Below are 72089 nucleotides of genomic sequence, written 5' to 3' on the forward strand. Positions count from 1 at the left end.
TATATATATATATATATATATATATATGAAGAGAGATAAATATATATACAAGCAAATCATCCAGATGAAAAATTTTAAGGGAGCGATGGTTTAGTTATTGTTTCGATTCCAAGTCGGCCGAATAACATCATTAGGGTCAATCACCCACCTCTCATCTGAGATATTGTCTCAAGTCGGTTGAGTAATACTATTAGGGTCAATCGTCCCTCATATGAAGTATTCTCTGAGCGTCAGTTCCATTACGGTTTTGTCCTTAAAACGCATCTTAAAGGATGAAAGGAGAAAAAAAAATTTAAACCGCTTTACACCTCGACTTTCTAAATGATGTGAGACTATTGGATATTATAAAAACTTTATATATATATATATATATATATATATATATATATATATAATGTATAATTAATTCTATTGTGAACCTCATTATTTGTATAAAAAATAAATGTCGATTTTTAACCTCATTTTCTTCATTCTTAAACACACATGGACAAATCATTAAATGCATGAAAAAGAGGCTTAGAGTAATATACTGGATGTTCATACTTGTGTTAGTGAATTCATTTCACAATATTGTATAAAATAAATTTGGTTTCAGACACTTGCATTTTCCAATTAATTAAGTTATTAAAATCGGTGTTATTAGAAAATTAATCTTTCTCATAAATAATGGACAGTGTAATCTCTAATTTTCTCAATCATTAATTCAGTTGATGACAATTTGATTTGTCCTGAACACATGAAGTAATTGATGCATGTTAAAGTTTGGGACTAATTAAAAGTTAGATCAAATGACTAATTGTTGTTAAAGAAGGAGATTAATTAGTAAAAGATTTGTTCATTTAAAGGAGGGAAATGATGGTGAATTAATGGTAGAACAACAATTATAACATTAATTAAGTGAGAGAGTAATGAGAAGATTTGTCCTAATAAAGTGTGAATATTTTATTATGCAGAAAGTAAGAGCATGCAATGCAACTATATAATAACCTGGTTTTGCTTTTCATAAAAGCTGGTCGGTGCTCGAGAAAAGGGTTGAAGCTGTTTCATCACACCAAAGCCAGACATCATAATGCTACATATGCCACACACACAAAATAATTTGACCCATCTTGTTCATGGAATCTTCAATAAAAAAATTAATGCACAACCCAGATAATTTATCAATACACATTTATAAATCCAGATGCTTTAGATCACGGATCATACAAACTCAAATCATGGTCTAAATCACTGATTGATATATATATATATATATATATATATATATATATATATATATATATATATATATATATATATATATATATATATATATATATATATATATATAGATATGTTAGACAAAAGTCGATGAAGTTGAGAAGTAATAAGTAGGAAAATATTAAGACGTAATAGTTAAGACTCATAATGTTTATGTAACCAATCCAGTGATAACAAACATTTAAAATTAATTACGATTTTTTTCTGTAAATATTAAGACAAAGGTACCAAAAATAATATAAATAAACAATAATCATGATAGTTACTACATTGTTGTATTTATTATTATATTAATTATAACATTTGAATATTGACTTGATGTAAGATCCACTTTTCATTATGCCCCTTTTTCTTAGGGTTGCCTTAACTATTGGGCCTTAGGGTTGGCCCAGAAAGGGAAAACAGACCTAGGCCGTCCCAAACTCTAACCTAAGCTCACTTTTTGTAAACAGAAACCACACCTCCTAGAGCTGTTGCTGTGGTTGATGCGATGATATGTTAATGCTTTGTTCTAGTTTGGTGTGGGTGACTGTTGCAGGAAAACAGTGGCGAGACCTGCTAATCTCGCCCAAGCGAGCCAGTCTCGCCTAGGCGAGATGGACAGGGACTCGCCCAAACCCTTTTACGCGAAAGGTCGCCCAGGCAACCAGCTCAGCTTTTGAGCGAGCGAGTATCTCGCCCAAGCGAGAGGGGTCTCGCCTAAGCAAGATCCCGCGTTAACTCCAGTTTCCCCTTTTCGAGCCCTCGCCTAGGCGAAGGGGACTCGCTTGAGCGAGAACGTCTCGCCTGAGCGAGACCCTTCAACCTGAGCGAGGGGCTGGGTGAGACAATGCGCTATTGGGTTGCTTTATTGCTCTTGGATGATTGGTATTTGTTTAAGTATGATTGCTATGATGAGAAATATATAATGGAGTGTTATGTATGCGTGACATGATTCATGGATTGTGAATGATGGGTTTGGTATGAACTTGGCATGTGAACTAAATGAGACGGTTGGTATTAAAGTGGCATGATAACAAGATGAGTTGAAATCCTATGTGCATGGATGGGTTATGATGACTTGGAATGAGTTGGACCTGGAAACATGAAAGGTATTGGCTTTAAAGATTGGCATAATGAATATACACTTGCATGGTGGATATTATTTGGCTGTATAATTATGTTTGGTCCGTGTCAGTGCGTAATTCCTTGGAGTCTCTAGGTGAGACTTTCGGGGTCGTGCTCCAGTGGTCGGGACGTAATTTCATGGCCCCTATTAGTGGGTGTCCATGGTGGTGCCCCATCTGTATAACTAGGTAAGGATTCAAGGTAAGGTTGCATCCTGACACTCTAAGGAGTTAGTTAGTCTCACCTAGAGCGGACTGACTCCTGTGGTGAGAGTAGTAGGAGGCCTGAAATTCATTAAGGGCTAACATTGTGGTGAGGGAAATTGATTCATTGTAACACTTGTAACACAGCTCGGGGGTGAGCAGCTCGGGGGTGAGCAGAGGTATCCACCACAAGTGCAAGCATCCGTTGAATCCGACCAGGTTATACGTATCCGGATGAGTCGAGTCGTGTCGTAGTGTATTGCCTGAAAAGTCATAATATGCTGGGTTGATTTGAGTGTATGATATTGTGAGATTATATATGATTTTATGGATGAAATCTTTTGTGCTCTAGCTTACCCTACTTTTATTGTTGTGTGTTCTGTTGTGTGGTACTCTCTTTTGCGATGATCATCAACTTGTTGATGTGAGCAGATGCGAGGAACACCTGTGGGCAACAGGGATGGTTCCACCGCATAGTCTCCATGGGTTGGACTTTGTTTCTTAATGGGTTTTCTTTAGGGCTATGGCCCATGTATTGCCTTATGCTTCATTACTCTACTCTCATCTGTTGGATATCTTTTATCTGGTTTTCCGTTGGCATCGTGGTGTGCCTAGTTTTGTAGGGATTGTGTTAAGGACCCCAAGACTGCGCTGTTGTATTATCTTTGTGTGACATTTCTTTTAATTTTGCTTAATAATTAAGTGGGACGTTACACTTAAGAACTTTAAAATACTTGAGACAAGTCACTCCACTCACTTAGATTAAGAACCAGAAGATTAAATACTTAAATGCAAAGTTAAAATGGAGATTATGATTTAAAACCGTTAAATATTTATGAAATCGTGAAATTATAAGATTAGATTTTACTTCTACAAAAGTATTGTTTGTGTTTTAATTGAGAAGGATGAAGAGAAAACACCTTTAATTTTTTATTGGGATTTGGATTTTGTTTTTTAATTAAAACGTCTTTCAACAAGAAAGTAAATAAGTATTGTAGTTGAAGAAGTGTGAATTTTAATTATATTATTTTTAATTGGATGATTTTGTGGCTGAGAATACATGTAATAAGATAAAATTTTAATTATATTAACTTTTAATTAAGTTTAAGTCTTATTTGAACCGAATTCATTTATCTAAAAAGGTGAACATGTAGTGTAGTAAACAATTTATAAAAAAAGACAATTTACATATTTGGTTTCTATTTTCATTTCTTTTATTTAACTTGCTCCTTATTTTGGTTCAATGGTCAATTAAATCCTATTTTTTTATTAATTTTTTGTTAATTTGATATTTTTTGTTAACGGTATTTAAATAATTTAAATAATTGGTTATTTTGGTACATTTAATAATCATATTGTAATAATATTTTAAATAATTGTATTATTTTAACAATTTAATCTAAAAATTATATTCAATTTATAATTATATTAAAAAATAATTAATAAAAATGTAAATTTTAGAAAAAAAAATATTAGTTATCTATAAAAAAATTAAATTTGGTCTCAATTTTTTAAAGGAAAAAAATTATTTCATTTCAACAAAAATTAGAATTAAATTGAACAAAAATAATGAATATAGAAATTGAAATAAACAAAAATAACAAATATAAATACTAAATTGGACAAAAGAAAACAACACAACAACAAACTGATTGACACGTGGACAATTTTTTAAAAATTTTAAACTTAGAAAAAAAACGGAGCTATATGTTGCATGCACTATTCACTAACGTTAAGTATTCAAACATCTCGTTAGCAAAAAATGACTAAATTGTCAAAAAAAAAATAGACGAAAATTAGGAACTAATTGAACACTGAACCCAAATGAAGACCAAATTAAACAAAAGAAACGAAAATAGGGACGAACTGTGTATTGAAGCCTTTAAACAATTTTAACAATTTTAACAATTTTCCTATTTTGTTTGATGATCCTAACGATTTTACTATGACATAATTATGTGTAAAATCTGACTCTGAAATAGTGTGTAAAATCATTAAATCTTACAATTTTACGAGCTAAATCTTTATTTTAACGCTTCCAAGTATAAGTATGACTTTGTAAAAATTCTATCGGACAACAAACTACTATCTTTCATGATTTTTTGGATTAATTATGAGTATCTTTAACATTAATTACAAAATGACCATTGATATGAATGTTGATAAATAATCTTTTGCAATAGTAAACATTTGAACCTGTTCTGATCCGACCCAAGTCCGTCTGACAGTCATCGTTAAGAAAAATCATCACGTTCCTGAGGTATTGTCCGCTTTGGAGCTACGTGGAGTCTTGTCTCATTTTTGTCCTTAAAAGATGCCTCAGAGTGGCTAGGAGTATATTCCTCCCAAGCAAGGAGAGTTGTCGAGCCCCACGGTGGACACCAATGTTCCGATCTGACCCAAGTCGGTCCTACGCAGCCATCGTTAGGGACAACCACACGTTCCTGAGGTATTATCCGCTTTGGAGTGTGGAGCTCCGTCATGATTTTGTCCATAAAAGGCGCCTTATAAGGTGGAGGGAGGAAGGAGTATTTAGACTCGGCAGCCATCATTAGGAATGCCTTTTTTTTTCTCCAACGTACCTTAATACATTTCACGAGGTTCGAGTGGTTGGAACATCTCGGCACGTAGTGCCTAGGCAACACAAGTACACTCTTTCTTTTCTTCCCAATCAGTTATGCGCATTGTAGCCTCTAGTTTCACTTCGTTCACTACAAGCCTGGGGGACTGGTGTATAGGTAGGCCGATATTAACCTAGCCTAGCTAGCTATGGAGCAAGCCAGATATATCTCGACCCCATGGAGGTGGGAGGAAACATTTCCAACCCAGTAGGTGCAGGAAGAGATAGGCTGGCATGGCACAAAGGCTGGGTATATCTCGGCCCATTTGGTTATGTATATCCCGACCCAATGATGGGCATTGGGCAAGTGGGCAGGAGAGCTGGTGTACATGTCTGTAGGCAAGGGGCACATAATCTCAAGGAGAAAGAAATGAAACAATCCTTGACAGTTATGGTATGGTGTTAATGGAGCATATTAGTCTTGATGAAGAGAATAAGAATGGTCTGCGAATAATAATGATAGAATTGGGCAATGAGTAATATAAATTAGGGTCCAACAGCTAAAGGGAGGTATGCTTTTATAACTTTCTTACATACATCTCATATTGAATCACTATTTGACTTGAGCGTCGGAATGCCTGCAGGTACCCCACCTCTAGAGTTCGCAACGAAAGTAGTCCCAAAGAGTGTCCCAAGAAGAACAAGAGGAAAGCATTCCCAAGAAGAGTCCAAAGGAAAACAAGAGGAAAATTGATTGAAGGTTCTTGAGATCGCTTAGTTTCATACAAGAACATAACCTAATTATTTTAAATTTTTATTTAAATGATTTACTCGATACTTACATTTATTAAGTTTAAGTATATGAATTTATAAAACTCATGAAATCACATAAACAGTTCGTACATTTTTAGTTTAGTAGATACTTAAAATTGTTGTTTGTGAGTGCGCTAGATAAGGCTTTTAAGTTATTTTTCGTAATTTATTTAATTAAGTTTAAATATCATTTGAGTAAAATAATTTCATCTATAACATTTTGGAAAATTATCATTTTCCAACTGTTTAATAACTTTTTTTCAGACTCACTTTTCTCATAATGGACTTTACATTTTCAAAAATTGAATCGCCTAACTTTCCCAAAACTCACTTGCTTCATGTTCCTCCTCCCCTTTACCAGAGCATGCAGATAATGTAATTCCTCTTCTGGACACTGCAATCATATCTTTCAGTAATTGAGTTCCTTGACTGTTATACACATTATTACAGAAGATTGAAAAGAATGAAACAGTTTGTAACTAGTGAAAACATTTACCAAAAGTATTGTATGTATCATTAGGAAGGGGTAAATTTATTTTATATACATCACAAAATAAAATCTATTGACTTTGATCTAATAGATACAAATTGCAGTGACTTGCTTTCTTAATTAAATTCTGATATAAATGTCATGTTAGGTATAGAAAAAATCACATTAAAAGGAAATTAGTTAGATTGTATATCAATTATTTTAATAAGATTCTTTAGGATTTTCGATATGAAGCTTGGATGCAAAACATTTGCTACCAGTCACAAATCCTATTTAATAGAATATAGGGATTCACCAATCACTTAAGATACAAAATGAAAACAAAAACAATATGAGAAAAATATTGATGTTATATTTTGGGTTTGTATATCAATCCAGTGTGATGTTTAGTTAAACTCTCTGCATACTAATGCATTGATTTTAAGGAGCAATACATAAAGAAAAAAGTAATATTATAATTGAAAAAGTATACATAAAAAAATCAGATATGAAAGAAAAAATAAAAAATATAACACGCCCAAGAGCAATACATAAAGAAAAAAGTAAGATTATAATTGAAAAAGTATACATAAAAAAAAAACAGAAATAAAAGAAAAAATAGAAAATATAACACACGCCCAGTGGGACTCGAACCCACAATCGCTTGATTAGAAGTCAAGCGCCTTATCCATTAGGCCATGGGCGCTGATTTGAAATATTCTTGTCACATTTAGTATTGTTATGTACAGTATTCAGAGATAAATTAGATTTTTGAAACATTTTTATTTCAGTTTTTTTTAATTAATTATTTTCAGTTTCAATAGTTTTTAATTACGAAAATTTATTTTTACATCCAATAATAATATATGATATGCTATTATATACATTTGTACCAGAAAATATAAAATAAAATAATTAAAATAATAAGAGCTTATTCTAGTGTATCAAGATTTTTAATAGATTGTGTTAAAAATTTAGAATTTGATTTCATATCTCCAAGTTCAATTTTAGATAACCGGGTATTTTAATTTACTGATTATTTATAATACTTGTTGGTATGAAATTAATAGTCTTTATGATTTTGTTGACATTAAGAGTGGGTTAAAATATATACTAATTCATTTTACATAACTTAAAGTAGAGCTGTCAAAATGGGTTGGAATTTACGACCAACCCGATTTACCATGGGTTCGGGCCGGATTGGGTTGAAAGTTTTTTACAAATTTTAATACGGGTTGATTTTTGATCCAACTTATTTAGAATTCGACTCATCCGGGTTAAACCCGGCCACACAAGTAAACTCACTAATATGTCTGATTTATGTAAACACAGAAAATAAGGAAAAAAAAAACACTAAATAACTAATATATTGACCTTACAATACCTGAGATTAAAACATTGTGAAACCTTATCACAAGATTAATTTTATAACTCTAATCAAGTTTGCAACTAGAAAAGAAAAGAAAATAAACAATACAAGAAAATATCATTCATCATAAATTCAATGCAATAGAGAATAAAGACAAATGTGATCATATAATAAACTTCTTGAACTAAATATTTGAGTCACAAGAACAAAGTAAGAAATTGCATATTACTTTGTAGATAATATGCGATATCTATTACATATTAAAAAAAAAAAGATACCACCAAAATTACTTCAATATCCATTTTCTTTTATTGACACATGCCAAAAAATTTAGTTTTTTCGTCATTTTAAAACTCTGGTACAAAATAACCCGGGTTCAAATCCTACAAAAATCAATTTGTTTTTATTTTCTCATTTATTTATGATTTCAGATATAATATTAATTATAAATAATATTATTATTTGTAATATTTTTATAAGTATTAGGATTTCTAATTATTAATAATATTATTATTATAAATATTATTTATAGTGATAGTAGTAAATTATAACAAATATTAATATTATAATAATAATAATAATAATTGTTATTATTATTATATGTTACTATTATATATTATTACTATTAGTATTATTAACATTATTAGTGGTAAAGTTATTACTCTTATTTGTAATATATAATAATAATAATATTATTATTATATATTTTTGTTAGTAATTACGTCTTTGTGAGCCAGTTAGACGTAGATGTGTCATTATCACTACAAAAATAATAATTTTTAACGTCAGTTAAATCGGTTATTTAGTGGCGGTTTTAACCGCCACTATTTTATTTTTCGTCAGTTACCTAACCGACGTAAAATTTGGCGCCACAAAGTATTACAGTGTTGGTTTAATATAACCGCCGGAATAACCGCCACTAAAATATTTAAAGTCGGTTTTAACCGCCTCTAAATTAGCTTTTAAAAAAAATTATATAGTATTTAACGGCGGTTACAACCGTCAAAAAAATAATATTATTTTTAAAAATTACTCAATATTTAGTGGCAGTGTTAACCGCCTTTAAATTAAATTTTAAAATTTTTCATGTAATATTTGGTCGCCGCCACGAAAATAATTACTTTTTTTAAAAAAAAAATATTTAATTTTATTCATCTTGATCAATTATTGTCCGATCATATTCTCCAAATTTTTATTTGAGTGGCTCAAATAAAATCAAAGGATAAAGACAATAGTTAAGTTAAGGAAAGCATCCTTAAAACTTCTATACAGGAATAATAAAATGTTTAAATATACTACCTTTATTAAAAAATTATAAACAACAGTTTGTTAAACAAGGTCTTTCTTAATAAAATGAATAATTTTAAAAAAAAGTAGTAATGGTCTTTTCAAAACGCTTCAACAACATTTACCCGAGCAAAAAACAAAAACACATTTGTGGTCAAGGAGACAAATTAATGGAACCAATATGTTGTCAGATAAAACTATTAATTTAAGTACTTCTCAAAGTCTCAAATTGTGACCTCTTAATCCTACTTAATTCATTTTCATTACCACGAAAGAGCGTATTTTCTTCATTTGGAAAATGATTTAGAGGCAGCCTTAATGTTAAGACACACAAAAAATCTCTTGTCATGTCATAAAAACTGAACTTTCTTCACGCAAATGTTGTCCTTTCAAAGATGGAGTTCCTTTGGACCTTTATTCCATGAAAACCTTGATCATCTTATTCATTGACCTGAAAATTTCACATAATGGTGAGTAGGCTTAAAGATGCATGTGAAGTGAATTGCATTCGCATTACTCAAGAAAAGTTAGCATGCATTCTGCATACTTTTAGAATACCGTGTCCTACCAAAGATAGATGCAGTGTCCTACCAAAGAATCTCCTCCTAATAATTACTTTTAATCAGCTAAAGCAATTTGTTTCAGATATGAAAGAAGCATTATGTTTTAAATGAAGTAAGAAATTAGACCTTACATTTTTTTTCAGTTGTACTAAAAGCTTCTTAGTGAGCCATATCAGGGTTCTTAGCCTTTAGCCTCTTAATCTATTATCTGAATTAAACTAATACTCTCATTATAATTCAAAGTTTGAAAATTCAGTTAACCCTCCTGCCCAAGAGTGCAGTTTATACAGATCAAAGTACCTCAAATATGTGTAATTAGAGTATGATCTTCTTCCCAAGTTCATAAAATTTGTCACAGGGGAATAGACTTAAGGCTTGTACTTCCTTACCCAAGCTAAATCAATCTTTGCAAGCACCGCAATTCCATAAAGGAAGTACCCCATATTATAATGATGATCATTATAAACACCAAATCCAAAATCTGCTCCTTAATCTTTGGTGAAAAGGGTGAGCTAGCCATTAACAACTCCCATCACCCTTTCTTTTCCCATTTATACTTTCCACAAAATGGATTTGTGAATGTTGCATCCCCAGACAGGATAACAAGAGCTGAACCTACAGAGGATTACCTCGTACTTAAGGTCAGAATCAGGCAATAGTGCTATCCTAATTATGCTAGTAAGCTTGTCAGATGTAATATCAGAAAGGGTACTAAAAGGGTACCACCATCAAGGCTACAATTTTCATCAGGGTGCTTTGGAAGATTTCCAGATGTTACAATATGTACAAATGTTTTAACAGAGAGCATAGTCAATACATTAAAACAAGATAAAAAAACACATTCTTATCCAAGTGTAAAATAAAATTTATACCTCTCGTTTCATTATCCATCTTAGTTGATTCACTTTCAAATCTGGCAAACTCTTCATACTTCACCAAATCAATTTCTTCTCTTTAAAACTTTTCAGTTGGGGCACGTCCTGCATAGTTTCCACACATGTACTATAAACATCCAAAATTGGCAATGTACAAGTGCACCAGACAAGAGTTTGCAAAACTTATAGTTGTTATGTGAAATTTCAGAAGAAAAACTAATCTATAAAGGATATTTTCTTCAAGTGAAGTGGTTTTGTAGATGTATTGTGCAATAAAAGTTGCATGTCTTTATATGTCTCTCAGTTCATGCAGAGTGAAAATTGTAGAAAGAATTGTAAATATAACATATAGTTAAATTAAAAGTCAATCAATTCACATTCAACAAACCAAACTCCAAGAAAATTAATTCTGTAAGATTCACATTAAAAGACAAATTTGGCAAAATTGAGCAGTGAAACTTATTTTAGACTCACTTAATCTCTCACTGCATTCGTTGTTTTTCTTAGAGGAGGCCATTAAACCCATGCCTTTAATCCATCTGGAACCACTATAACTACATGGAAAAGAAAACGATTTAAGATTTCCTCAAATAATAAAAAAATACCTATAAAAGGAACAAATCAATTACTTTATCTTACTCTTTCTCTCTTTGCGCAAATAAGAAAAATTACAGGGACTTGATTGATGAATGAACTGTAGAAAATCAACTTGAACCAATTAAAAAACACATCAGAAAGTAGTTTGAATTAGGGTTTACAAAATTTGAAACTTCAAATGAAAAACAAAATTGAAATCGACTTAAGAGAAAATCTACTTACACTTAGAGAATAACACTAATGAAAAGGTGTAAATCCACAAAGAGAAGATGACTTACACGGTACACGGGAGAATGGCTTCCGCAAGGAGAAATGCTATGAAGGAGAAGAGAAGATGATGCGGATGAAAATCGGAGGAACTTTATAAGTACGTATGAAAAAACTGTAGAAGAAAATGTATCATGTACCTGCTTCACCTCCCTGCTACTACTCACCAAACGAAAGCAGTTGGAATACGTATAAAAAATTACAGTCGATTTTAAACCGACTATAAATCTTACAGAATTTTTTATATTTTTGTGTATAGTGTCATTTTATTATGACCGCCACTACTTGACTGCCATTAAAAATTACTTTTTTACTAGTGTATGTGTAATCCTAATTTTTTTGTCTTAAACTTAAAAAAAAGTATATTGATAAATATATGATTAGTTTAAAATTTCACTCCAACATGTCATTGTTGATGTTCATACCCATTCAAATTTGAAGGATTTGTCCACCATTATTGAATTATGTCAATCTTTGCCAAAACAAACAAATTAAAGATCTTTTACTTGATTGATTGTCTAATTCATTTTATTTAACTCTTAATGTTTCATTTTCTACAACGAAGATTATCAAAACAAAATTTGGAATAAGATGAAAGATGAATTTCTTGAACACAATATGATTATTTACATTCAAAAAGGAATAACTGGAGATTTTTATTCCGAATAAATTATTGATGAGTTCAAAATTTTTTACTATAAATTATTTTGGCTCCTCCAAAATTATTGGTCAAGATCCGTCACAGGTTATTATTATTAACTATAATTATTAATCATTATTACTATCAACTATAAATATTATTATCATTATTATTAATTATAATTATTTCTATTATTATATTACTATTATTATTATTATTATTATTATAATAGTTATTATTATTATTATTATTATTATTATTATTATTATTATTATTATTATTATTGTTTTTATTATCATTGTTAGATACATATCTTACTTTTACTTACTATGTAGGAATCATGTTTCCTTTACTTGTCATTTTTATTTGTTTTGTTGTTCATTTATCTTTCCATTTGAACAATTATTTCAATTTTAAAAAAATATACTAAAATTAGTAAAATAATAAAACTGAAAAATAATTTTTTTATTATAAATAATTATTTAAATTTAAAATTTAATAATTAAGAGGATAAAATTGATAAAATAAAAAGGACATCAAAGATGTTTATCCCTTTATATATGTAATTGTATTAATATTAATATTATTATTATTAGTAGTAGTATTAGTATTATTTTTTTTATCACTACACGATATTATTATAGTGATATTATTATTATTATTATTATTATTATTATTATAATTAGACACATATTTTACTTTTATTTACTATGGGATCATATTTCAATTACTTCCTTTTTGTATTTGTTTTGTTATTCATTTTATCTCTATATCTTGGTATTTCTTGAATTGAAAAAAATAGTTACTAAAATTAGTAGAATGATAAAAGTGACAAATAATTTTTTATTATGAATAATTATTTAAATTTAATAAATAATAATTAAGAGGATAAAATTGTAAAAACAAAAAAGGACATAAAAAATGTTAGTGGATTATTATTATTATTATTACTATTATTATTATTATTATTATCACTATGGGATATTATTATAATGGTATTATTATTATTATTATCACTACGAGATATTATTATAATGATATTATTATTATTATTATAGTTAGACACACATCTTAATTTTATTTATTATGAGATCATATTTTAATTAGTTATCCTTCTTAATTGTTTTGTTGCTGATGTATATCTTTATATATAATTATAGATTATTAGTATGTCAACATTAGCCTTGGTATTTGCATTGACATTAATATTTATAACATAAAAATTATTATTATTATCATTTGTTTGTTATTATTAGCAATGGCGGAGCATCTTAAGGGCTGGGAGGGGCCATGGTCCCCCCAAGATTTTTGAATATTTTTAATGTTATATACATTTTGAAAATTTTGATTTTTTTTTAATTTTTTTTAAATTATAAGTGATATATTTTATAAATAGATAAAAATTAAATTGTTTGTCTTTTTATTTCTTTTATAAAATATAACCAATTAATGTTAATTGTAAGGCCCTCTTTAAAAATCTTTTAATTCTTTCTGTCCTAAAGATAGTGGGCCGCCCTTGTAAGTGGTATATTCTTTCTGCCCTAAAATATAACCATTATATTTTTCCTTTAATATTTACACTTCTCAAGTTTTTTAGTAATGTATGATAAATTATTTTTAATATTATTTTAAAAAATTGGTATATTGATGAAGAATAAAAGAATAAATTCATTATTCAAAAGTGATAAAAGTGAAGCGATTCGTGAAGATGAAAACAAGATAAATTATATTTTTTACAACATTAAACTAAAGATCAAATTATTCAATTAGAGAAACCAATTCTTAAAATATTATACTAATGATCCAACAATCTAATGATTAAAGAATTATATTATTTTGGCCCCTCCAAAATTTGTGTCTAAGATCTGTCACTGATTATTAATATCATTATTATTATTATTATTATTATTATTATTATTATTATTATTATTATTATTATTATTATTATTATTATTATTATTATTATTATTATTATTATTATTATTATTCATAGTGATGTTATTAGCATAAGTTCTTTTTTTTAATTATAAAAAATGTTATTATACTAAATTCTTTTGCTAAATAGATTTATAATCTTTTAAAAAATTTATAATTTATAATTTATATTATTATTATTATTTTTAATGGTTAAATAAATATAATAACAATAATATTGTTATTCTAAACATATTTGAAATAAATAAAAAAATATACACGAGTCATATACTATTATAATTATTTTGTAAAATTAATTAATTGCACCATATTATGATATTAATTTTATTTATTATATTTAAGACTGAATTTACACTTCATTTCATTAATAATAACATTTACAACAATATGATCTAATTTTCATAGTATTTATTATTTTATTTTTATATTATTGTTATTATTATTAATTATAACTCTAATTATTATTATTATTATTATTATTATTATTATTATTATTATTATTATTATTAACTATAATTGCTGTGATCAACTATAATTATCATAACCAATATTACTACCAATTATAAGTATTATTATTATCATTATTAACTACAATTATTTCTATTATTATATTACTAGCATTATTATTATTACTACTACTATTATTAATTAGAACTATAATTATTATAATAGTTATTATTATTATTATTATTGTTTTTATTATTATGGTTACATATACATTTTACTTTTACTTACTATCTATGAATCATGTTTCAATTACTTTACCCTTTTATTTTTTGTTGTTGTTTATTCATCTTTACATTTGAATAATTATTTCAATTCAAAAAAATAGTTACTAAAATTAGTGAAATAATAAAACTGAAAAATAATTTTTTTATTTTAAATAATTATTTAAGTTTAAAATATAACAATTAAGAGGACAAAATTGAAAAAACAAAAAAGGAGACCAAAGTTGTTTATCTCTTTATATATGTAGTTGTATTATTATTATTATTATTATTATTATTATTATTATTATTATTATTATTATTATTATAGTTAAACACACATTTTACATTTATTTACTACGAGATCATATCTCAAGTACTTACACCTTTTTCTTTATTTTGTTGTTCATTTTATTTTTATATCTGTGTAATTATTTGAATTAAAAATATAGTTACTAAAACTATTAAAATGATAAAATGAACAAATAATTTTTATTATGAATAATTATTTTAATTTAACAAATAATAATTAAGAGGATAAAATTGTATAAACAAAAGAGGATACAACAAATGTATATCTCTTTACATATGTAGTTATTGTATTATTATTATTTTATCACTATGATATATTATTATAATGATATTATTATTATTATTATTATTATAGTTAGACACACATTTTAAATTAATTTACTATGGGATCGTATTTCAATTACTTGTCATTTTTATTTGTTTTGTTGTTAATGTATATCTTTATATATAATTATAGATTATTATAGTTGACATTATTCTTAGTGTTAGCATTAATATTAATATTTATAGCATAAATATTATTATTATTATTATTATTATTATTATTATTATCATTATTATTTTTATTATTATTATTACTATTCATAATTGTGTTATTATTTTAAGTGTGTCTTTTTAATTATAGAAAACGTTGTTATACTAAATACTTTTGCTAAATAAAATTTTAATTTTTTAAACATTTTATAATTTATAATTTATATAATATTATTAGTAGTATTTTTAATGGTTAAATAAATATAATAACAAATATATTATTATTTAAAAAAATTAAAATAAAAAATACACGCACAGATCATAGGCTATTATAATTATTTCGTAAAATTAATTAATTATATTATACTGTGATATCAATTCTATTTATTATATTTAAAACTGAAATTATTATTGCATCACTTAGATTTATTAATTACTTTAATAACAACATTTACAACAATATAACTTAATTTTTCATAATATTTCATCACATAATACTTTCAATATTTTATTATTTTAATATAGGGATGACAACAAGACGGGGCAGAGACAAGTTTCACTATCCCATACTGATCCCCATAGAAAAAATTCATCATCATTCTCATACCCAACCCAACGGGTATCAAACTTTTGTCTCATCCTCATCCTCACAGGGTAACGGGTATATATTTGTACTCATACCCATACCGACTTTCTTACTGTTTTAATATTAATTAATTATTATAAAATAATAAAAAATTATGACAAAGGAAACATAATATTATCAAATATTCAATATTAAGAGGAGTGTTGTTTCTCCAATATCAAATATTTGTAAAGAAATTATGTTATAATTGTATATATTTTAAATTAGAAAACCAAATAAAGTTTCATGAGAACCAAAACTTCTGTTAAATTTGCAAACATTAATGAATTGTAGCTGATAAAATTTAATTTGTAAAAAAATATAAAACGAACACAAATATTCAGATTAAAATATATGTTAAATGCATCTTTACTTCAATTTTATTTTTTAAATTCTAATGAATCTCTTTTTTATATACTAATAAAAGTTATAATAAATCACTTGACCCAAATAACAAATAACGCAAAGAACAAATATTAAACTAATAATAATAAATTTTTAACATAAATATTGTATCTTTTGAACTTCAATATTATAGTAAATAAAATTTATTTATACAATTATAGTGACAAAATCAAAGTATGATAATCAGCGGCAGAGCTCTCAAGGAGCAGGTGGATTGAATAATTTAGTTATGATTGAATAATTTGATAAATTCAAGAATATGAAAAAATAATGGATAATTCTTCGTATATGTATAGTTTCTTTTATAGTTATAACTATACTAAATTATCTATTTATTTTTTATTGAATCAGTAACAATAATGTTAAATATATAAATTTGAAGTATATTATTTTGGCTCCCCTAATAATTTTGGTCAAGATCCACCATTGATGATAATGAGTTAAAATATAAAAGGTAATTATATAAAATATATCAACATAATATTTTACATTATGAAAATAAAAATATTAAAAAATTATCAAATGTGTGTCTTAGAAACAATTTGAGAGACCATTGAATGAAATCACACGAAGGAAAACAACTATATAATCAAGGATATGATAAAACGAAAAATACTTTAGAGATCTAAAAAAAACTTTTTAAATATCAACATAACCAATGTTTTAGAAATAACGAAAATTGTTTTAGCGAAACAAAATAGTTCTTCAAATGAAATAATAATAATAATAATAATAATAGAGTAAAAAAGACAAATTTTTTATATTACGTAGTATTTTGACGGGTATGAGGATGAGGACGGGACAAATATGTACATCCCCATATCTATACCCATACCCAGTTAATGTCGGGATTCCCGTCAAAACGGGTACGGGTTCAGGCAATACCCACGATAAACGAGTTTATTTGTCATCTCTACTTGGGTCACAAGCTATTATAATTATTTCGTAAAATTAATTAACTGCACTATATTTAATATCAATTTTATTTATTATACTTAAAACTGAAATTATTATTACATCATTTAGATTTACTACTCACTACTTCATTACTTTAATAACAACATTTACAACAATATAACATAATTTTCATGATATTTCATTACATAATATTTTACTACTTAATATACAAAATAAATAAAAAATACAAGCCGTGCGTACGCACGAGGGCCAGTCTCCTAGTTTTTTTAGTAAAAACTCAAACAAATGTTGATTATTTCGACTCAATCTCTAATAGTAAAAAGATGGTATGAATGAATGTATTTGCAGAGAGAATAGAGAAAGATATGATATCTTGAAAATCAAGGGTCATAATTTTAATGTTTACAAAAAATGAGAAACACAATAAAATTGAATTGTGTTTAAAAATCTTTTTAAAACATTTTTGTAGCATATTATCTAATACTAGGTAGTCAAACAATGGTTTGCATGACACAGTTTATTAGTGAGTTTTCAAAATTCTTTTTCACAAATACTTTTCTTCATTGTGTAATGCAAACAAAATAACATGCAACATAATATTAGAAAAGGAAATATTACTCAATATTTTTATACCAATTTTTCCGATAGCGTCAACTAGTCAAGTTTCACTATATAAACTACTGCTATGAAGTACAAACAAGTATTCTATGAAGTACAAACAAGTATTCTTTCAAGTCGAAGCAAGTCCTGATTAACCCCTGCAAGTATTGTTTCATAACGTAGCTACTACTAGCTAACAGACCAAGTATTCTTTCAAACTTAACCACTTCTGACTAAAAAATTCGAATATTATTCAAATAGAAAAAACCACTTAAAACTTAACATGAATATTCTTTAAAAAACAAGTCACTTTTAAATCAAGATAAAGAAATTTCTTTGTGATCAACAAACCAAAGGTTTCACTCATTAAAGAGGGATTGTGTCTTTCAACGTTTACAAGGTTAAACACTCTTTACTAGTTTGCTAAATGTTGAACACAAATTGTGTTCATAGAATGCTTTTTTTCCATATAAATATTTTGACATAGTGTCATCACTTACAAATAATGATTTGTCTCGTTTTGTTCTTCTTTGAAGAATGTATTTAAATAGACACTTGAATAAAGTAGTCATTGCGGTATCTCTTTTGGCCATTAAATAGCTTTGAGCTTATTTTGAATATTTTTTTCTTTTATAGTTTATTGAGCTTGATTGTTAAAAAGCATTAAATTACTTCAGACAACATTAATTATTCTTTTGTTCTTCACACAACATCCTTAATAGCCGGTAGTACTTATCTCCATAGGTTGTAAGCTTCTTACCACAAATCATACTAAATATGTACACTCTACTAGGCAGATATTTAGAATATTATTGAAATATTTTTATGTCAAGTTAGTTAGCATACAAAACAACTTTAATTCAATTTCGAAAAGATCTTTGAATGCAATTGTCTTTGATGCAAATCTTCTTAAGAATAGATTATGAAGACAGTTTTGCAACACAAAATTAAGCTTCAATAATATTTTGTTATGTTTACATTAGTTTAAAGTTTGTTTTTACTTATCAACGCTTATTAGACGAAGTGAAAAAAATTGTTTAGTGTTTTGTTCTCTATTAGGAGAAGCCCTTGCATAATATGTTTTTTTTTCTATAAAACGTCTATTGGATACAACTTCATCATGTTTTATACTTTTATACTATAAAGTCATAGGACTATTAAATTTTACACTAACATAATATGTTAAAGTTTAACCTTTAAGTGATTTTAATACAATGTTTTAATCGTCAAAACAAAGACAACTAAAATATTCGAGATTTAAGTGATTTTAATCAATTATAAATTCATTTTAAAATAAATAAAAGAAAGTGAGATTCACAACTTTAGCTTAACTTATTTTTATCTATTAATGTGTAATTTTAATTTATTAATTATCTTTTTGTAATTCTAACAAATTTAACAACATTTTAACATATTAAAACATTTCAATCTATTAAAATAATTGAAAACAAGAAAGTGAATTCAAAATACTAAAAATACTCTATTGTATTAAGATAAAAAGAAACACTTGTAACGTGGAAAAGAAAAACTCAAAAACCATCAACAAAAATAAAACCAAAACATCATTCCACAACAGTTAAGTCTTCAACAAAAAACAAAAAAGTGTTAGAATAAAAAAAACCTTCAATCATAGGTTAAATTTAACAAACATAAAATTTTCAGATCATCACACTTTTTATTATTTTGTCTTATATATATAGTAGCATAAACACAGGCGCGATAGCGCTGTGTGTATGATTTTTTAAATATGCGTAATATTATATCAGTAGGTGATAATATTATAATGTTAATAAGTTAATATATAAACTAAAATTATATTTATTAAAAATAAAGTGAAATATATTAGAACAGATGACAGAATAATCATTGATAAATAAAGAAAAAAGGAAAGAATGAGAGATAGCCGATTTTAGAAAAAGACCGTAAAAGTAACGGTCAATTTTTAAAAATTTAATAAATTATTATATTTAAAGGGTAAAATCGGTATTTTAAAATGTGGACACAAAAAGAGAATCCCTTTATATATTGTTATATATATATTACTAATTTTTTTGTGTTTTTATTATATGAAAATAAGGTTATTAAATATATTATTTATTATGTATTGTTTTGAAATTATGCGGTAATAAAAAAATTATAAAAGTAAACATTATTAGATGTAATTTTCATTTAATATTCAATTTGAAATTTTTTTTTTATATAATTTACTTAAATGAATATTTTTATGGAATATAAAATTACAAAAAGGAAATGTAAAATTCAAAAGCACGCCCAGTGGGACTCGAACCCACAATCGCTTGATTAGAAGTCAAGCGCCTTATCCATTAGGCCATGGGCGCTGATTTGTTTGAGAAGCTAAATCGAAGGTTGATAATAGGGATTTAGGAAAAAGTTAAGATACCAAAGTAAAGAGAACTGATAAATTAAGCCTAATTTGATGGATCAATTCAATTAGTTTATAAACTAGATTAAGCTATATTGAAAAATAACAGGTCAATTTTTAACTTTCTTTTTGAATATGCAATGGTTAAGTTGAGAATAGATTTTATGGATGAACCACATTTTAAATTAATAATTATAATTTTAAAAGTTGAAATTAGGTATGAGAAAAAAAGGTTACTTGCCTAAATCTGCAATATTCGAAAAAGAAAATCAGTGTGTAATTAGTTTACTTCAAATTACTTCAAGTCAGGTTGTATTAGACTGAAAACTTCGAGTCAAAATGGATTAAAATGGTTAAATATAAAATTTGAATAAAAAATGTGCAGATACCAAACTCGATATGAAATTTTAAATATAAAAGTAAAAGTTTTATTATTAACCTTAGCGTTTTTAAGTTGCAACTAACATCTATAATTATTGTTTTATCATCTTGTCCCTACCTTTTCTCCTACCATACACAATGTCATTCCTCAAGATAACTGTTAAAAGCAGATTTGTCTAACATAACCCAACCAAGACCAGGGGTGAATTGGTTATTGAATCTTTTACTGACTTTAGATGAATCTTGAAGGTTTCTTTAATCTTTGTACCCCAAATAACTAGTTTTACAGTTCTGTGTTAATGGACTGATTAAAGCAATTGAGAAAGGCATAAAAGATAAGAGAAACAAAGAACACAACAATTTATATCCGTTCGATTCAAGATGAATCTACGTCTAGTCTTCTTCTAAGCAACTCACTTAGGAGGATTCCACTAAAACAATAGAGATACAAAAATTACAAGAGTATCTATATAATTCAAGACCCTAAAGACTAAGGAGATTGATCTACAAATCAAGAACTCCCCCTAGATGCAATGCATCCACACAATTGCACCTAGACCTTCACTTCACATAGTAAATCAACTGTAAACATAAATACAATAGAAAAGAAACAAGGAACGAATACACCTAGTGGATGTGTAGATTTATCACTTGATCCTAGATCCAAGATTGACCCACAAAGGTTGAATCCAACAACAATCTTCTTGAATGTCCAATTGAATGATCTCCCAAGCAAGCACAAGAAATTTGTGAATCTTGATCTCAGAAAAGAAGTCTCTCAATTCATTTCTCAATAATTCAGTTATTTTTCTCTCTGTCTCAAAACTGATTTTAGAAACTAGTTTTATATAAAGTTTTGCTGCAGTTATTAATAGATTAGGAATTTACCTAATAGATTATCGTGAGTGTATTTTCACTGCATCAGTGCAGTGCTCTCAACTAATCTATTATTTAAGTAACTAATCTATTTACGAGTTCTGCTTTCAGTCATATTCAAGAGTTTGATAGCTGATACAATTTAATGCAAATTTGTTTTACATGTAATTCTAGATCTACAACTCATAAGCTAAACAATCAAATATGAATTTTAAATGTAAAACTCGAATTGTAGTGGATTGATAATATTGGACTCGTATCCAACCAAACCACTTAATGCTCAATCCTAGTTGAAACTTATATTTTGTTATTAAAATTCTTGCACATATTAGAATTTGTGTATATCACATTATAATACCTAAACATTTAAATTAAATTTATTTACAAATTTTAAATTTTATTTTATTTTTTAAAATTTAGAAATTATTTTTAATACTCTTAAACTTTTTAAATTGATCTAAACTAGTCATTCGTCTCTTTTAAGATTAGCTCAAGTCAACATAATTTTTTCACTTACATACTAAATCAGACTAAATAATTCATTATAGAAAAATTAAAATTACCCACTGATAATAACATACAAATTTAAGTTAGTAGAGAAACCAAAATTTACAAAAGGATATTATCTACAAATCAATATCCATATGTAAAATAAAGTTACATACGAATTATTTGGTATTTAATGTAGGGATATTTTTTAAAGGATATTTTTTTAATGATATATGGATATTTGGATAAGTGAAGATATACATTATTAGAATTTTATACACTAATTTTATACGCAGGAGATGAGGTTCTGGTTCAAATAGCGAGAGACTTCCTTTTACGGTACCTTGAGAAGAGAAATAGTGAATTAGGATTTTTGAGAAAAAGAGAGGCAATTAGGATAAACTTTCTAAGGGTCTCAATTGGCTCAATCTCACATTACTCTTACTATCAAAATTCAATTATTATTAATCATTAATATTTTAATTTTGAAAATATTAAATTTAAATAAATAGAATAACAAATTTAATATATATGAATATATTAAATAATGATGTCAACATTTATATAGAAAATAAAGTTATTTTCCAATTCATAAATGTAATCATTAATATTCTTAAATAACTTAATAGTAAACCATTAATTGATAATACAAATTTATATTATAAAAATATTATTTAATAATAATAATAATAATAATAATAATCTCATACTAAAAAAAAGAGAATTTGAAATAAATATTTTTATTACTAAAATTATTTTTGAAAATAAAATCTAAATGAATAAATTAATTAATTAACAAAAAAAATTTAAAAATAATAAAATATCAATAATCAATAGAGATAAAAGTCTAATACTATAAACAAAAATTGAGATAAATATTTTTAAAATTAAAATTAAATAAAAGTTAAAAAAATTAATTTGTATAATTAAAATCATTATTATTATTATTATGTTTTAGTTTTGTAAATATTGAATTTAAATTTACAGAATAATTTTTTTTATAATCTTAAATCAATAATTAATAATGATAGAATGAATTAGTTAAAATTCAAATAAATGAAATGAAAATTTTGCTATAAATGAAATCTATTATATTACAATATTATAATTCAAATAAATGGAATAAAAGTTTTGCTATAAATGAATTTATTATCTATTATAATCTATTATATAATAATATTATTTTATAATATAAAAAGAAGTTATTAGGAAATTTATTTCATTATCTATTTTATTTTGTTGAGAATTTTCACAAAAGTTAGTTTTTTAATTATTTGACATTTTTTATTTCCTTTTTACTTATATTTATTTTGTTGTCACGTGTGTACGAAAGTTATTTTATCTTTTTATGCGATTATTTAATTTCTTAATTTTATTTATTTATATTTAGTTTTCTTGTCATATGTGTATAGAATTAAATTTACTTTTTTATTTTTTTATTTTATTTTTAAACTAATTTACCTATACTATTTTTTTATTCTCAACGTTATCCTTTTATATTTTCTAATTAATTGGTATTTTATACTATTTTTATAGTGTTATTTTCATTTTTTTAATTTTATCCAACTTAATAATTTAATATATAATAAATTATTACTTTGGATCCTAAATAGAAGTATTATTTTCTCAAATTTAAAATTATTATTTTAGCTCTTAAATAGAACTATTCATTTCTCAAATTTAAAAGTTTTATATCATTTAATATATAATAAATTATTACTTTGGATCCTAAATAGAAGTATTATTTTCTCAAATTTAAAATTATTATTTTAGCTCTTAAATAGAACTATTCATTTCTCAAATTTAAAAGTTTTATATCATTTAATATATAATAAATTAGTACTTTGGATCCTAAATAGAAGTATTATTTTCTCAAATTTAAAATTATTATTTTAGCTCTTAAATAGAATTATTCATTTCTCAAATTTAAAAGTTTTATATCAATATATAAAATATCAATTATGTGTAAAGTTGGAATGATTTTGTAAATCAATTTAATCTATGATATACATTCCTAAAAATTATTTTAGATTTCTTTTATTTTTAAAATAAATAAATAATTATTCCTCTAATGTGTTCCCTTGGACACATTTTAATCACCACTACAAAAATTATGATGCATTTTCAATATAGTTATTGTTAAAGAATAACTTATAATTAAAATATTATAATAATATAAAAAGAAGTTACCAAAAAATTTACTTTATTATCCATTTTATTTTATTTTCAAATATCACAAAAGTTAATTTTTTAGTCAATTGATATTTATAATTTTTTTTCATTTATATTTCTTTTAATGTCACATGTGCACAGAAATTATTTTACATTTTTATGCAAATATTTAATTTCTTAGTTATCTTTATTTATATTTGTTTTCATGTTGTCAAATCTGCATAGAATTTATTTTACTTTTTTATCTATTTTTTTAAACTAATTTGTCTATACAATTTTTTTTTATTCTTAACTTTATTCTTTCATGACTTCTAATTAATTGATCATTTTATACTATTTTTATACTATTATTCTCATTTTTAATTTTATCCAACTCTATAATTTAATATCTAATAAATTATTACTTTTGATCCTAAATAGAACTATTACTTTCTCAAATTTAAAATTATTATTTTAGCTCTTAAATAGAACAATTTCTTTCTCAAATTTAAAAGTTTTATATCAATATCCAAAATGTCACCTATGTGTAAAGTTGGAATTATTTTGCTAAATTTAATCCATGATATGCATTCCTAAAAATTATTTTAAAAATTTGTTAATTTTTAAAATAAATAAATAAATATTTATTTAATGTGTGATATTGGACACATTTTAATCATCACTAAAAAATTATGATGTATTTTCAATATATCTAACACCAAAGAATAACTTATAATTAAAATATTATAATAATATGAAAAGAACTTAATAAAAAATTTAGTTTATTATCCATTTTATTTTGTTAACAAATGTCATAAAAATGAATTTTTTTAGTCATTTGACATTTATAATTTCTTTTTTATTTATATTTATTTTGGTGTAACATGTGCATAGAAATTATTTAAATTTTTATGCAATTATTTAATTTCTTGATTTTATTTCTTTATATTATTTTCCTGCTAGGTGTGCATAGAATTTATTTTTCTTTTTAATCTATTTATTTTATTTATAAAATAATTTGACTATACTATTTTTTTTATTCTTATTAATTGTTAATTTTATATTATTGCTTTCATTTCTAGTTTTATCCAACTCTATCGTTTAATATATAATAAATGATTACTTTTGATCTTAAATAGAACTATTACTTTGTCAAATTTAAAATTATTATTTTAGCTCTTAAATAGAACTATTATTTTCTCAAATTTAAAAGTTTTATATCAATTTTCAAAATGTTAATTATGTATAAAGTTGGAATTATTTTATTAATTAATTTAATCCATGATATGCGTTCCTTAAAATTATTTAAAAATTTACTGATTTTTAAGATATGATAAATAAATAATTTTTTCTTTAATTTGTGCCCTTGGACACATTTTAATCATCATTACAACAAATAATGATGTATTATCAACATATTTATTATTAAAAAATAACTTATGGCTAAAATATAAATTTCGTTGTTCTATACTATTTTTTTCATTCTTAATTTTATGATTTTAGATTACTTAATCATTTAATAATTTGTTAAAGAATAACTTATATTATAGTATTAATTATTTTCTATATTATTTTTATTTTTTATTTTTTATTTTATTCTTTTATGATTTTTAATTACTAGATCAATTAGTAAAATTAAATTTAGAAAAAATAATTTATTTTTATATCTTAAAATAATATTATTTAAAAATATTATATATATATATATATATATATATATATATATATTAACCATACAAATTATTTATACTGCCATATAAAAAATTCTCTCCGATATGAACTTTTTTTCTTAATCAACTTAAATTATTGCTAAAATTATTTTGAAAATGAGTTGATTTTTAAAATAAAAAAATAATTAGTACTTTTAATCTATGTCCTTAGATATATTTTAACCATAAGTAAATAGTTATTTTAATGTGTATCCTTAAACGCGTTTATTAGAAGTTCTTTTCTAGTATATTTTCAATATATTTATTGTGTTAAAGAATGTTCTTATGTTTAAATTATTAAATGTTTATTTTTATGCCATATGTGTATAGAATTTATTTACTTTTTTATCTTTGTATTTTATTTTTAAACTAATTTGCCTATACTATTATTTTATTATTAATTTTATCCTTTTAAAACTTTCAATTAATTTTGGTCATTTTATACTATTATTATCATTTTTAATTTTATCCAACTCTATCATTTAATATCTAATTAATTATTACTTTTATTCTAAATAGAACTGTTACTTTCTCAAATTTAAATTATTATTTGAGCTCTTAAATAGAACTATTTTTTTCTCAAATTTAAAAGTTTTATATCAATATCCAAAATGTTAATTATGTATAAAATTGGAATTATTTTGTTAAACAATTTAATTCATGATATACATTCCTAAATATTATTTTAAAAATTTATTGATTTTTAAAATAAATAAATAATTATTTCTTTAATGTATGCCTTTAGACACATTTTAATCATTCCTAAAAAAGTTATCATGCATTTTCAATATATTTATCATTAAAGAATAACTTATCACTAAAATATAAATTTTGTTGTTCTATATTATTTATTTTAATTGTTAATTTTATCCTTTGTAATTTCTAAGTACTTGAGTATCTAATAATTTACTAACGAATAACTTATGTTAAAGTATTAATTATTTTTTATATTATTTTTTCATTTTTAATGTTATCCTTTTTTTATTTCTAATTACTAGATCATTTAATAAAATTAAATTGACAAAGATTATTTTATTTTTATTTCTTAAAATAAAATATTTAAATAATATATCATTATTAACAATACAGATTATTTATACTACCATACAAAAAATTCTCTCTCATATGAATTTTTTTTTCTTAATTAACTTAAACAATCCTTAAATTTTATTTTAAAAAATTAGTTAATTTTTAAAATAAAAAATAAATATTTTTTTTAATCTCCGTCTTTAGATACATTTTAGTCATAAATAATTAGTTTCTTTAACATGTGTTCTTACACACGTTTTAACGATTATTAAACGTCTTTTTAATATATTTATTATATTACAGAATGACTTATATTTAAATTTGTAAAATTTTTATATTATTTTTTCCTTCTGTGATGTCTAATTAATTAGTCCTTTATAAAACTAAATTTATAAAATTAGATTTTACTTTTATTTCTCAAGATAATAATATTTAAAAAATAATATTGATAATAAAGTATTAAAATAACTATGATGAAATAATTTTTTCATAAAAAAATTATCAATAAAAAATTATATTTATCATTTTCATATTAAATAATAATATAAAAATTCTTAATATTAAATATTCTTTTTCTTTATAGTATGTAAAAATTAAATTAATTTTACCTAATAAAAAATAGCATTAATGATATGTACATAAAATTTCGTATAAGGTTTTAAATAGTTATATTTATTAGAGAGTAAATTAAAATATTGCATTTAACAATTCATTTCAAAGGTTAAAATATATATTTGTAACAAAAACGTTACACTACTTAATATTATTATTTTTATTTTACTTAATAGTTAATTTCAAAAGTTTAAAAGATATTTTTGTAATAAAAAAAAAAACATGTTTCTTAATATTATAATATTGAATTGAGTATGTGTCAAATGGTGTAAACAATTTAAATGCTAACATGAAACATGTTTAATATGCCAAAAATAGTTGACGTAATTTGGTGAAAATGACTATTTCCATTCATGTTTAAAGTTTGAGGACACAAACATATAAAAGTTTCAAGCATAGATGAATTCCAAATTTGCGTCGAAGTTTTGAAACTAAAAATAAACTTAACCCTAATTTTAGTAACACTAAAACAAAAGATAAAAGCTAAACAACTAATTGTATTAAAATATACCACTAACGTATTTATATTGTCATTAAATGAGTATGAAAACATACAATGATTAAATGAGTCTAGAAACATACACTAGATGAGTATAGAAATAAATTAGACGAGTTTAACAATACACATTGGTTAATTCTCTCCATACACTAATTAGATGAGTATAGAAATAAATTAGATAAATCTAGTAATATACATTAGACGAGTCTTTCTACATATTAATTAGACGAGTATAGCAAAAAATATTAGACGATCCTTTTCACTCATTAATTAAACGAATATAACAAAAATTATTAAACGAGTTTTGCAATACATATTAGAACAATTTGTCTATACACTGATAGTATAGTATAACAAAAAAATTAGACAAGTTTAGCAATATATATTAGACGAGTCTTTCCATATACTATTTAGATGAATATAGCGAAAAACATTAGATGAGACATTATATTCATTGATTAAAAAATATAATAAAAAACATTAAACGAGTCTATCGATGCACTAATTAAACAAGTCTAACAATACACATTAAACGAGTTTGTTCATACAATCAATAGACAATATAGCAAAAAAAAAAATATTAAACGAGACATTTTGTACATTGATTACATGAGTTTAGGAATATTCATTAGAGGAGTTTGTCCAAACACTAATTAGACGAGTTTACCAACAATATACACTGATAAGATGACCTTCTGAATATACATTAGATAAGCCTATTTATACACAAATTAGACAAGTCATTAATACAATATGAGTCTGTTCATTCATTAATTGGACGAGTCTTACAATGCATATTAGACAAGTTTGAACAAATACTAATTAGATAACTTTGTCAATACCCTAATTAAACATGTTTAGAAAAAATTATTAGATGAGTTATTTCATACATTGATCAGATGAGTCTAAGAATACTCATTAGAAAAGTCTCTTCATACATTAATTAGTTGAGTCTATAAAAAAAACATTAGACTAGTTTGTCCATAAACTCATAAGATGAGTTTAACAAAATACAATAGATAAGTCTTTTCATACACATATTAGACAAGTCTATTAATACATATTAAACAAGTTTGTCCACTCAATAATTAGACGAGTTTTGCAATACACAATAGACGGTTCTGAACATACACTAATTAGACAAGTCTAGCAATACATATTAGAAGAGTTTGTTGATGCATTGATTAAACGAGTAATATACATCAAACAAGTCTTTCCATATACTTATTAGACGAGTATAACAAAAAATATTACATGAGTCTAACAATACACATTAGACGATACTGTGGATACATTAATTAGAAGAGTATAACAAAAAGAGATATTTGATGAGAGGGACTTGCCTGAGCGAGACTATCTCGCCTGAGCGAGGCCCTCCAGCCTGAGCGAAGGGCTGAGCGAGACAGTATGTGGTTTGGTTGCTTGGTTGCCCTTGGATGAGTGGTAATTGCTTGGGTATGCTTGTTATGTTGAGAAATATGTATATATATATATATATATATATATATATATGTATATATGATGGATTACCATGTATGTGTGACATAATTCTTGAATGGATGACGGTTATTGGGGAAATTCGGCATGTGAAATTAATGAGTGAGTTGGTATTTATGGGACATGATATTGATATGAGATGAGGCCCTATACTCATGGGGTGGCGATGATCAATGGTGTGGATTCGACATGTGATACAAATGAGATATTATTTTTCAGAGATTGACATGGAATTGTGAGCATGATTGGTATTCTCTTATTGTTGATTTATGACTATTGGGTCCGTGTCAGTGCGTAAGTCCTTGGGGATCTCTATGTGAGATTCTCAAGGTCGCGCTTCAATGGTCGGGACGTAATTCCATGGCCCCTGTTAGTGGGTGTCCATGGTGGTGCCCCATCTGTATGACTAGGTAAGGATTCAAGTTAAGGTTGCATCCTGACACTTTAAAGAGTCAGTTAGTCTCACTTAGAGCGGACTGACTCCTGTGGTGAGAGTAGCAGGAGGCCCGAAATTCATTAAGGGCTAACCTTGTGGTGAGGGAAAATTGATTCATTGTAACACTTGTAACACATAGCTCGGGGGTGAGCAGCTCGGGGGTGAGCAGAGGTATCCACCACAAGTGCAAGCATCCGCTGAATCCGACCAGGTTATACGTATCCGGATGAGTCGAGTCGCATCGTAGTGTATCGATTGAAAGTCATAACATGCTTGGTTGTTGTATGGATATTGAATGGTGAAAATATATTTGACTGTATGATGAGAATGTTGTTGGCTCTAGCTTACCCTGTTTGTTGTATGGTTGTCTTGTATGTGGCTATCCTTTCTTGCGATGATCATCAATTTAATTGATGGGAGCAGATGGGCGAGGTTCCCGTGGTCAGCAAGGAAATGGCGATTCCGCTGCTTAGCCATCTGGGCTGGATTTTATATTTCTTTCCTTCATGAATTTCGTTAGGGCTATGGCCCATGTATTGTTTTACGCCTTGCTACCCTTTTCTCTTTTGTTAGACTTTTATTTAGATTTCCTTTGGCATCGTGGTGTGCCCGGTTTGTAGGGGTTGTGTTAAGGACCCCAGGACTACGCTATATTGTTATCTCTGTGTGACGTTTCATTTAATTTTGCGCATTAAATTAAATGGGACGTTACACTAGTGCTTCAAAAAGACCTATTTTTTCTTACCACGCTTCCAATTAAGAAGTGCTTTAACATAAATCCTTTTTTATTGATGTTAAATTAAGTTCAATAAATGATAGAATTTGATATCATATTAATAGGAAATAAAACTTAACTTATTCTTTCAAAATTATAAGGTGAAATTTCTTTTTCCTTATATAATGTAAATTAATTTTTTTTTATCGATAATATTAGTACAAACTATAAGAAAATATGTCATTAACAACTAATTTTAGTGATTAAAAGTTATTGGTCACTATAATAACCAATTTACGAAATAAAAAATTATTGGTTACTAAAATAGTTACTATTATGAATAAAAAAATTATAATTGGTCGTTAAATTAGTCACAAAGAGACTAATTTAGAAAAAGAAATCCTTAGTAGCAAAAACCTTAGTAGTTCATGTTTAGTGACCAATTTTCTTTGATAGTTAAAACTTTGGTAACTAAATTTTGGAAACTAATTTATAGAAAAATTATAATTTTTTATTTATAATAATGATAATTTTAGTAACCAATGATTTTTTATTCTGTAACTGAACATCTAAATTGGTCGTGATTAACAATTTTTAGCCACTGGACTTATTTTTTTAAATATCTAATCATGCTTTTGAAGCATTTTAAAAGACAGCTTACAAACACAATATATAGGTTTTTTATTCTTATAAAAGTTAAAACTTTTATAACTTTAACCTTTTCTTTAATATAACAAAAACACACAGATTCAAATTCCATTTATTTCTGGCTTTTGGGACTGAGATATCATCTAATAACACGTGTTATAAATTCTTGCAAATATGCTGTATTAATACGTAGATTCCAACCCTATAAATACAACACTATTAATTTCTTGGATTAAGAACTTTGTAATTCATTGGTGTGTGCCATCCGCAAGATCTACCAAAGCTTATCCAAAGCATAAAATCTATAATTAAGTTTTGAGTTAGAGAAGCTATTTGAAGACAAACATGAAAGCTTTATCAAAACTTTTCCTTCTAATAACATTCATGGTTATATTCTACTTTTCATCATCTTCTAATGGAGGTATAATTTTTCTTTCTTTCTTTCTTCTTCTTTTTTTACTTTTATTTTGTTCCTTACATTAACCATAACTTTATGCAACTTCTAAACCATTCTCATTGGTTACTTTCTCTATGTGGATATTATTTCTCTAACCTAATCTTGTTTATGTTGATATAGTGCATGCAAAAGGTCTAAGAACAAACCCTTTTGGAATTCATGCTACTCATCTTGGTCAAGAAAATCTTGAGAAAGAACAGAAACTTAAAGACAATGAAGAAGCTCTGGTTTCAGTGGATTATGCACCACCAACAACAGAACCACCAAGTCATAATAATTAAGTTGACAAATTTCATGAACGTGTTCGTTTTCTATTCAGCTCTCAAAGCAACGTTATAATAATAAGCATATTTATTGTGTATATGTTGCTAAATAGATAAATAAATCATATTTGGCCTTTTTAGTTTGCATATTATAATTTTCTTTCAAAATGATTTTTTTTTTAAATTTTTTTACCCACTATAATTATCTAGATCGTGTGCAAGATTCTCATTCATGTTTGGTTTAAACTTCCAAAATGGCCACGTATGTTTTATATAGAAGAAAAATAATTAATTGGAAACATTATATAACTATATAGTAATGGTATCATTAATTTAATTAATTGGAAACCAACTTCACGGGCTAAACAACCTAATAGCACATTGGTTTTTGTTTTAAAACAATTTAAAAAATATATATATAATCTTTGTCGTGATTGATTTATCGTTGTCAACAGGTTCACCATTGTAATATGAAGTAACTTAAGCGTCTGAAAAAAAGCAACTTGTATATATAAGCTTAATTATATTTTGGAAAAATCTTAAGATTGTACATGTCATTTTTGATAATTTTACTTAGTGTCACTAATGACAGTTGTTTTAATAATACCGTGAGCTATTTAAACTGCCTCATCGAAGGTTTTATATCAATCCATAGTATAAATAATTAATATCATATCATTTCATGCTAGTTATAGTATTCGTGAATTCGTATAAGTTAAGAACATATTAATTTATATATATAAACTAATTTGTAGAAGTTAATACATTACAAAAAAAAAGTTACATTGACAACCAATTCTAGTGATCAAAAATTGTTAATTGTAATCGATTTAGATACAAATTTACAAAATAAACAATTATTAGAATAAAAAATTACCATTAATCTCTAAATTGATTTCTAAATTTTAGCTACCAATGTTTTAGTTACTAAAATTTTTCCTATTAAAAAAATTCGTTTTTAAATTAGTCTTTAATTAGTTAGTGTCCAATTTAACGATAAATTATAATTTTTATTCATAATAATGACTATTTTAATAATCAATAATATTTTATTTTGTAAATTTGTATTTAAATTAGTCACTATAACAACTATTAACTTTTTGGCACTAAAATTTAAATTTGTATTAACTTCTTATAGTGATATATGTTTTTTTTTTCTTTAAAGTTGTAAATAAATTTTATGAATATTTATGTATTTCTTAAAAAAATTACCTATGGCATGATTTTTTTTGCAAATGGTAGTAGATTACAAGAAGGAAAAACTATTTTTGGTTATCGACCCTACAACTAAGGAAAAAAAAAACTTAATTAAAAATTATAATATAATACCTTAAAAGATATTGAAATTTCTAGTGAATAAATGAATAGAGAAAATTACTACATGTATAATATCGGAAGTCGTTGCCGCAATGATTCGTGAGTATCGCTTCCTCACATAAATGTGCACTTACAAAGGTTAATTGCACTCTTTTTCATTTTTATAGCCTCGGATTTTGTACTTCTCAAAGTTGAAGTAATGTGTACTATTATTATTATTGAAAAAAACTATAATAACTAAAGGTTGGCAAAAATATTTATTAGATCACATAATAATAAAAAAATGTTAAATTATAAATATTTGATAAAATCACCCATTAAAGCGATTTATGAATATAAAATTATAAAAGTAGACAAGTCTAAATAAATTTTTTACATCAAAATCAATTCAATTTCATGGATAAAGTTTTATTTTAAGATACTAATCGTATGGTATGAACATGTTGGTCAAATAAGTCTTCTAAATTGATCGAATGATTGATAGTATAACATGCAGATCGAAACACCCGATTGGTAAAAAAAATTTATGATTCAATATGATTAATCAGCCTAAATATGACTAGTGAAGACAGATCACTAATAAAGATATAAACAAGATAGAAAGTGTCACTTTTTATACCAATTAAGTCCATAACTGATACAAAAAGTATTTCACTCATTTGTATTCATTCTCCCCTCCAATTTTCTTCATCTCGTTCTCATCACTCACATTCAAGCATAAATGTTTAAATCAATAAGATGATTTTTCAACATCAGTTGCAGCAATTGAAATTCACACATAACCTAACTTGCATAAAAGCAAAAAGTAATCGTAAGAAATTCAAAGCTTCTTCCCTAAAAATAAAGAATAAAAAATATATCCAAACACAACAAGCAAGTATTCATTGAGACCTAAAATTTCACATACAACAAAAAAAAAACAATAAAAAGGAAACTCTCAACGAGTACCAAGCACCTCAACGAGTACCATTGTCACCACTGACTTTGTTCACAATGCCTTTGTTTACGATTAGGAAGAAGATGATAATGCCATTGGCTCCAATGACATTCAAAATCTCAGAGACTATTCTGACAAGCGTGCAAGAAGAAACCAAATTGTGCAATGGCATTCTCAATGGGGCATAGTGGTTCCCAACTTAAGCTAAATGACAAAGAAAGAGAAATATAAAACCCTGTGACTCGCAAGGATGACCTATCTCGCAAAGCGTTTTGGCCGTTAGCGTTTGCGCTAGTGAAGCTAGCGATATGTCAGAGACAGTCTCAACCACGTCAGCATTTGACAGTCCCATATCATTATTTTATATTCAATTAAATTCCTATATTATTTTTATTCAATTCAGTTTCAATTTTTTTAAAATTAAACAATTAAATATTTTTCCAAATTAAGATTAAATTTAATTTTTATATAAATATTATAGTGATATATTTATTAAATATTTCTAGAATTTCTTCAAACAAACTCTAACTATATTATTAAAATACAGTAGATTCATATTTAATTTTTACTAAGCGTTAAAAATAAGATTAGAATCAGGAGTTGGTTTAAAAATAACAAAGAAGTTTCCTTTTAATTTTAAACTAACTATAACCCTATTTTGTGTTGCATATATATATATATATATATATATGAAAATGATATTCTAACTCTCAATTTTTGACTCTTTCTCTTACTTCCTGACATGGCAGCTGATGTGTATTTAATTTTTTAATTTGTGTTTTGTTTTATAAAGACACTTTGGCAACATGTGAAAAGCTAAGGGAGAAAGGGTTCTTCTATCCCGCAGACCACACCCAAACAAACAATTAGGGTTTCTCTCTTCTGTAGAACACGAACAAAGGTGGAGAAGACGAAATTTGATTATGCCCATTTCCAACTATCACTTAGTTAAAGTGCTTCCATTTTCGATATTAAGGTATGGTAGGTAAGAGTTGTGTTAGTTAGCAATTTTGAAGTACGAGATTGCTTTCGAAATTCAGCAAGTTTCTCAATGGCGATGATTGCGATCGACAGTGATGTTGGCGGCAGCGGCGACAACCAAACCTACAAATTGTATCGTCACTTGAAAACCCTAACCGTCCATGAAAACGTTGTGTTGTGTGTGAAGTTTTCGAACAACAGGACGCTATTAGCCTCGACAAAACCCTAATCATCTGGTCATCTGCCACGCTCTCCCTCCTCCACTACCTCGTTGGCCACTCCGAGGGCATCTCCGACTTGGCCTGGTCCTTAGACTCTCACTATATCTATTATGCCTCTGAAGACTACACCATCTGCATCTGGGGCGCCACCAGGGGCGATTGCATGAAGATCCTTTGCGACCACTCTATCGCGGTCTTCTGTTTGAATTTCAGTCCCTAATCAAGCTACATTGTGTTCGGGTCATTGGACGAGAGCATTAGGGTTTGGGATGTGAAGACCGACAAATGTGTCCAAGTCATCAACGACCACTCCATGCCCGTCACCTTCGTGCACTACATATTTTAGTTTTAAAACAATTGTATTTATTACAACTTATAAAATTGTCGTTGATTTACGGACAATTGTAGTTACTGTTATTGACTCTCTCTTTTTCTTGGGATATAGTTTTTGGTTTATAAAACTAGATTGAGGTGGATATAGGAAATTGTTTTTTATAATTGTTTATCACTGATTAGATTCATTGCAGAATATTTTTGTGGTCAGCAATCCAGTAAAACTGGTTTAGGGGATCAGTCCCTTACAATAGATCATATTGTTGTGCAAAATGTAATAAATAGGTCACCATTTAATATGTCAGTGGTAAGTAGTTAATGAATCCAGTTCATATGATGTTTGTGAAGTGCGAATTGTGGACCAATTAAGTCAGAGCAATTTTTATTATGTTCAATATACCTTTCATACATGTTACTGAGGTCATTTAATACACTAAAAATGATTTACATTTAAACTTCCTTAAAAAAAAGCAATAGTTGTACTGTTATTCAAAAAGTATGGGCAGGTCACCAGTTAATATGTCAATAGTCACCAATAATTCAATCCAAAGTTTACATATATGTGAACTAAATTTTATGGACCAATTCTCTCCCACCAATTTTTATTATGTTCAATATACCTTCCACACATGTTAGGAAGGTCATGTAATTCATTGTAACTGGTTTACATGCTCAGTCCCTAACGACAGGCCACAATTCATATTTTTGTGCAAAACGTAATGGACAGGTCACCATGTAATACATCAGTGCTCAGTAGTTAACGAATCCACATTTATCATGTCTGTGAGGTGAGTGTTGTGGACCAATTATCCTAGAACAAATTTTATTAGGATTAAATATACCTTTCATACATGTTGTTAAGGTCTTCTATAAATGGTTTACATGTGGACTTTCTTAAAATAGAGCAGTGGTTATACTACTATTCAAAAAGTATTGGGCAGGTCACCAGCAATGGTCACCAGTATTTCAATCTCGAGTTTACATATATGTGAACTGAATTTTGTGGACCAATTCTCTCCCACCAATTTTTATTATGTTCAATATACCTTCCACACATGTTAGGAAGGTCATGTAATTCATTGTAACTGGTTTACATGCTCAGTCCCTAACGACAGGCCACAATTCATATTTTTGTGCAAAACGTAATGGACAGGTCACCATGTAATACATCAGTGCTCAGTAGTTAACGAATCCACATTTATCATGTCTGTGAGGTGAGTGTTGTGGACTAATTATCCTAGAATAATTTTTATTCGGATTACATATACCTTTCATACATGTTGTTAAGGTCTTCTAATACACTATAAATGATTTACATGTGGACTTTCTTAAAATAGAGCAGTAGTTATACTACTATTCAAAAGGTATTGGGCATGTCACTAATTAATATGTCATTGGTCACCAGTATTTCAATCTAAAGTTTACATATATGTGAATTGAATTTTATGAACCAATTCTCTCTCACTAATTTTTATCATGTTCAATATACATTCCACACATGTCTGCAGGATAGACGAACATTTTCTCCCTTCGCTTTTCACCCGCTGCCACAGTGTCTTTGCAAAACAAAACACAAATTAAAAAATTAAATACATATCAGCTGCCAAGTCAGGGAGTAAGAGAAGAGGTCAAAATTTGGGAGTTAGAATATCATTTTCCATATATATATATAAAATACACTCACATGTTAATTCTTTGGAACAAGATACATACATTACATTTTAAATTAGATGTAATTCTCTTGACGAAATGTAAAAATAGCAAAATATTAAAGAAAATAACATTAAGTGACTGACTTGATTTTTTATGATTATATTTCTAGAATTTAGCAAACTTCAAAAGCGTTAAAGAATTATATTCTTGGGGTCCCTGCATTTGATACTTGAACCTTAGATTCTGCACTTACCATATCCAATCTTCTCCAACTTGGAGGCAGCTGTAGTAAATGCCTATTAGATTAGATGTAACAAAGGCCCCTTCCCTGCAAGACCAGTGACACAACCAGTATTGGGCACCAAATCTCTCCCATAATAATAAAAATTGACTAAAAGAAAAACTAGTAAACTGCACTAAAATTGAAGAATAAGGCCTTAAAAGTATAAAACTGTAGTGTTGCCTGTTCAAAACACCGAACCTGAACACTAAAAGCAGATAATACAACTAATACAGCTTCGAGCAAAATACAAAATGTTATGTTTCAGGATTGAAAAGAACTTTCTCTAATTTTCACAATGATATACGATGGCCAACCACGAGTACTCCTCTTGTCAGAGTACTCCTTGATTAACAAAATAACCACGAATTTTACTGCTCTTGGCAAGTTAATCCCCATCAAACAAACCTAAAATACTCCTCTAGGTGGAGAGCTCCTTTGGTTCATGTTCAGATATTCTCAGAAAAAAGAAATCACCAATTACGCAAAAAAGTCTAAATAGCATAAAACACCCTTAAAGAGAAATCATAACACAAAAGGTAATTACTAAACCGTAGATAAATATTTTTTTTTTTAAATAATAACATGACCCAAGATAACCCTTCATTAAATATCCTGCACAAAAAGGAAAAGAAAGGTTTTAAACCCCCACAAGATAATAAAAGTTCTCTGATGTTTCTATTGATAAATACCATAGGATCACAGACGTCCATTCCTTTTTAATGTCATGCAAGCAAGTTATTCACAGAGAGAATTCTCCCTAAGATAAAAATAATAGAAAACACGTAACACACAGAGCAAGAACTCAGAATTGTGGCAGCAAAATCGTTAGAGTTGCGGAGCATGGTAAATGAAACCATCGAGGACATAATAGGCGAACATAGGCATAACTTTGTCGGGGCTATCTCTCTTCTGCTTGCAAATAACAAACAGGTGAAGTCCCCGTCATTATCCTGAAGATTTGACTGAACTATTATTAATCAATTATTACAATCCACGAAACCTAAAAGAGTACTGAAAAAAAGAAAGGAGAAGGGAACTAGAGTTTTACATACGAGAATTGAGAGATGTTGATGTCAGAAATATGGCTTTTCTCTCGTTTCCTCTTTCTTTTCTCTATTCATCTTCTTAAATAATACATAGCATTTAGCACTATTAATGATAATTAATCATAGTTCCTAATTTTTACAACCTAAATTAGAAATCCTAAATATATTCAATTATTATAAATATGAATATATTGGAGAAGTAGCTTTTAAGGAAAATAATAATAATGGTCCAGCGAACCCATTGCCTAACATCCCCTCAAATTGACACGGTGGTCAAGGAACATCAATATGTTAATAAGAAATTGGTGCCAAGGACGAGGAAGCTGAACTTGCGATGCAAGGTGGGAAGAGAGACAATACGAGTCAAGTGCCTCTCGAATGGAATAACAATCCACCTCGTTTGAAAATGATTGACCCCCAACATTATTGACCTTACTCATACATATTCTCAATAGAAACAGGATACGTAGTTCATTTGAAAAAATGTTGATATATATATATATATATATATATATATATATATATATATATATATATATATATATACTTTAAATTCTGTATTGAGTCTAGAATTCTTTAATTAAATCTTCCGGTTGCTACTTTCGAATTCTCGAGTATAACAATCCAATGGTGTGTTAAGAAATTAAATTATAATCATATGGTTCAAGGATTTTAAGCACAAGATTGAGACTTACCTCAAAGATAGTGAACCTTCCTTTGATCTATCAATAATTCCGCTCGGAACTGAACCAGTAAGGTTGTTATTACCAAAGTTTCTGCAACCAAAGTTTATGCAAAAACAGCACAAATATGAAACCCCTTTAACTTACAAGACTTCAAGTGATTGCAGTTGTGTCAGAAAATCAGGTACTGGCCCGCTTGAACTATTGTTTGATAAATCCCTGAAAAGAGCAAGTGCAACATTACGATTTTAAATCTCAAAGAAGAGGAAAAGATAAAAAATAAATGGATTTGGTTATCATTTGTTAACCAAATGAGATGAGATACTCACAAGTAGCGTAACAAAGTGTGCTCGGAGATGAAAGATGATATCAGCCCGGTAAGTCCACTTGAAGACAAATTCTTGGTTCTTTTCCAAATATATTTTTGTTAGTTAAGGGTTTGAGTTAATGAATCTATGTATGATTTTTTTATGATCTCTAAACTTACAAGGATGTGATTCTTGGAGTGTTATCATCATCAAAGCCACAAGATAGACCAGCTCAAATGTATGCTACTAGGCCACATGGATCTCCTTGTCAATTTCTTTCCACCCCATAAGCGCTTTTGATGTTCTTGATCTAATACAAGGGACATGTCTACCACAATGTAACAAACTAATATTCGTATCTCCCGTAGAAGAGACATATATGGTCCACATCTAGTATTTGAAGTGTTTGGAACAAAATTACCCCTAATGGAGAATATTCAGCTACTTGTCTCATTTTCATTTTCAGGATGGACGATGAATAATTTTTCTTTGTCAAACCCATCCGGCAATAGCCGCCTTGCTTCCATCTCGCTACACAAAGCCAATGCCAACTGGTTTTTCCCACACTTGTTAAGTCCATGATACAGCTCAGATAATGTGTTGGAATCTGGCTTCATCAATCTACCCAGCATGTCCCTCAAAACTTGAACAGCCCCATCAAAGTCCTCATTTTTGCAAAAAGCAGATATCAGTATCTGAAAAGTATGTTCATTTGGATTACAGCCACTCCTCACCATGCTCCTATATATAAGAAAGGCACGCTCAGAATTATTCCTCACACACTGCCCAGTAATAAGAGCAGAGAAAGTACTCGCATTGGGAACCATGTTCTCTTTATCAAGCTCCTTTACAAACCCTGCCGCCTTCTTTGTCTTCCCATCTTTACACAGCCCCAAAATCAATGCATTATAAGTTAATATATCAGCCTTAACCCCACTCCTCACCATCTCCTCGTAAACCCTCCCACTCATTTCACTGTCTCCAACCTGACCATACCCATGCAACAAAATATTATAAGTCACAACATTGGGAGCCACATTAGCAACCTTCATCTCATTGAAAACCCTATTCGCCTCATGCAACTTCCTCTCCTTACAAAACCCATTAATCAGAGTGTTAAAAGTAACCACATTAGCTTGCACTCCATGATCCCCCATCAAAGATTTAACCTTGAATGCCAAGCCAAACAACCCCTTCCTACAATACGCCGAAATCAAAGTATTGAAAGACACAACATTAGGACTCAAGCCCATGTCCCCCATCTTCTGGAAAATCTCAAAGCCCTTCTGCACTTCCCCAAGCATGCAATGAGCGCGAATAACCATGTTAAGAGTGTAAACATTAGGCAAAACATAAGTGCGACACATCTCCCGGTAAAATGACAGAGCAATATCTGCTCTGCCAAGGCGAAGCAGAGAACTTAAAAAGGCGTTACAGGATTCAACAGTGAGAGAGAAGCCGTATTGCTTCATTAGGGTATAAGTGAGGGTGGCGTTGCGAAATTTACTGGCGTGGGCAAAGGTTTTGAAGAGGGCATCGAAGACGAGAGGGGAAGCATTGCAGATAGGATAGGAGTGTAAGAGGGAGTGGAAGAGGGTGTGAGGAGAGTGTGAAGAGAGGATTTTTGTGAGGATGGTTTGGATGGTTTTGAATTGGCGATGTGTGGCCAGAGTGTGGAGGAGGAACGAGAGGGTTTCGAGGGTATGCGTGGATGGGTGGTGTTGGAGAAGCCATTGGGAGAGTTTGAGGGACAATACGTGGTCATTTTGGAGCTTGAGGAAGAGGTGTTTGAGACGGAAGGGTGTGAGAACAGGGCACAAAGGTCGTAGCTTTTCCCAATTGGAGTTGATGACGTGACTATGAGCGACGGTGATGAAATCCAGATCTTGGCCATGAGGTTCGGGAAGCGTTCGGTGAGTTATGGGAAGGAATGGCTTCGTGGTTGGGGTTCTGGGAGTTGCTTCGATTATTAGAGTGCAAAATCGACGAGCTTTGATGTGTCGCATTGTCCAATGCTTTTATCTTCCACTGTGTTTGAAAACACTTCACTCAATTTCTTGCAATACCCCCTGGCTCGTTTTTAGATGAAAAATTGTAAATAAACAACATTAGCCAAAAGTGAGAAGGGAATTCGAAAAAAGTTGGCTCTTTTTATTCCCACAAGGACTCTATGGGATTTAGAGATAAATTAGATGTGGGGCTTTGGGTGGGATAAAGGGCAAGAATTGGGTAGACAGCAAATTCTTCTTCTACAGGCCGACAGCATAACCTATTCCACGAGACTCCTTCCTGGCAAAGACATATGAAACAACACTGTGATTATGAAAACTATGTAAAAGAAAAAATGAAATAAAATTTCCACAATCTTTTTTTAACACATTTTTTTTTTAAAAAAAAGAGATGTTTTAATATGTGTGTATGTGTGTGTGTGTGAAAACTATGTAAAATTTCCACAATCACTTTTAGTTAGAGTGTGGGCGTGGGTGTGGGTGTTCCTCTTCTTGTTACAAACTCGAAAGACAATGTCTCATTCTCTTCACAACCAAAAACAAATAAAATAGAAAAAAGAAGAGATTATAGAGCAGCAAATTGTAGATAACTATTTCAAGTAAAATGAGACAGACAGGCATGAAAGAAACAGTCATTCCTCTTCTTGTTACAAACTCTAAAGCCAATCATTTTCTTCACAACCAAAAACAAATAAAATTGAAAAAAGAAGAATCTTACAAGTTCGCCTGAGCACAATGCAACATCATGCTTACAATTGAAAAGAAAAAAAAAAGTAAAAATAAGATGTTTGGCAGAAAGTATGTAAAAAACTAACAAAAAAGGTGATAGAAAAGAATGAATTTTATTTCATAAATTCTAAATCCCAATTGTTGTGGCCATGCATTTGAACCTAGATCAAGCTAGGCCAAAGTTCCCAACTAGCATAAAACGGTTCAACCAGGTGCAGAAATAGTGACAGGTTCAAATAAAAACCAAAAATCAGGTATGCTTTGGCAATCCCAAAAAATAAACAAAACAAAACAGGCCAAAAAAACAAAACAGGTTCTATATTATATATGACATTGGTCTTATGTGTGTGTGTGTATATATATATATATATATATATACATATATATATATTGACACCACTTTAACCCAAAACTTTAATGTAATGGTGTTATGGGTCTTTCATCTTATATAATGTTTAACTTTGTCTATCCTATCCAATGTGGGACTTTTGACTTACACTTGGACTATTCCCAAAACTCCCAAACAGCAGTAAAATTTTCAGCATACCTCTATATAAAAACGTGATGGGTCAAAACTCGGTCCAAACAAAGCAGTGCACTCCATCAACAATCAAACTCCAATTAAAACTAAAGCTATCGACCAAGTGATTATGAGTAAATAGCCTTAGAGACGCTGGAATCCCTTGTCCCAAATAAAACACATTAATCATCAACAACTAACACTAACTCGCATTCAGTAATTAGAAATCAACATTTAAATAATTACATGACTTCCCAATTAAACTCCAGACCTTAAATCTTCCTCCAATACAGGTTTCCAACTTAAGTATTCCAATTGATTCAATAAATTCAATACTAGACAGTTACACACACGCGTGAATCATGAAAATAAATCCAGAATTACCCAGCAGCAAAGCTCATACTCAATCCAGAAGATAATATCATATAAGAGGTTCATGCAAAGCTCAAATTGATTTAAACTCAAACAAAATTGAACTCCTATCAAAACAAACAGGTTATACAATTTCTTCAACACAAATAAGCACAATAATTTCGAATGCCAGCACCAAATAAAATGCGTAATCACCATAGAGCCATCAGCTTCATCATCTCCATTTAAATTTTCATCCCCAAATCAGAAAATAAACACTGAAATAGTCCAAAAAAACTAACCCAAACTCATTCGCAGACCAGGACACTCATATAGCAGCTCCACCACTGTTTTTCACGCAAACAGAACTTCTCCTAGAATAACATCACGTACCCCAAATGATACCAAATAAAAACAAGCCCAGAAAAACCAATTGCTCAATCGAACACAGGTATGATACTAACGAACCAAGAAAAAGCAAGAATAGAGCAATCAGAAAATTTATAATACACTCATCCAACCAAAACCAACATCGAAGTAAACATAGGGATCTTCTATTTACCCAGAACTGCACGGTGAAGATGACTGAAGGCGGTGGCAGCAGGGAATCAGCTCTGCGATGCTGCGGTGAGGAGTGCGAGCTCAAGCGGGGTGGTTCCAGGGGTTTCTGGAGGTGGAGGAAGCACGCGGCAGCCTAGGGTTCCGACGTCGCAGCGCAGCGAGTAGATACAAGCTCCACCGGCGGCGAGCTTGCGGCGAGAGAGGAATGGCCAGCGGCTGACGCGTGGTGGTTCTCGTTGACCCCGTTGGCGGGGTTTCAATCCTCCACTCGCTGGAATCGAAGAAGGAGGGGGCTTCGCCGGCGTTGGAAGTAAGAATCGCTTATAGACCAACAATTGTGTTTGAATGATAAGAATTCCACCCTCGATGAAAAAACTTCAAGAAACAATTTTTTTGACGTGATTTTCTAAGTGACCAAGTTATCCCCTAAAAAATATAAACTACCAAATTTTACTATTATGTTGAAAGTAATTTCTAATTTTTTTTATTTGCAAAAGAGAGCGTGTCAAAGAGAAGTTAATTAATATTAATTTTTTCAAACCGTGAAAGTGAATGGAAATGGCCAAAAACGATTTTGAAAAGAAATCATTTACAGACCATTTGCAAAAGAGAGTGTGTCCACTGAAACTAAAAGATTTCTACAAAGTTTTGTTCTTTATTCCTAAAAGATCCAAACCCAGCAACAAATCTCTCTCTTCAGCTCCAATTATAAGGCACTCAAAGATATATATATATATATATATATATATATATATATATATATATATATATATATATATATATATATATATATATATATATATATATTCTGCATGGAATAACTGGTGACCACTAACTTATTAAGTGGTGACCTGCCTTGAACTTTTTGCATATTAGTTTCACCACTTCTCTATTGTAAGGAAGTCCACAACTAAAGCATGTTTACTGTCTAGGAAGACCTCAATAACATGTATGGAAGGTATATTTACTCCTAAAAGAAATTGGTGTGGAATAATTGACCCACAACTCCCACCTAACACACATGATAATTGTGGTTGCATAAACTGGTTACCCATGATGTATTACTTAGTGACTTGACCATTACCTTTTTCACATCAATATCAAATGGGGTATGTAGTCAAGGTGCTAAACTTATACACCATTCAGAATGAGTCACATGACCTCCAAAGCATGTTTGCAATGTATATTAAACTTAATAAAAATTGTTGCGAGATAATTAGTCCACAAAATCTAGCTTTTATATATATATATATATATATATATATATATATATATATATATATATATATTCTGCATGGAATAACTGGTGATCACTGACTTATTAAGTGGTGACCTGTCTTGAACTTTTTGCACACTCGTTTTACCACTGCTCTATTGTAAGGAAGTTCATAACTAAAACATGTTTATTGTCTAGGAAGACCTCAATAACATGTATGGAAGGTATATTTACTCCTCAGAGAAATTCGTGTGGAATAATTGACCCACAACTTCCACCTAACACACATGATAACTGGTTGCATTAACCGGTCATCCATGATGTATTACGTAATGACATGCCCATTACTTTATGAACATCAATATCAAATGGGGTCTGCGGTTAGGGTGCTAAACTTGTACAACATTCATAGTGACTTATATGACCTTCAAAGCATGTCTGCAACGTATATTAAACGTAATAAAAATTGTTGGTCCACGAAATCCAGCTTATATATATGTATCAATTCTGCATAGAATAACTGGTGACCACTGACTTATTAAGTGGTGACCTACCTTGAATTTTTTGCACATTCGTTTCACCATTGCTCTACTGTAAGGAAGTCCACAACTGAAACATGTTTATTGTGTAGGAAGACCTCAATAACATGTCTAGAAGGCATATTTACTCCTAATAGAAATTGGTATGGAATAATTGACCCACAACTCCCACCTAACACACATGATAACAATGGTTGCATTAATTGGTCACCCCTGATGTATTACATGTTGACCTGTCCATTACTTTTTGCACATCAATATCAAATGGGGTATGCGGATAGGGTGCTAAACTTGTACATCATTCATAGTGACTCACATGACCTTCAAAGCATGTCTGCTACGTATATTGAACCTAATAAAAATTGTTGTGAGATAATTGGTCCACGAAATCCAACTTATATATATATATATATATATATATATATTATCAATTCTGCATGGAATTATTGGTGACCATTGACTTATTAAGTGGTGACCTACCTTGAACATTTTTCACACTGCTCTATTGTAAGGAAGTCCATAACTAAAACATTTATACTGTCTACCTCAAAAACATGTATGGAAGGTATATTTACTCATAAAAAAAATTCCTATGAAATAATTGGCCTAGAAGTGCCCCCTTCACACACAGGATAACAGTGACTGCATTAATAGGTGACCCTTGGTGTATTACATGGTGACCTGTCCATTACTTTTTGCACATCAATATCAAATGGGGTTTGGTGTTAGGGTGATAAACTTGTACACCATTCCCTTAGGGTTTAATGGTAACGAAAAAACTTCCAAAGGGGATTTCGGAAAAATGGGGTCTTCTTCCTCACACTTTCATCTTCACCACTTCTCCCTAACCTTACGTGACAGACCCTTCCTTTCGATGCTTGTGACTATTTTGCGTCTTCATATTTGTTTTCTCCCACTCGTTTTCCTTTTTGCATTTCTCTTCCCCCACGCAATGGAACAAAGATGGTGGCTTTCGTAGGGAGTGTGGAGATTTTCCAAGGAAGAAGACCAACATTGTGGATTTTACATGGAGGAAAATATGGATTTCGTAGGCACGGTAGAGTTTGGAAGAATTCCAACACCATTCTCAATGGTCTGTGAATGGTTTTTTTTTTTCAAAACTGCTTTTGGCCATTTCCATTCACTTTCACGGCTTAAAAAAGTTAACATTAATTAACTTCTCTTTCCTTCACGTGACACACTCTCTTTTGCAAGTAAAAATAAATAAAAATTACTTTCCACGTCAGGAAATAACATAATTATCAAATTTCGGTAGTTATTGAATCATTATCCTAAAAATAATCACTCAAAAAAGATAACTTAATTCACCGTCACTTTCATTGAAGTGAAAATTTCATAAAAAATAAATTATGCAAAATTCATAACATAACATATTTCATAGCTTATCATTACATTCAATGACACAAATTCACCATCAAATTTATAGCATTTTAACTAAATCCTACATTAAGATATATAGTTAACCAACTTTACACTATAAAACACTGGTTAATTTGAAATGCTTACTCCAAACTCATCATTCAACTCTAGTTAAATCTTTATCTAATTTTCAAAACTAATTTGAAGCAAGTCTAAGTAATAAATCCTCTTAAAAATATCTACTCTGAGAAAAGAAAGGACATAGAAAGAGCTTCGGTCAAGATAATATAGTGGTTAAAAGAAATAGAAATGAGGAGAAAGTCCTAGACGTGTTAACGATACGAAGAAATAAGGTGGATTTAAAGGGATTTAGAAGAGAAGGTAGAAGAGATTGAAATTGAAGATAAAACCATCATTTGAAGAAACAACATTCAGTGAAAGCCTATTTGAGGATTTGAGCTGAAAATGGTTTCTAGCAGATTGTCCTAGGCAAGTGCAAGAAAACCATAGTGGTGAATGTGAGTTTTTTACTCTCTTTTTTCAATTACAGGCATGATGTTGCACTGTTCCTTAACTACATTGAAATATATGTTGAAAAGCTTTTTCGATTATTAAAATGCCTTTGATGGTATTTTAGTGTTTTCCATTTTTCATTAAGTTTGATTGCTATATTTGTCTTAATTATAACAATATAGTTGCTGCATTATGCAAATGAAATTGTGTATTTACGCTTTCAAGAATAAATAAATTTTAATTTTGACCATCAAAAACGTTAGAATTGAAATAAAGATGGAATGCTATATGTTATTGAATTGAAGGTTTAAAGAGAAAATTAAAATAGACCAGGATTTAGTACAAGAGAAAATTTGTATTACCTAGCTATCATGATTTAGGAAAATAATTGCATTTTAATTGGTCGATAGAAATATAGTCAAAAACTATTTATGTAACAAATTTTTAATAAAATCATTAATTTCTTATCACATTAAATGATTTAATTGACTCAAAATAATTACATTTTAACCTATTAAAAGTACATTAATGCAGGAAAATTTGTTTACACCGATTAATAAAGATGTTCTATACCAATTTTGGAATCTGTAACAAAACATGGGTGTAAATATTGAATTTTCTTAACAGAAAGTTTAAAGTTTCTATCATGATTATGGTTTTAACCAACAAAGTGTTATTTTTCTTAAATAAGCATCACTTTCAATGAGTTCATACTCATTATTCTCATTACACCAGTGAGTTAGACACCAAGTATGCTCTTTATTCTCTTAACACCAGTCATACATTAAACACAAAAACAACAATCTGCAAAACAGGACATCCATTTCCTTAAAAACACCAGTTAAAAAGTTAACAAAAGACAACGTCACAGAACATGAACTACATGCACAGATCACAAACTACAGTTCCACTCAAAACTGATAAACAAATTGCAGCACCTCTTCCAACACAGACTTCTTGCTATTCACGACGTTGCATTTGGCACGAATCTCACCCTGGTTTCCGGTCAGCACATCCAACTGACTCAGCCTCACAGCAGCATCCACAAACTTCTCAAAGAAAAGGGTTTGGTTAACAGCGAAAGCATTCACCAACCCTTTTGTCCTCTTATCACTCAACAGGTCCTGGTCGGAGGTGAACACTCCCTGACGGTTCATCAAATCGAGGTAGTATTTGTTATCAAACACTGTGGGAGTTCTGATGTCCAAGTTGGCTGTGTTGCCGGAATCTGCATTTGGGCACGTGGATTGGAGTTGCTTCGCTAGGGTTTTGTCCATGTTGGGGTCCAGAGGGGAGAGCCTGTTGAAGAAGGTGCTGCAGTGTGCACGCCCAAAGGTGTGCGCGCCTGATAAGGCCACCACGTCGGTGGCGTCGAAGCTTTTGGCGGCGAAAGCGTCGAGCGTCGCGCCGGTGGTGTTGAAGGGTTTGGGGAGGTTACTTGTTCCTGATGTGCTGAAGCTTACACCGTCTCGTCTTCCCAGTGGCACTGCATAATCAGGGCCTCCTGTCTGTTAACAATTAACTAAGTCATGACTTCAAAATAGAAAAATTTAATCCGTTTTTCTTTTATACTTCTAAAAAAACTCATATTTCTTGTTAATTTTGTTTTGAATTTTTTTTTGAAAAATACTTACAAATTTTATTATGAAAAAAAAAATTATAAGAAATTGTTGCCAATTGTTTTTGCAAAATATTTTGTATAAAACTCTTTTCGTAACAAATTTTGTAAGAAATACTTACGAATTTTATAATTTTATAAGAAATAATTACTCATGAAGGAATTATCTGTCAATTAAGATTCTTAAAAAAAATAGTAGAAAAAAGTATTTTCTTGCAAATTTTTTTAACAAATTTGCAAGAAAATTCTCATGTAATATAAAAAATTTTAGTAGTGTTACCCACTCTTAACCCACCACTCCAATCACTTTTCAATTATTTATTTTGATTTTTTAGTAGTATAATATAATGATCTAAAGACAGTTAGAATGATGGATTAAAGTGTGTTTTTTTTTTTTGGTTTATATACGGATAGATTAGGGCTAGGCAATGATAACAACTCCATCATTATCTTCATTTCTTAAAGTCGTGTTGAATTGTTGGACATAATTACTTCTAAATAAAAGTGTGAATTGAATTAAATAATTAATCCCACTTGTACTCTTGAGAAAAATAATATTGCTCTAGTGTTAGAGGGAACATTTCTTTAGACCAAGAATGGATAAGTAGAAGTAGGAAAGATGAGAATGGGAAAGAGTGAAATGATGAAAGGATGAAAATGAATAATAAGTAAAACCACTAACACTTTTTTTAGTAAAATAATAGTGCTTTATTGTTAAAGCTGGAGAGGGAAAATAATATTGATTTAGAGGAATCTTTCTTAGCTAATCACCTTTTGAGAATTTAACCGATGGTTTACACTAATGAATACAACACTGATATTTTGATACTATTATTTTTTTATTATTATTTGACATTATTTAATATATATTTTTTTTAAATTATAAAAGTTAATTTTTTTAAAACTATTTTATCTTTATATAAGTTATCAAATGGTGTCAAACAAAATTTTTTCTAATTCCAATAAATATGGACAATGGTTATGACTCTCATTTTTTTACTTCCACTTTTTATTTTTTGATGTGACTTAGTTTGAGTTATTGATCAATGTATTAGTATCTTTTTTTATGAAAGAATCAATAATCAACATTAAGCCATGTCATAAAATAAATAATAAGAGTAAAAAATTGAAAATAAAAAAATGAAAGTGAAGGTATAATTTTGGGATAAATATATATAAGGAGAGAGAAAAGAATAAAATAGAATAGAAGTGAGAGGGTTGTCGAAATTACAAGAGAAACAGCATCACGTGCTGCCAAGACAGTGATATCTGCGCAAGAAACGATTCTTCCACACTCCTTATGAAGAAGAGCTCTGAGGTCATCAATGGTGTCCAAAGCCTCACTTCTTATTCCTCCGTTTGCTGGTTGGTCTCTTTCACCCGGGCTTCCATCTAGCAGCACCGACCCATCACATCCCTACACATTCAAAATCCATTGCAAAATTTTTGTTTTATTAAACCAACTTTGATGGTCTTCGTTCATGAAAATGGTTAAGGTGCTCTTTTTTGAGTGTTGTTGGAACCTTTTTTCACAAGGATCAAGGCATGCCTTACGTCGGAAACAATTCTCACAAAGATACTATGGAATTGTATATAGCTAATAGCATTTTTATGGCAATTTATTGGGTTATTGCAGTTAATTACCTGAACAAAGCAATCATGGAAGAAAATGCGGAGTAAGGCAGGAGCTTGGCCATTGTCGTTCTTGAAGACCTTCTTGAGATGGTTTCTGACAATGGTTTCAAGTTTGGGACAGGTTTTGGAATAGAAAGAATATGAGAGTCCCTTTACTGGTGAGGGTTTGGCTTGTGTTTGGGAGACATGTAGTGCAGTGAAGAGAATGGAAGAAATGAAGAAGAAAGAGTGCAAAGAAGTAGCCATCTTTGTTTACCTAAGTTAGTGTGATTTCAGAGTTCCTACCAAGGGTCACCATTTATAGAAGGAGGGTGGCTATGGGGTCATGCCCCCACATGTTTTCTTTCCTAATAAAGTAGACAAATTTTAGGAGAAATTTCTACAAAATCTGAACAAGAACATGTAAATATGTACCCATAAAAGATCATAATAATAATACTTATGAAAACTACTATACTAAGAGATAATAAATGTAAGAATCACTGCTATTCTTTTCATAATTTTATTGAAATTCACATATAAAAATTTGTAAAAAGAGGGAATTTGTGAAGTCTTGTAAAATATAATATTTTTTTAACAATAAGTGTAGAATAATTTACTATTTTGTTTTTTTATAAGAGGGGCATGAAGTTTACTAGTCGTAATTAGTAATTTTAAATTTGAATTCTTGAATTGATAACCATGTAAGATTAAAATAAAAAAAACTTTATGTATAATAGTTGTATTAAATGGAGTGGTCCAGCTGTTCTCATAATAGACACCTTCATAGCTTTTGGCCAAAAGCTCCTCTCATGGTTGGTGGAAGATGGCTCCTTTCTACAACTTAGAAATTTAGAAATACACTAGGAGTAGTTATTTTTATATTTCTTTAGTTTAAGGATTTCAATAAAATTATTTAATTCATACCATTCCCGATAAATTTAAAGCTTTCTAACAACTTGGGTGTTCTCGGTGTTTTTTGTGCCCTAAACATTATGAAGTATAATTGGATTTGAATTTATTCATAAAATTCTTTTCAATAATGAATATAAGTTAGTCTCTTTCGGACTTTCTTTGTAAATACTTATCTTATGAGAGAAAAATAAAAATAATAATAAACAAACTAAAATTATTTTTGTATCCATAAAGTGTAAGTTGAGTAATTTTTCATTACATTCATATACGTTAAATAAGAAACAATAAAAGTTTCACCTAAGAAACATTCATAAAGAAGCAAACAACAACACTATAACAACAACCTGCGGAACCAAAATAAAATCAATTGGGTAATTGTACAATCTCATCCACAAATGACTTCACCACAGATCTCTCATCATTTACGACATTACATTTCGCACGAATCTCACCTTGATTTCGAGTCAACACACCCAATTGGCTCATCTTTACAAAAGCATGAGCGAATTTTTGGAAGAACAAGGTTTGATCTAGCGCAAAGGCTTCTACCAACCCTTTTGTCCTATTGTCTGTGAACAAGTGTTGGTCGGAAGTGAACAAACCTTGGTGGTTGATCAAGTTAATGTAGTAATTGTTATCGAAGAGTTGGGGGGTTGTGAAGTCCAAAGGAAAAGTGTTACGTGAGTATGTGGTAGGGCAAGTAGAGTTGAGGAGTTTGGCTAAGGTTTTGTCCATGGTAGGGTCTTGGGGAGAAACCCTGTTGTAGAATGTGTGACAGTGGGCACGACCAATGGTGTGTGCACCTGATAAGGCAACCACATCGGTAACATCCAAGTTTTTGGATTCGAATGTTTTGAGTGTGACATCGGTGGTGTTGTAGGGTAATGGAAGATTCTTTGCTTCTTCAATGCTGAAGTTTAGACTGTCTCTTCTTCCAAGTGGCACGTTGAAATAGGGGCCTCCAGACTGTAAAAAACTCAAACATGTTTGTATGAATTCTTCTATAAAGAGTTAAGCTAAGATTTAGGGTAATTCTAAATATCTTATAAGGTAAGCATTTTTTTTATCTAGGTTAAATATATTTTTGTCCCTTAACTTTTAGTAAATTTTGGAATTAGTCTATTTTGAAACTTTAAACCAATTTAGTCATTCATCTTTCGAAATACATGAATTTAGTCCTTTTAATCAAATTTTGTTAAGTTTATTTGACATTTTAAGCGCGTTTTATAATAGTATTTAACTTAATATTAAAGCAAAAATGTGTTAAACACTATAAACAATTCAAATATAATCGTGAAATACGTACAAAATATCAAACAAATTTAACAAAATTTGATTAAAATGATTAAATTCACGTATTTCGAAAGATGAAGGATTAAATTAGTCCGAAGTTTTAAAATGGACTAATTCCAAAATTCACCGAAAGTGAAGAGACCAAAAATATATTTAACCCTTTTTATTTTTTATGTTGGAAAAGAAAAAGGTATAAAAGAAGTAAGTAAATAATAATAGGGATGATGAGATTACAAGAAAAACAGCATCACGAGCTGCCAAGACAGTGATATCTGCACATGAAACGATCCTTCCACACTCCTTATGGACAATCTCTCTTAGTTCATCAATGGTCTTCACAGCCTTAGAGCTTATGCCTCTGTTCAGTGGTTCATCCCTTTCACCTGGATTACCATCCAGTAACAAAGATCCATCACATCCCTACAAATACCAACACATTTTAATCACTCTCTATAAAAAAAGGTTTCAAATTTAGTTCTTTTGTCAAACATGTTCAAAGTTACGATATGGTGTTATCATTGAATCTGGTGTCATAAGTTTTTATTGTCACATACAAACACAGAAGAAATATGATTAGGGATGACACACAAGTATGCAAAGTCTAAACCTTAAACTTTATATGCATCACGTTAGCACTCTTAATATATATGATCATATTAATTTAATGATGTTTATCTTATACAGCATGATAAATTTATAGTTAAATATGTTTTTGGTCTCTTAACTTTAACTGAATTTTGGAGTTAGTCTATTTCGAAACTTTGATCTAATTTAGTCATTCATCTTTTGAAATATGTGAATTTAATCTTTTTAAACAAATTTTATTAAGTTTATTTGACATTTCAAATGCATTTCATAATAGTATTTACTTAACATTAAAGCAAAATTGTGTCAAATAGTATCAACAACTTAAATACAATCCTGAAATGCATACGAATCATCAAATAAACCTAACAAAATTTGATTAAAAATACTAAATCCATATATTTCGAAAGATGTAAGACTAAATTGGTCCAAAGTTTCGAAATAGACTAATTTCAAAATTCATTAAAAGTTAAAGGACGAAAAACATATTTAACCCAAAAATTTATTAAAATAATAAAACTTTTAAATAATTTAAAATTTAAGAACCTAAACCTTAAACTCTAAACGCAAAATTAAAGGTACCTGAACAAAACAATCGTGGAAGAAAATGACTAGTAGGGCCGGAGCTTGCCAATGAGTTTGTTGGAAGACCTTTGTGAGATGGTTTGTGACAATGGTTTGAAGGTTGGGACAGGTTTGTGAATAGAAGGAATATGATAGTCCATTCACCGCTGGGGGATTGGCTTCTGCCTCGGAGGAAATCATGTAGGAAGTAAACAGAATGGAAGAAAACAAGAAAAAGGAATTTAAAGAAGTGCAAGAACTGGACTTAGCCATTATTCTTTGTTTGTCTTGAGAGATTACGTCTAAATTATTTATAGAAGGAGGAACACACATGACTTCATAATTGTAAAAATCAATAAATACATATATTAATAATAAAAAATAAAACAGTAATTGGGTTTTTTATCATCCAGTGATTAAGTTTATAAAGAAAATTTTTCTTATAATGATTTTTATTTGATGAACATGACACAATAACAAAGTTTATATTTATATAAATTTATAAAACCAAAATAAAATTCGTTTCTTGACAAATAGGTAATTTTCATACTTTCTCTATTTATTAAGAAAGAAAGAAAAATCATAAAATTAAAAAAAAAAAAAAAAAAACTTTGGGTAGTCATTATCTACTTCAATGTCGTCAATATTGAAAAACAACTTTTCATGGAAAAAAATGAGGATACAGTTTATTCGAAAATTGATAAGCTTTTATATTTTTTTTATTGGAATTGGTTTTGACATTGATTGCAATGCCTTTTATTATTTCCTTTTCTTGAAGAAAAAAAAAAAGTGTTCATAAGGGTTCCTTGAGATCACGAGAAGCCAAAGTGAGTCTGCATAACACAAATGGCCAAAATTTCTTGTAAGCAAATTGGAAGTATTGAGAAGAAAATAAAATCATTCTTTAGTTAAGAAAAAAAGAAATATAGAACGGAGCAACATAGTGAAAAGGAAATTCGAGAAATTTAAGGTCTTTTTAATTTTTCCTTTTGTAAGAAAAAAAATTTCATTAATAAACATATAAAAAAATTCATTTCTTTTATTATATAAATTGAAAATAAATTGTACACGTGTACAAAGAAATCACACCCGGAACTAAAATTCTATTCGTAAAATAAGTTAGTCTGTGGGTAGATATGTTTCGTAAACATATGAAAAAATCCAAGTACCGTGACAAACAAAATAGAAAAATTATTTTTTTACGACTAATTTTTTTTTATAATTTTCTTACAACTTAAGACGATATTTTTTAAGTGATTTTCTATTTTTTTTATTTTTTTATTTTTTCCAATATTATTTTTCTATTTTTTATATTATTTTCTATATTTTTTTAAAAAAAATTTATAAAAAAATTGTCACATGTCGAGTCTGTCTGTCTCGTTGCAAAGACAGTATAACGTGACGTGTTACTATTGGGATAAGAATCATGTGAAAAATATCAATTTATTCCTTGTTTTTTTTTTATTTTATCTCAATTTAATTTTATTTTTTTTGAGTGAAGCAATTTCATTTCTCCCCAAATTAAGACTAAATTTAACATTTATAACATATTATAATGATATTTTTAATAAGATTAAGTTTATTTAAATTTATATTTTACATTAAACTTTATTTAGATTTTGTTTCAAATATTTATACATTAATGATTTTTATACAAATGTTATAGTTGGTTTAAAAATAACAACTTCATAAATTCAAATATAAGATTAAGTTTATTTAAATTTATATTTTACATTAAATTTTATTTAGATTTTGTTTCAAATATTTATACATTAATGATTTTTATACAAATGCTATAGTTGGTTTAAAAATAACAACTTCATAAATTCAAATATAAAATTTTTAAACATTTTATAACAATTTAAAATAAATATATTTATTTAAAATTTAAAAAAATTAAATAAAGTCCAATGTAAAATATAAATTTAAATAAACTTAATCTTGTTAAAAATAATAATTTAATCAAAAATATCATTAGAACATTTATATAAAAGTTAAATTTGGTGTTAATTTGAAGAGGGATAAAATTGCTCCAGCTTAAAAACAATTAGACCGAATTGAGACAAAATAACAAATATTGGACTCCTCATTTGACATGTGATATTTTTATTTATTTAAAATAAAAATTAAAAAAAGTTGAAATAAAAATTAAAAAAAAAAAACAAAAGATATGGAGTTAATGCATGACACATCAGTTAACATCGTTTGTACTATACTAATGGAAATAACCAAATTACAACACATTTTTAAAATTGAGAACCAAATTGAGACTAAAAGTATATATAATAACCTAATTGAGATTTTTGAACAAATACAAGGATCATCGAAGATTTAAGCCAAATTTTTATTCAACTTAAGCTTTTATCTATTACGTCATTTTAATATTAATTCTATTAAAAAATACACAAAATGATTTAAGGCTTGAACATTAACATTGATAGTATTTCAAAAACTCTAGTTCTCTTTCTCATATTTGACTTAAGAGATTTTTTTTGTATACAGAACATTGAATAAAGTAGCTATTGTGAATCCTTTATGAGAACCTTCAACTCAAGATTTCATCTCTAAGCTTAGGTTGAACATTATGATAGATGGTATGATTTATCAAGTTTAGGTCGGAGTGATTTTACCTAAATTTAAAGCAAGAGACCGTATAAGGCAGATAACCTTTATAGAGTTTACATAAGGTGTGTCATTATGGTTGTTGTGTAGAGTAGTTTTAATGCATCTTTTAAGGAATCGTTGATGTAGATGTAAACTTTAAAAAATATTCTTGGTAGATGTTAGATGAAAATATTTTCTACAACATAACAACAAGTATATAGAATATTTCGTGAAGTATAACATTAACTTAAGACTATGTATGTATCATCTAAATAAGACTTCACTTATGAAATGAAACAAAGACTATAATGTGTTATTGCATCTGTTAGACGAAATACTTGCCTTTTATGAAACCTGTTTGAAAAACTTATATCTTAGGATCATAACATATTCATTATTATATTTTGTTCTTAAACAATACTTAATCAAAGTATCAAGGACCTACTGGAATTTACTCTAACAAACATTAGAACACATCTAATGAAGAATTCTAGAGTAATACATATACACATAATGTTATGGATTTTCTTTAATATAGCTAATAGCAAATATAATTTGTAGAAGGAATCTCAAATGAATCCCATAAGTAGCAACTATAGGTATATAACTCAAGATTAACTACAAAATTCTCAATGAAAATACTATATATTAGAGTTAGTATACAATTCCCAATTTTTTCACTTTCCTCTTGTAAGTTGTATTAGTTGCTACCATCATTAAATCTCTCATCAAACTTCAACCACCAAATTTCTTCAAGTTGTTGTACAAATGTCAAAGACAAAAAAATGCCCATTGTTTTGATAAGTTTCCATTAATTCATAAAATAAAAACCCTTTTATTACTTTCTACACAGCCAATTTCATCAAATAGTTATAATGACCTAAACCATGATCAAGCATCTTTTTTCCATACCCACTATGGCAAATGCAATTGGTAAATTTTTATCACTTGGATTTCTCTCAACGGCAATTAGAAATTCACCTCCATATTTTGACACCAAATAAAATGACAATTATCTATTTCTATAAAAGGTCTATAGGTCTATTGAAATATTTTTTTTCATCTATCTAAGTATACATAAAATATGTAAATGGCAAATTTATAGTACGTTTAGTTAATTTGTTTCCAGGACATTAATCTTCGTTACAACTATCCAATTCTTCTAAGTTAGATTAAGGTTCCTCTATGTAAGGTCCTCAAATTTAAGAACATCAAAAGATCCACTTCCACACCAGTCTCATCCGTTACACTTTTGGATTGTATCTCTTATCTTCAATTGGATTACCTCAACCTAGATACTTATTGGACATCTTTAGCCATTTTCATGAAGGGGGGCTTCTTCCTACACCTCCAAAGACTTCTACTACACCCCTAAAAATTTCCAAATTCCAATAATATCCCTCTAAACCTTTCACTGTTCGACGGTAAAAAAAGTTAAAAAAGATTCTTTGTTCTTAACTCACGGCTGTCATAAATCCGTCCTCCAGTTTCTCTTCACTAAAAGTTACCTTTAATCTCACACCCCTAAATTGAAAGCAAAGCTTCTGCTAGGGGAGACCCTTTGCATCCAAACTCACACCAGTCGCTGCACTAAAGATCTGCAAGGAAAGGTTCTTTCTTTTTCCAAGAGTAGTAAGCATTATTCTTCTATTTATGATTATTGTTTGAATATACTTGTATTTATGATTATTGTTTGAATATACTTGGAGATGTAGATGAATATGCTTATTGTTTCAACATGGAAAAAATATATCGTGTAACATCATTTATAGCATCGTTCGTGCAAGTTAAAAACGGATTTGGATAGAATGGGTTTCGAAACCTGGTAAAATATTTATCCGGTTTTCTAAACCCAGTAAAAACTTGAACTTTCGTAACCCATGGTGCACCAGCATTTGAAATCCGGTAAGTGATTAAACAGAATTCAAACTCCGTTTTATTTGTGGACCGGCATTAGAAGCCCGTTTAGTTTTCTACCGGCATTCGAAGCCCGGTTTAATTTTCTACCGGCAATCAAAGCTCGGTTAAGAAATTCAAAATCAGCATCTTTTTAATCGGCATTGGTAATCCGTTGATGATTTAAATTTTCGTATTTTTTTATTCATTTGTTTATAAGTTTTAATTTCTATTCTTTTATAATTTATGTATTAATTATTTAATTTTAGATTATTTATATTTTATATAAGTACACTAAATAAAATTTAATTATTTTAAATTTTGTAGTTATTTTTACTTTGTAATTTTTAATTAATAATGATAAATTTTTATTTAAAATATTTTACTTTATAATATTTAGATTAATAATATTTAATTATTTTCGAATAATTTTGACTTATTTATTATTTGTTACCTCTTAATGTTCTTATTTATTTATATAATTTTATTTATAAGATTTAATTTCAAATTTTTATATTATATATTAATTATTTAATTTTAATTCTATATTAAATAAAATTATATACCGGCAATAGAAATCTGGTATGTTAGCTATTTTTTTTATTTAAAATTGATATTTGTATACCGGCATTTCAATTCCGTTAGTTTTTTTTTTAATTTATTTTACATATAAAATTTAATCTAATTTAATTTCACATTTGTATTATTAAGTTACTGTTTTATTGTTTTTAGAATATATTTTATTAATTTTTCTTATTTTTTTAATTCTGAACTTGAGTTTTTATGTATTTATTCTTATTATTTTTGTTTTAATTTTCTAATTTTTTATTCATTTTATTACTTTATTTTTAATTTAATTTTTCGTATATTTTTTTAATTATATATTTTATAGTTATTTTTACTTTTGTTAATTTTTAATTAATAATGATAAATTTTTATTTAATATACTTGTCTTTATAATATCTAATTAATTATATTTAATTATTTTAATTAATTATATTTAATTTTTTAATGTTTTTATTTATTTATTTGATTTTATTTATAAGAATTTATTTTATATATTAATTATTTAATTTTAGATTGTTTATATTATATATAACTATATTAAGTAAAATTATATACTGGCAATGGAAATCCGGTTGATATTTGTATACCAGATTTCAATTCCGATAGTTCAGTTTTTTTATTTATTTTAAATATAATATTTAATTTCAATTTGATTAATATTATTAAAGTTTTGTATAATTATTTTTATATAATATTTTATTTAATTTCAATTTTATTTATTACTAAGTTGTTGTTCAATTGTACATGGTGCTGCAGACATATATAAAGAGATTATAATCACCTACATGACATAATAAAAAATTAAAATAATAAATAAATAAATAATATTTATAAATTTTTTAAAAATTTGAAAAGTAAAAAAATTACAATACATATAAATAATTATATGATACACAATAAAAATTTAAAATAATTATAAATGAATAATATTTTTAAATTTTAAAAAAAATTGGCAAATAACATTACATATAAAAAATTATATGATACACAATAAAAAAACTTTAAAAGATAAACAAAACATAAAAAAAATATTATTAAAACAATAAACATTAAATAATTTAAAAAAATAAAAAAATTATTAAAAAACTATTTAACATTAAATTAAAAGGAAATTAAATTTTCAACCAATTAATAAAATTAAAAATAAAAATATAAAACAAATACGTTAAATAAATAAAATATTATACCTAAAACTAAATAAAAAAAAATCCAAAATAAATACCGGATTTCGATTTCCCGTTTGTGTAAAATGAAATATGTGGTTATCATTACCACTGATTTGTTTTATATTTTTATTAAAAAGATTTAACAAAAGATTTACAAAAGATTTTATTTTTAAAAGTTGAAAAAAGAAATATAAATTAAATAAAATATATAATGAATCACAAAAAATATAAACAATTTAAAAATTTAACCGAATATCGAAACTCGTGTAATTTGTGAAGCGGATTTGTAAATCCGTTTTTGGGTAACTGGATTTCGAAAATCGGTGTATGTGTATATGAAAAATCGGATGCCAAAATCCGTTTAAATTTTTAACCAGATCTCTAAATCCGTTGGTGTATGTGTACAAATTCGTTTTGTGTAAAACCGGATACCAAAATCCGTTTAATTTTTAAACCAGATTTACAAATCCGGCACAACGAGATGTCGAAAGTCGGGTTTATGCTTTCTAAGTTTTTTTTTTCTCTTTTTTCGATGTCGTTATCTATCATTGTCTAATTGTCTATCAGCATCTTTAAACACAAATCACCCATTCATAACCATTCACAAACATGCATTCACTATATACAAAAATGCATTCGGTATTCCGTATATACAAAGCTTATTGTATAAAATGGTTGATATATGAAAGTTGAACATGCAAATATAGTATTTCAAAACGATGGATGATGGACGTCCAACAATAACTTACATACCTTAAGAAGATACAACTTAAAAAACTGAAAAACGGAACAACCTGACCAGCGAAAGTGCAAACACAGTTCACAATGAAAGCAGTAGAGGTTCTGAAAACAACAATGAGTGAAAGTGACTTGTCAAGGGAGAAGGGCGCAAGGCGTAATATAAGAACCAAATCCAAGTCTCAACTTTCAGTTCACCTAACTCAGTAAATATTTTAATTACTTTTACCTACTTAAGAAAGAGGTGAGTCATAAGGATAAAATGGACTGTGCAATTAATATTTGGAGGTGCAGTAGAAGTCTTTAGAAGTGTAGGGAGAAGCCCCCTTCATGAACATATGATGGAGATTACGAAAAACATACACCACCCACAAAAACAAACAACATAAGAAATGCAGATTAAAAGTTATAACTTTACCTCAGTCCAACATTTACCTTGATATTGTAAATCTGTACTCCTCATGTGATATTCAAAGAAATAGAAGAGTCTGGGAGGAATTGTACCCTCAAGAAGAGAAGGTATCAATGGAGAATGGTGTTTGGTAAAGGATATCAATGTTGTTAGAAAGAAGGGGAGGAAAGAAAGGGAAAGGAAAGAGTTGGTGGTGTCATGATGTCAGAGTATGTACCTCAAAAGAAGCAGAAGAGTTCAGTCATTTTTTAAAAACATGGAACTGATGAATATACCTTCGATAAGCAGACAGGAAGTTCATGTGGTATAGAGTTGGGGAAAGGAAAAGAGTATGTAGGATCAATTGGCATATACATTTTAGTGCATAGACCAATTGGCAGGGAACTGCATAGTATGTGGGGAATATGAATGTTTGCTACCATACCATATACATTTCAATTCATATTTTAAGTTATATATATGATTATTGTTACCTACATATACCAATGAAAAATTTAACGGTACACAGTTTCCAACAGGAACTAGCTCTAAGGTCTAATTCATTGATATAAAATCCTTTATCATTCTTATAAAAAGTGCCGACATCCACTAAAAAGGGGACAAATATTGAAAGACAACAAAAAAAAGGGAGAGAAAATATCTCAATGCTCATAGTTTAATGTGTAATCATAAAATGTTCCAAACTTCAACTAGGAATGGATATCTTCATAAGCCTTCCAAAAAAGTAGCAAGACTCACTCTCCATGCAATCTATTCCGTTAAACATCCACTGGAATCTGAACTGAGAAACTACCCACCCTAATGTCTCTCCCTTTTAACTTTCAGAACAGCTACAAAGTGTCCAGCCTAATCTGTCTCCTCCGTAACAGCATTGGTTTCTTCCATGCTGCTCTCACGTGTGTTTACAGCATTCGCAACTACATCTTCATTGGGGCTATTTATTTCCATTGGAGCACCGACTTCTGACATGTTCTCCCCATTGCCAGTATAACCATCAGCAGGGCTACTACCTTCCACTTTTTCAACAACATTCTCGGCAGCTGGTGAAGCATTTGCTAATTTAACATCACTGTCATGTATTGTATGAATTTTATCAGAATCCACATTCATGTCATGGCTGGGGCTAGAAGTCGACTGGTCTTGCACGACCTCTACTTGCTGGTCAGCAGTTCCATCATGTGATGACTCAACTGTTATTGCTTGAGCATTTCCATCATCTGCCGAGTGAGGTACAACACTCCCTGTATCATGTACATCAGTTTCATTGACCTTGGTCTCATTGGCCTCAGCATGAGCATTGTTTGCTTCAATTTCTTTTTGCTGCTCTGCTTTTAATCTGCATTGGTTCATGACATTTTGCATCTTCTCCAGCTCTTCAATTAGACTCCCGTACCTGTTTTGCAAAGTTTTTTCAAGTTCCTTTTGCTTCTGTACTTCACTCCACAAATTGTTTATCCTGTGCGATGCTGCTAACTGCTCCTGCTTTTGTAAAGCTTTAAAGCATTCTAACTCGGTTGCAGCTATATCCATCTGCTTGAAAGTGGCCTCAATTTGCGGCCAGATACTTTTCTTTGCTCTCATCTGAAAAATGCAATAGCCAAATTAAAATATATACAAGATTGAGTATGCAAAACACTCAGGTAACATGTATCAAGAACTACATAAAAAAAACACTTATTTTGTCCAATAGAAAAACCAAAGCACAGAATCCTGCTTTCTTCGTGTTCTTTCCCAATTCCCACCATTGTGAAACGTAGGAGTATTCCACTAACGAGTTGATTTCCAACTATCGTTATGAAACAACACTTTTCAGTTTGGCTTATTTATGGGCAAAACACAAATGAGAAATTTAAAAACTAACTTTTCAGAGGGCATTAAAACCATAAAGATTCTCAAAAAATTGGTGATACAATTAATACAAGCTTTGAAAGCAAAACACGAAACTACATGTTTAATGTAGCAACTCGGCAAGAAACAGAAATGTAGCATCACATACCTCGTAGCCTTGTGTGATAACAGTCACCTTCTTCTCAAGCCGCACCATCTTCTCCTTATCATCGTCCAATTTGTTTCTCACATTCTCAAATTCATTTTGCAAAGCAGCTAGCTTTTCCATGTTCCCAGCAACACTGGAGAGACCATATGCATTACGGGTAGGAAAGTACATAAGATCATTGAGGCAGGTTCGATGTGCATCAATAAATTCATCAAGGGACTCATTTTCATGTCCCATTGCGGCACAAAGATACTGGACTTCTTCCTTTATCAACTTATCAGCCTACCATAAATAAACACAAAGCAAAATAAATACTTTCTCCAATATGATATCATAATCATAATTACAGAGGAGCATGAAATTAACAGCTCATTAGAAATAGCCAAGGATTTATCAAAATAAACACAATATGCATTACATAATAAATTAATCGCAGTGCCAATTGTGGTAAAATGCAAGGGCAGAAGTTGGACAATTACATATGACTCAATGAATCTGATCTGACAATATCTGAAAACATGAATAAAAGTTCAGACAAAAAAGCATTCAATCAAACTTAATTAAAGGAAGGATTGTAACAAAAATGTGAGCACTTAAGATCCAGTTCACAAGCTCTTTTCTTATACAATGACATTGAAGAATAAAAAAAGAATACATTTACACAATTTTTTGAATATAATATATACAACAATCGTGTGGAATACTGAGTTTCAAAATATTCACTGAGATTTCATAGTATTATGTTTTCAAATACTATACCTTCTTCTAAATCATTACCAACTCAGTAATAACTATCATAATAAGAAGAATTAAGACATATGAACTGATCAAAATGAAAATTAAAAAAGTGATGGAACAATCAGATCTAAAGTATTTCTATTTCATTAGTCAGTGGAATATATTGGGAGGTTCATGATGGAAGGGGAAACATAATTAAAAAATTGAGTAATAACACAAAAGTCGTTATAGTCTCTGAATCTTAATAAGAAATGAGGTATTTCCAACACAGAAGTCAAGTCTTGTCCGTAGTAAAGAGTGTAAGTTGACCAAATTACTTCCTATCAACTGAAGAAAATGAGATGTCATCAAAAAGGAAAAGGAAAAAGAAACAAGTAAGGACATACATCTTTCATTTCATCTTCCTCAAAATCTTCTATCACAGGGACAGCAGACACATCCGCAGATCGCTTGACTCCTTTCTTTTTCTCCCTATTCACTTTATCATCAAGCGGATACTTAGCATTGTCATGTTCCAGTAAAGTTAGAAGTTCCTTTCGAATCATCTCATCAGCTTGCTCAATAGACGTTGGTGGAACAAAGGAACTCTTGTCCCCATCAGTTCTAATCAAGGAATTTCTTATAAGCTCCAATGAAGCAGCAGGGGGCCTAGGAAGTTCCCGTTGAAGGACCTTTGATCGTTTTCTAAGTAATGCCTGCTGTCTTGCCTCTTCTTCCGCTTTTTCTCTAGCTATCCTGTCAGACATATCCTCTTCAATCTTCTCCTCAGGCTCTTCAGCATCTTCTGAGACTGGTTCCATCACTATTTGGTACTCATTCTTGGGTTGTGGAAGGCTTCCTAAACCAGAACGCAGACTTCTTCTCATATCAGCCTGCCTCTGCAGCTCACGTTTAGTGCTGTCATGCATATTCATGTCCTCATTAATACGTAGCTCATCCCTCAAAGGAGTTCCCTTTGGTGTCATGCTAAAAGAAAAACCATCTCTTGTAGGTGTCATACCAATTCTTGGAGTGAGGCCTGCACCTCCAGGAGTTGAAGAAGGGGTCAGCATTGGATTAGGAGTCTGAATGTCCTTTTTCTTAGGAGTGACACCAGAAAAATCTGAAGGATGCAATTCTGGATTCTCTCCTCCCAACAATGGTGTTTGAGACTCCCTCAACCTGGCAAGATTTTCAGCTTCCATCATAATAGCATCTCCTTTACCAGATGGTGTTCTCTGAGGGGTTCGCAAAGGAGTCACTCCTTGACCAGGTGTCTGTGCATAATTAGCCAGAAGAGCACGCGTAGCACCACTACCTTCAGCAAGTTCCTGACTCCCTGCAAGGTCACTAGCATAACCCAACTTAGCAATTTCATCCAATTCCTGATCAGATATCTGGGGTGGTGGAAGCATCAATTTTGACCTCTTTCTTACTGTTTCTGGATCATTCAATTTGTTGGCATGTAATATGGCAGATGGGGCATCTTGCCTTTGTGCAATTTTATTTTTTGCAATGTCCTGCTTCCTTAATTGTGCCTCAATATCAACCCTCCTTTTCCCTTCAAGTTCTTCAATTGTAGTAGGGAACTTAGGCTGTTCCACTGGTCTATCTTCATCTGCAACATCAAAAAACCCTGGAGGAGGTCTTTTCTCAAATGGAATTTCTGCATTGTAGTCTATTCCTTTCCTTTTTCTCTTCCGCTGCCTGATATCAATTCCAGCCGCCTTCAATTCCCTCTTCTTTTGTAGGGAAGCAAGCCTCCTCGCTTCCTCAAGCTGTTTCTCCCTAGCTTTCCTTTTTGCTTTCTTTCCCTTTGTGTTGGCCAACCGGGCACGTGCTTCAGAAAGCATCTCCTTTTCATCTTCATCCATATCAACAGGATCAGGTCGTGCAGGTTTTGACTCGGGGTTTGGATCAATCTCACCAGGACGCAATTTTCGAGGATCATCACCAGGCTCATAGTTCTCATCTTTTACACAGGCTGCATCAAGGAGCTTCTCATACCGCTCAAGACACTGGGAAGGTGTACGACCTACAATTGGAGCAATTGTTCTCCACTGAGTGGGCATGAGCTTAGCAAGATGAAGTAATTTCTCATCCTCTTCTCTAGTCCACTCAGTCTACAAACAAAAGCATCAATTTGAAAAAATCACTCATTAGCAAAAAGCCACACAAAAGCATCAAAGTGAAAAAATCACTCCTTATTGCAAAAAGCCAGATAGTAAAAACTAAAAAGTGGAAGACAAAAGCTGTAGATGGAAAAAATCAATTCAAAAGAGGTTGTAACTAACAACATAATGGAAAATTAGTAGGATGTAGGTTTCACCACATATAAACAAGCTTAAAAGAGTAAGAGTAATACTACTGAGCAAAATATTACGATCTCTACTCATTTTTTAAAGAGTAACAAAAAAGGATAAACTTGAATCAAACTTCTCCCTAAACAAAGGGTATAATATACAACAAAGAAGTAGGAAATTGAGATGAGAGAGGTACCTTCTTTATGGAGGGATCAAGCCACTCGTACCAGCGAGCTTTGCATTGCTTGGCAGATTTGCGAACAAGAAGCGAAGAGATTCGAGCCCACTGGTTCTTACCATATTTCATAACAGCCGCTTTCAGGATTTCATCTTCGGTGTTTTTCCAAACACCGCCCTTTATCATGATCCTCATCTTTGCTTCAACTACTGACAATATAATCTATGAGTATAATTTGTACACTACATTATGCAATCTAAAATCTGTAACATTCATAAAGTCCAATCTTATCCCCAATTAATAAATCATCCCAGTAGAAACAAAAGTGGTCACAAATCGGAAAGGTAAGTAAACAAGATAAGCACTCTTAGTCCCCCCTTCCTAGAATCTCTTTATGTTTTCTTCACCAAAGTTCCCCATTGACAGAAATTTTGTAATTTCATAAAGAGAAATACAAAATGTTTGGTTTTCATGAATCTAACCATGTGGAAAAATGACGGAATAGTATCAGGATGTGATTGAGTGACAGGATAGGTTTGGTTAGCATCTTTTAGAAAAATCAATATTCATCCTATATGAATAAAGTATTCTGAACCACAAGTTCTAAACCTGGGTTTTCTGTGAAATTCAATCATCTATTCAGAACTCCCCTAGTGGCATTTGTTCTCAATTTAAAAAGCATTTGCACGGCTAGACTAGAACTGAAACAATATAATATTCGTAATGAATCAAATTAAATGTTATTCAACTTTCATAGCTCAAAGCATACCTCATGATGTTGAGGTCCATGACTACTCTAACCAACAAATTAGAAGGATAAGTTATAGATTTATTCCGTTACAAGCAGAGTGACATGTTGGCTGGGGAAGCAAGACGATTTCATGAAAAAACACCTATTTTGCTAACTCAAATAACTTCTTTTCCCACCAGAATGGAATACCACACAAAGAAAAGGTTTTCATGTCAAAACAGAAAAGGATGCAGTATTGCATCCCATTACAGCATAGTGTTAACAAGAAATAAATCGAAATTGCAACTTGAAACAAAAATGAAATGACAAAATGAAACCCTAGATCCATGAAATCAATGAAATCAGAGAACGAAATAAACACCGAAAGACAAAATAACGTATCAAAAACTAAACCTAAACCGCAGAGATGAGATACGAACCTGGTATGAACCACTTGGGTTAGACAGCGTCGCGCGCGCAAGAGAGAGACGAGTGAGAGAAGCAGTGTAAGAGCGTGAGCAAGGGTTGTCACCCGAGAAAGAAGAGATTTTCAAATTCTTTATGTTTTGATAAATAATAAATTTCAAATGCTAATATTTTAATTATTTAAAATAAATTCTGAAGTTTTTATCCTCTTACAGAATTTTAGATACACCAAATAAACGTCTAAATAATAAAATACCCAATCTAATGAGTTTTATTATATACATGATATTTTAAGTGATGGTTGCATTTATGTAAAAAAAAAAAAAAAAAAAACTGATTAAACATTTGATTTTCATTTTTCTCCAAGGATATTTCCATATAAAATAATAAATAAGAATGTATATTCATAAAAAAAAATTAACAATTGCAAAATTATACCTTGTTTAAAATAAAAGTTATGCCACTTTATTATACAACATAGTTGAATTCAAATAATTTTATATGAAATTATGATTAATGAAAAATAACATTAAACCATTTAATTTTTCAAATATTTTGTATCATAATGCTTATAAGATATTAAAAAAATAGATGATAAGGCGTAAAGAATAACTCAAACGATATTATTACATCCTATCCTATATAGAGAAAGTTGTGTCCGAGTATAATTTTTGTGAAATCATTACTCTATTCTTTTATATTTTTTTTTAATAGAAGAAAAAAAAACTTTTTCTCTAAATTTTCATGTAATTTCTTTCTAATTTCATTCCTTCTCTCTTAATTTGATCATCTCAAGAAGTAATCATTTCAACTTGGTTAAATTTCTATTGAATTTTTATTGTTTAAATATTTTACATTAGATTCCTTGTTTAAATAAAAAATTACTTGAGAGCAAGAAATTATAGATAAAGAATGTATTTTATAGTATCTTAAAAAAATTATTTAGATGTAAAATGACTTGGTAATATCTTAATTTCTATGCAAGGACTATATTTTCTTTTAACACAATTTTATATTTTGTTTGAAGATAATTTGAATTTAAAATTAAATGAGAATCTTATTTGATTCAAAAGAGAAAAGTACAAAAATGCACAATGGAATAGAAGATAAGTTAACAGTTTAATTTGATGTCAAACAGTGAGATAACAAACATACACACTAAATTAGAAGAGAAAGAAATAACAGATAATGAATGTTGTGCAAAATTAATAGATCACTGGAATTTGTGAGATTTATAACAAATTTATATGACTTATAGAGACTTTAGTAATTAGCATGTGAAAAGAGTTCTATGAATCTATGAGGACTTAATATTTGTGTATGTAACAATCACAAAGGTTATAAATCCTTTCTGCATGGTAATAATGTTAATATTATTATTATTAGTATTATTATTATTAATATTATTATTGATATAAAAAAATAAAATGATGGAATAAATCTAGACAGGTATTATCTCTCCTCTATAGCAATTTACTAATCTTTGAAAACAAATCTTCAAGAAGCTGAAAATGGGTGGTAGTAAATCAAATAGAATCAACTAAAATTAAACTAACAACAATCGTTTCAATAAATCCTAAAATATTTGTGTCGGTAAAAATGAAAACAGGATAAGCAATAAAAAAAAAAAAAACTAGTGAAGAATAGAGAAAAAAGAAAAAAAAATACATAGTAGGGATGTTTTGAGACTTTTTATCCAAATTGGGTACATTCTCTATGCCAGTTAAGATAAACAAAAATATTTATTTTATTTATTAATTTATAATTATGTATGTTCAGTAAAGTGTTCTAACTTCATTTTATCTATTTACTTAATTATTTATATTTATATCTAATATGTTAATTCTTTATTTATATTTGTATTAATTAAAATTTTAAATAATCAAAAATAATTTATATAATCAAATGAATATACTATAAATATTATATTATATTATATATATATAACTATTTATATATGTAATATTATGTAAATCTTTATAAATAAATCTATATTTATATATATATATATATATATATAAAGTTAATAAATAATTTAAGTAAATATATTTTATAAAATATAATTATAAATAACGAATTTAAATTAAATGTAAATTAGTTTGAAGTTAAAGATTTTATCGATTTAATTGAAAAAAAATTAGGCAAGATGAAATCATTTTGTACAAATATGATGAAATCTTCACTGGTGCAGTTTTACGTTTTTACATCGTCTTATAGGTCTCGGTTATTGAGAAACTGAAGCCTATAAGGACGCAATGACATTTTTGAAACTTTTTGAATTTTTCTGTCTTGGATTTTTGACATTTTTGACATCAACCAACTGAAGCCTATAAGGGCTTTTATCCTTCAGTTGTAAGTCAACTGAAGCCTATGATTCATCAGAATTCAAAATTTTTCAAAATTGTCACTGTTAATAGAGCCTTTTGCCTCGGGTGTAGTAGGAAGCAATATCGAATTTAGGTATCACTTATTAATTGAACCGGGGCCATATGCCCTATTTAGGTTCCCAAATTCGCGACTTCGCACTGTTCATCTTCGTCCTTGCACGAAAACTCTACACGCGGTGGAGGCGTTCTCGTCTTCGTTTTCTCGTGCAGTGGTATTTCGTTTGTCATTGGTAGAGGAGGCGTGCTTGCACCTCGGGGCAAAGGTGTTATTTGGTGGTCACTCTCTTCCTTTGTTTGCGATGGTGATGGCGGCATTCATGCTAGCTCCCGATCTGGTTGGGTTTGCGAGAGTTGTGGTGTTGTCTGCGTCACAATAGTGGGGTTGCCAGCGACGGTGGCTTGCAGTTCTGCTTCAAACGGCGATGGAGGTGTTGGATCTGTAGATCTCTTGGCTCTATTAGTTCATGGTGGTTTGTCGTCGTCGCATCCAGACCGTACAGTGGTAGGACGCCATGGGTCTGAGCGTCACGGTGGCTTGCTTATTCAATGTTGGTGAAGGTCTGGTCACGGCAGCGTTGCCGACGATCTCGATGGCGAGGACGAGCGCAGAAGTGCCAATGGTGGCGCGAGCGAAGTCGTAGAACTTAAGCATGGAGTAGATCCAAACATTTTGGGAGAGAGTGTTGAGAAAAGAAGTACCCATATGGCTTCGGGTCCTTAGAGAACCGAGGCAGAAAAGTACCCCTATGGCTTCGGTTGACACCTGAGGCCAAAAGCCACTCCTTTTTGCCTCGTCCCAATATGCCTCAATTTTGGAACCGGGGCAGAATATCAAAAATAACTGGGGTCAAAAGCCCTTACTGCACTGGTGCTCCTTTATCAATGCCTAATGTCCTCTCATTACTAAAATTAGTTTATTTGTCTTCCTTAGATAAAAATAAAAACAAAAGAAAAAGGAAAATTTATATATGTTATTTTATTTCATATTAATTATATATATGATATCTACTCTCACATCTTTTTGTTTTTGTTTCTTTCTATCCCTAAAAATGATAAAATAAATAAACATGCATATAATATACATTATATCATACGAGAATAAATGGTCTTGTCATTATCACTTTCACCATGTCCACTCACAAGAACCCATTATACTCCATGTTGTCGGACTAGTCTATCTAAGATCGAAAATGATATTTTGACTATTATTTTTTACTACTTTTGACACTCCTTACGTGTCACAATAGTTATAACTTTCAGTTCCATTTTTCCATTTTTCTTTCTTATGCTCGCACATGTACATCTGGAGGCAAAACAATTTCGTGTTTCATAGAGAAAAGCCAAAACATTTCGTCTTTGACGGGAGTGAAAAGCGGGGTGTCTTGTTGGTGTTCTCCATAGCATTGGTTTGGATTGTGAGTATGGTTGTGTGTAGTTGCATTGAAGATTCATCTTCTAGCTTCGTAAAGTTTAAACCTTTGGTAGAGAGAGTCGCAACTTCAACGAATAGAGAAGCAGGGCCTGAGGTTAGAGTTATCAACGACAATCGGTGGTTTATCCGTACGCTTTGTTCTTTGATCCGTTCTTGCAATCGCCCACGATTCGTGTTGGATTCCTTCGCATTGTCCATTGTCGACGACATTCGATGGTTGTTTAGTGTGCCAGTGTG

The 72089-nt window shown here is 29.1% G+C and overlaps 4 protein-coding genes, 2 non-coding genes and 1 pseudogene across 13 annotated transcripts; 1 reads left to right on the top strand and 6 right to left on the bottom strand.

Annotated features, from left to right (window-relative positions):
• Positions 1 to 7045: 7045 nt before the first annotated feature.
• TRNAR-UCU (transfer RNA arginine (anticodon UCU)) lies at positions 7046 to 7118 on the bottom strand. Its single transcript has one exon. It is a non-coding gene; the product is annotated as a tRNA-Arg (tRNA).
• A 13134-nt stretch (positions 7119 to 20252) lies between these two features.
• TRNAR-UCU (transfer RNA arginine (anticodon UCU)) lies at positions 20253 to 20325 on the bottom strand. The gene has a single exon. It is a non-coding gene; the product is annotated as a tRNA-Arg (tRNA).
• Positions 20326 to 35135: 14810 nt separating this feature from the next.
• LOC146887142 (uncharacterized) lies at positions 35136 to 35999 on the top strand (annotated as a pseudogene).
• A 1295-nt stretch (positions 36000 to 37294) lies between these two features.
• Positions 37295 to 44468, bottom strand: LOC114181374 (Tetratricopeptide repeat (TPR)-like superfamily protein). 7 transcript variants are annotated; one of them, XM_085672535.1, is made up of 7 exons: positions 44065 to 44468; positions 40073 to 42182; positions 39915 to 39992; positions 39733 to 39804; positions 39598 to 39646; positions 37827 to 37901; positions 37295 to 37476 (listed from the first exon to the last, which is right to left on the bottom strand). In XM_085672535.1, exon 2 carries the CDS (start codon positions 41897 to 41899, stop codon positions 40331 to 40333), a length of 1569 nt encoding a protein of 522 aa, XP_085528661.1. In that variant the 5' UTR covers positions 41900 to 42182; positions 44065 to 44468; the 3' UTR covers positions 37295 to 37476; positions 37827 to 37901; positions 39598 to 39646; positions 39733 to 39804; positions 39915 to 39992; positions 40073 to 40330. The 7 variants fall into 7 exon arrangements, with proteins under 7 accessions (XP_085528661.1, XP_085528657.1, XP_027923612.1 ...); XM_085672531.1 differs by having other exon boundaries at positions 39598 to 39804; XM_028067811.2 differs by having other exon boundaries at positions 39915 to 42182.
• A 3982-nt stretch (positions 44469 to 48450) lies between these two features.
• Positions 48451 to 51245, bottom strand: LOC114181380 (peroxidase 12-like). The gene is made up of 3 exons (XM_028067820.2): positions 50974 to 51245; positions 50561 to 50746; positions 48451 to 49219 (listed from the first exon to the last, which is right to left on the bottom strand). The coding sequence occupies exons 1-3, from the start codon at positions 51208 to 51210 to the stop codon at positions 48623 to 48625; spliced, it is 1020 nt and encodes a 339-aa protein (XP_027923621.1). The 5' UTR covers positions 51211 to 51245; the 3' UTR covers positions 48451 to 48622.
• A 936-nt stretch (positions 51246 to 52181) lies between these two features.
• On the bottom strand, positions 52182 to 54573 carry LOC114180365 (peroxidase 12-like). Its single transcript, XM_028066668.2, has 3 exons — positions 54319 to 54573; positions 53386 to 53571; positions 52182 to 52824 (listed from the first exon to the last, which is right to left on the bottom strand). Exons 1-3 carry the CDS (start codon positions 54571 to 54573, stop codon positions 52222 to 52224), a joined length of 1044 nt encoding a protein of 347 aa, XP_027922469.1. The 3' UTR covers positions 52182 to 52221.
• Positions 54574 to 62191: 7618 nt separating this feature from the next.
• CDC5 (cell division cycle 5) lies at positions 62192 to 68168 on the bottom strand. 2 transcript variants are annotated; one of them, XM_028068010.2, is made up of 5 exons: positions 68048 to 68168; positions 66896 to 67083; positions 64804 to 66519; positions 63680 to 63961; positions 62192 to 63264 (listed from the first exon to the last, which is right to left on the bottom strand). In XM_028068010.2, the coding sequence occupies exons 2-5, from the start codon at positions 67070 to 67072 to the stop codon at positions 62530 to 62532; spliced, it is 2910 nt and encodes a 969-aa protein (XP_027923811.1). In that variant the 5' UTR covers positions 67073 to 67083; positions 68048 to 68168; the 3' UTR covers positions 62192 to 62529. The 2 variants fall into 2 exon arrangements, with proteins under 2 accessions (XP_027923811.1, XP_027923812.1); XM_028068011.2 differs by having other exon boundaries at positions 66896 to 67086; positions 68048 to 68167.
• Positions 68169 to 72089: the final 3921 nt, after the last annotated feature.

The sequence above is a fragment of the Vigna unguiculata genome, chromosome 4 (genome assembly GCF_037176805.1).
Source record: "Vigna unguiculata cultivar grain cowpea cultivar isolate G323 ecotype 2 chromosome 4, ASM3717680v1, whole genome shotgun sequence".
In the NCBI taxonomy this organism is placed as follows: domain Eukaryota; kingdom Viridiplantae; phylum Streptophyta; class Magnoliopsida; order Fabales; family Fabaceae; genus Vigna; species Vigna unguiculata.

What these genes read in the sequence shown, in the direction of transcription:
- LOC114181374 (XM_085672535.1), bottom strand. Translation starts at nt 41,899, where the DNA reads ATGCGACACATCAAAGCTCGTCGATTTTGCACTCTAATAATCGAAGCA.
- LOC114181380 (XM_028067820.2), bottom strand. Translation starts at nt 51,210, where the DNA reads ATGGCTACTTCTTTGCACTCTTTCTTCTTCATTTCTTCCATTCTCTTC. An exon ending in TCCATGATTGCTTTGTTCAG is followed by an intron (nt 50,747 to 50,973) that starts GTAATTAACTGC and finishes TTGAATGTGTAG; the next exon opens with GGATGTGATGGGTCGGTGCT. An exon ending in CACGTGATGCTGTTTCTCTT is followed by an intron (nt 49,220 to 50,560) that starts GTAATTTCGACA and finishes AATTGTTAACAG; the next exon opens with ACAGGAGGCCCTGATTATGC.
- LOC114180365 (XM_028066668.2), bottom strand. Translation starts at nt 54,573, where the DNA reads ATGGCTAAGTCCAGTTCTTGCACTTCTTTAAATTCCTTTTTCTTGTTT. An exon ending in TCCACGATTGTTTTGTTCAG is followed by an intron (nt 53,572 to 54,318) that starts GTACCTTTAATT and finishes TGGTATTTGTAG; the next exon opens with GGATGTGATGGATCTTTGTT. An exon ending in CTCGTGATGCTGTTTTTCTT is followed by an intron (nt 52,825 to 53,385) that starts GTAATCTCATCA and finishes AGTTTTTTACAG; the next exon opens with TCTGGAGGCCCCTATTTCAA.
- CDC5 (XM_028068010.2), bottom strand. Translation starts at nt 67,072, where the DNA reads ATGAGGATCATGATAAAGGGCGGTGTTTGGAAAAACACCGAAGATGAA. An exon ending in TTGATCCCTCCATAAAGAAG is followed by an intron (nt 66,520 to 66,895) that starts GTACCTCTCTCA and finishes TTTTGTTTGTAG; the next exon opens with ACTGAGTGGACTAGAGAAGA. An exon ending in TTATCACACAAGGCTACGAG is followed by an intron (nt 63,265 to 63,679) that starts GTATGTGATGCT and finishes TGCATTTTTCAG; the next exon opens with ATGAGAGCAAAGAAAAGTAT.